At 39.6% G+C, this 72,089-nt stretch overlaps 1 protein-coding gene across 1 annotated transcript; it reads left to right on the top strand.

Moving 5' to 3' along the window:
• The first annotated feature begins 18,854 nt into the window (after positions 1-18,854).
• LOC133529947 (uncharacterized) lies at positions 18,855-21,740 on the top strand. The gene has a single exon (XM_061867735.1). It carries the CDS (start codon positions 18,855-18,857, stop codon positions 21,738-21,740), a length of 2,886 nt encoding a protein of 961 aa, XP_061723719.1.
• The last annotated feature ends 50,349 nt before the right edge of the window (positions 21,741-72,089 follow it).

The raw sequence follows: 72,089 nt of genomic DNA on the forward strand, positions 1-72,089 counted from the left end.
GATCACGTCCCTCGCAGTCTAGTTCAGGTGGCAAGATTACTGGAGCTAATATGGAAGCGGGAATTGCCCTTAGCAATTCATTTTCTATTTTACCACAGACTGACTCGCAGGACTCTGAGTTGGCCCTCGGTCAAACACTGAAATGGCAAGATGCTTCGTGTAGTAATATTTTGCCAGACCAATTACCAAAGACAAAGTCTATTTCGTCGTATAGCCTCAAGGTTAAAATATAGTACAGGGAAAGGAGGTAAGACTGCTGACTGATTCCGACGATGATTCCGACTACTACAGAAGTGAAGATGCAGAGCATTTGATGGAGGTAAGCAGGCAAACTATCAAAAGACATACAGAAGAAGGAAATGGGAGTGAGGACGGTGAGCGGGAGTGGAATATAATGGAAAGGAAAAGGAAAAAGGAAAGAAACATCCCTTTGGCCCCAGATGACAATGACAAAGTTTGCCTTCAAGTGTATATCTCGAATAAAGAAAAATTACCCAAACAATTTGCCATGGCTCGATTTTTAAAAGATAATAACATTAAAGGTATTTGTGCAGTAAAATATTTAAACCCTTATAAAATCCGACTGGAATTTAATGACAAGGATAATATAGATCAACTATTTCAATGTGAAAACATTTCTAAACAAGGTTGGGTTTTACACAAGCCAATGGAGATTGGACTGAGCTATGGCATCATTAGAAACGTAGATCTAGATCTTTGTGAGGAAGATATATTAAAATTAGTGACTTGCACTGAGAAATTAATTTCAGCCAAAAGATTAAACCGTCGAGATAAAGGCGATGGTTGTTGGTGCCCGAGTGAGGTGGCACGGCTATCCTTCAAGTGCTCGAAACTGCCACCTTTCGTCTGCGTTGACGGCTTACGAATTAAAGTAGAGCCCTATGTTCACCCGGTGACTCAGTGTTTCAAATGCTGGAAAATTAGCCATAGCATTGGAAATTGTACATCCAAATTTTTTGTGTGCCCTAAATGCGGAGGCGATCATCCCAACTGTGTAACTACAACTTTCAAGTGCGTCAACTGCCGTGGTAACCACATATCGATGGCGAAGACCTGCCCAGTATACCAAAAAGAGAGGAAACTTCGGGAGTTGATGTCCGAATTCAACTGTACATACAGAAAGGCATTGACCCTTTACGCAGCCCCACTACCAAGACCTCTGGAGGAAGAAATACCTTGCACGAATAGTCAGTCATTCCCTCCATTAAAGCATAGCCCACAACCAGTCTCTGATAAATCGCCATGTTTTGCATCGTACAGTAATGTTCTTTCAGAAGGAAGAGACAAATCTATTTTGACCCGAAACGTGCAGGATCCAGTACCTGGTACATCCAGGCTTGGATTGTCGGATAAAAAAATAAAAATTCAAATCAAAAACGAGAAAAGGGAGAAAACCGCTGTTGATCCACCCAAGGTGGAGAATATAGAATTTAACACTCAAAGTGACAATGAATCCCTCGAGAACGAAGACGGGAATGATCGGAAAACGACATTTAATGAGCTGTTAAGACGGGTAAATGAGGTGATTTTCCTAAAAAGTATCAGTATCCAAGATAAAATCCAAGGCGTAATTAAATTATGTGTGGAATGGCTGGTAATCCTGGCGGCAGGATTCTTTTCAGACTCAAGTATAGTTAATAGTATTTTATGCAACAGTTGTATAAGAAGGGTCAAAAAAGGCGAGTGGCGTGAGTTACAATGTGAGCCGGAGCCGAAGGCGTAGGCGAACATTGTAAAGGAATACGCCACGAGAATTTTTTGACCTACTTATACAACGTTGCATACAATATTTTTCCTACGAGTCAACAAAAATAAATCTTAATTTAGGTAAACAAATTGCAGCAAAAGTATATAGCCAAGACGCGCGAGCATACCTTGTTACGCGCCCGGCCCGCCCCGGGCCGCGGCCGGCCGGTCGGCGACACCTCCTCGTAACTCATGAGGCCCTGGTACTTGCTACTTGCTAAATTAATTTTTTGGACAGTTTTTTCTCAATTTTGGCCACCGTAGCCTACGGAGATTAACAAGCAACGCTAAGCGGTCTTCGTAGTCTATGGGTGTTGCTATATTACGGGTGTCACATGCGTGATTCTGACTTATGAAGTAATTATTTTTACTATGCAACCAAATGAATATTTTGTAAGTTGGCAGCAATGCACTTAGTTTAAAACTGTATTCGTTTTGGTTTTGTTAGGTTGGTAGCCATTAATCGCAGTAACGTTATAGCTTATAAAAGCACAAGAGCTTTTATGAGGAATAGACAATATAGACTTTTCTTGAAATCTTTTATGTATGTTCTTATATTCGTGTTAATGAATGCATAAATGACAGATAACAGTAGAGGAGTAGGAAAAGGTTTTTTACAGTTTGTTAATTATGGCTAGTTCTAGTAAATCCATTAGTTTAAATATTATCCAATGGAATGCCCAGAGTCTGTTAGGCAAACTTAAATCGTTTCAAGAATTGTTAAGATTACAAAAAGTTCATATTGCTGTGGTAAGTGAAACATGGTTATCAAAAGATTATAGCTTTAGAGTTAATGATTATCAGGTTTACAGAAAGGATAGACATGGTGGTTACGGTGGTGTAATGATTCTCGTTCACAATTCGATTCAATCTCTAATATCAAATGTTGTCATCGGTAATGCAGGTATCGAATTTTTGAAGGTTAAAGTTTTGAAATGCCAAGTAATTGAAAACATTGTTGCAATTTATTGTCCTAGTAAAATAAATACAAGTCAAACGGATTGGGATGAAGTCTTTAGTCATTGTGAGACGAAAACCCTAGTCCTTGGTGACTTTAATGGACATCACTCTAGTTGGTCGTGTAAGACGGATCCAAGAGGTAATCTAATTTACAATTCTATTTTGGACTGTAACTTGTTAACACTTAACAACGGGGACACGACTTGGATGAGGCTATCCGACGGTGTGTTACAAAAGTCCTCTCCCGATATTAGTTTGACCAGCTCAGATATAGCTTTAGACTTTAATTGGTCAATAGTCAATGAAACATTAGGGAGCGATCACTTCTTTATAAAACTTTCTGCTAACCATCAATGTGATTTCAGCACCCCTGTCATGAAAAGAAATTTAAAAAAGGCTAATTGGCATAAATATAAAAAAGATTTAAAAGAACACTTCGAAAATTTTACGAGCTCTAATGACCATCAAGAAGACTATAATCAATTTATTAATCTCATTAATCTAATAGCAGATATTCATATCCCATATTATACGTTTAATAATAATGCAAAGTCAGCATTTAAGCCTAAACCCTATTGGAACCAAAAGTTATCAGAAGCTATAGCCCAACGCAGGCTGGCGTTAACCATGTTTCGTAGGAATCCTACTCCAGGAAACCTAGAAATTTTACGGGACAAGACTTCTAAGGCCCATGATGACCTGTGTGGGGCTATACGAAAGGGTTGGCAAGATCTATGCTCTTCAGTCGATTCAATTACTACCTCGAGCGAGATGTGGAGGAAAATGTCCTGGATGAAGGGCTACAGGTCTCCTCGACAGTACATTGACCCAGTACTAGCTGAGGAACTACTATGTACGCTATCTCCAGATTACGCCGTCCCTCCTTCGCCCTTGCTTTTGGATTATGAGTCTCCCATTGACATCGATATCTCTATACAGGAGTTAAACAAATGCATTAAACTCAAGGATACCTCTCCTGGGTGCGATGGCATTTCATACTCTATGATTAGACATCTTTCAGAAAATGGCAAAAAGATCTTGTTGCGCCTATACAATAACTTTTTCGTAAGCGGATTTGTTCCTAGTCAGTGGAAAGATATTGGCATTATTCCTATCCCAAAACCGGGCAGAGATCCGAGCCAAGTATCATCATTGCGACCTATTTCATTAATGTCGTGTATTTGCAAAATCTTCCACGCAATTATCAATCATAGAATCGAGTGGCTTCTAGAGCGTAATAAAGAGTTCTCCGAAAATACTTTGGGGTTTAGGAAATGTAAATCATGCTTAGATAATTTGAGCATCCTGGTTACTAGGATTCAAATTGGCTTCACAAGAGGATTATCAACTTTGGGCTGCTTCCTAGATATTGACAGTGCTTACAATAATATCGATAATACAGTGCTAATTTCTACTCTGGACTCATTAAAAGTAGGACGTAGAGTATGCAACTACCTTTGGAATTTTTTGAAGCATAGAAACCTCAAAATTCACTTAGATGATTTAGTTCTAGAAAGATCGACAGGTCGCGGTTTAGCCCAGGGGAACCCGCTATCCCCGTTACTATTTAACATAGCCACTATGAAGGTCTGTAAAATTCTTGAGAAGGAGATATTCATTTCACAATATGCTGATGATTACGTTCTATATCGCCATTGTAAAAGCTCTGCTGAGGGAGAATAAGAATACAACAGGCTTTAGATAATATACAGACTTTATTTTTAGACATTGGTCTAGAGATTTCTCAGAGTAAAAGTAAAGTTTGTCTGTTTAAAAGGGGGTTTAAAAAAGATAACATTTCTATTAAAATTAACAACCAGGCATTAGAAGTTGTGGATACCGTTAAATATTTGGGCCTTTGGCTTGACCGAGGCTTGCGATGGGGGAAACACATAAATGAAATTAAAGTTAAAGTCATTAAATTTATAAATATATTTAAAGTGCTGGCGGGATCTGGATGGGGAGTGCACCAAGTTCATTTAAGGCGACTGTACATTGCAATGATAAGAAGTAGGCTTGATTATGCAAGTTTTTTATTTGGAAATAGCGCTGCAACTAATTTAGCTAGGTTAGACACACTTCAAAACACTTGCTTACGAGTAATAGGAGGGTTTATAAAAAGTACGCCTATACATGTGATGGAATCAGAATTGACCTTACCTCCACTAGCAATTCGGAGACAGTATCTTGCAGGTAAAATGCTATTAAAATCTAAATCTCTTAGTACAAATATCCTACCTGGACTTCTGACGGATTTGAAAAATTCTTTTGATAACCTCTACTGGCGTAACAAAACCAAACCGTTACTTGGACTTGTATTTAATGAGTTTAATGATACCCGGTATACTGTAGTAACCAATTAGAAATGTTTTCACTCGATACCTGGGTTACAAATATAGATTTGAGTAATTGTCTAGTATCAAATGTTGATAACATTAACAAAGCTAAAAGTAAGTACGACGGTTCGCAGTTACGAAGTATATGCGATTCAATGCTTACAAACTCTTATAATGACTATTATAAGATATTTACTGATGGATCTAAAACAGATTTTGGTAGTGGGGCAGCATTCCTAGATTGGCAAACCGGAGAGGTAATTAAATTACACATTGTGAACGATATCTCGATTATGGCCATTGAAATGATCGCAATAGAAGAATCTCTTTCATATATTGACAGCATAAATAGTCACAATAAATTTGTAATTTTAACGGATTCAAAATGCGCTCTTCAACATTTGAACCGCTGTACTCACGTCTTTAGGGGCATTCCATTGGCGTACTCAATAATTCGTTTAGTACTTAAACTGAACGCAGCCAAAAAGAAAGTTATTTTACAATGGATTCCCTCTCACTGCGGTGTTGTGGGGAACGAGGTGGTGGATCGGTTAGCTAGGGAAGCATTCGAAATGAGTGAAAAGTGCCATAATGTTCCTTGGTTTACTGATATTCTATACAAAGTCAAGAATATGTGCTTTAACAGGTGGTCTGAATATTTCGATGAAAGATCTCGCACAAAGGGCATATGGTACAAAACGATTCAACCCTCACTTCCTCGAGCCCCATGGTTTTCTTTTTGTAAGTTGAACAGGCAGGATCTAATTGTTGCCTTTAGATTGCGATCTGGCCACATTCCTTTGAATAATTTCGCGTTTTTGATGCGTAAAGTTGACTCGCCCAATTGTAATGTATGCGGAGTAATTGAAGACGTGTTTCATATAACAATGGAATGTCGCCGAGGTGTCGCACAGCGTCGCTTGCTTAATGTCTGTTCCTATGACCTCGGCCGAGTCAATAGCATCCTAGCATCCCCTGCTTCGGAAGAGGCTGGGCTCCTTTATTCTATGGTTATCGATATCATAGCACGTAGAAATAGTGAAAATTAGACTGGTGTAGTTTTGTTAGAGAGCCACTATGAGGGTGGCATTTATTTAAAAACCCTCAATAAATAAATAAAGATTAAAAAAAAAAAATCCATCACTGAGTCGTCATTAGACTCGATGGAATCGTGAGCTGCCCTCAGACTGGATTTATTTGCCGTTACCGATCTAGTTGACGTTGATGCTTCAACATTTCCCTCTGTATATCCTGTCAGCGGAGTATCTAAGCGTAGGTTCAAAACTACGAATATTTTGGACTTACCTCTGTTTACCTCGTTTTTGGTCAAATATTTAGTTTGAAAACGAAGATCCAGCAGTGGAGCATGAATTAATGGCCATGAAGTTCTTATGAACGAAAAGCGCTAGTTAAGAAAGTACAACAACTCGCTTTTCTTTCAACTTATCACCCTCAACGTTTTCATGAGCTGTACTCTGGTTGTGACTAGTATTAGGCGTAAGTTTTCCACTTACCATGACCACTAACGGTATCACCAAGTATACACTAGATGCGTCTGATGTAGTCTGGTAAAAACATTCCAAAATGTTGACAAAGTTTTGCATGGTTTTCCATTCCTCACTATTTATTTCTTCGATGGGTCCTCTTCGTACGCGGTAAAGATAGATAGTATTCTTTTGCTCAACCGTGATAACATTAAATGAAAGAAATAAAGAAAATAAATTTATTCAGGACGCTTACTTATTGCTTAAATTAAATAAACGTCACTGAAAAGGTCTCCCCTCAGCTTGATGTTAAGTTACCTTTCAGATATTTTGACGCTGGTCTTCCGTGGAGACCTGTCCAAGCGATTGTGTCTGTACGTAAACTTAACTAACATTAAGCTAAGTCGAGAAGATAATAGGAATCACAATTAAAATTATTTCAGTTCGAGCTATTTATATATAATGTATCACTTATTTTCTCAACGACATATGTGTATGTTACTCCGTGGTTGTATGGACTGAAAATAACAAAAACTTAATAAAAATTAAACTTGGCATTGGCACTTACAAGGCGATCATAGAGCAGATTTCTGCAAATTTGAAATGTACTTTTTGAACTTTCCTTTAAAAGATAAAATATTCCAGCGCGTTTTCACGTCTTGGAATTTGTCCCGGTAAATTTAAAGTTTTTGTGGAATGCATTTAAGTATCCCCGTGCCAGCTCACTTCTATGGAAGTGTCCTACCACTTTAAAGACATTTCTTTACTATCGTAATAATGCTCGGCAACGACAAAATTGCGTCGTGAATCAAAAAGCAAAGCTTCGTGAAGGCAGAATACGAGTTATTGGGCTGTGTTTCTCATACACTACAGATAGCTGTAGTGTATGAGAAACACACCCCAATGACTCGTACATTCTGCGACTTTGGTAGCACGGTACATATTTGCAGCATTGTCTCGAAGAGTGAGGTGGATTTTTGAGCCTATATTATAATCCACAGTAACTTCCTTCAGTTTCGCGCAGATGTAGTCGTCTGTATGGTCATTTTTAGGGTTCCGTACTAAAAAGGTACAAAAGGAACCCTTATGGTGCAACTCCGTCCATCTGTCTGTCACATCGCTATATATCTCGAGACTCGAGAACCACTTAAGCTATCGATTTGAAATTAGGAATAGTTATGAACAACGAACCAGATACATTGAAAGTATTATTATTTTTATTAACTATGGAAAATGCCCAAAGGTGGCAAAATTTCAAAAATCTAAGTCTAGTTGTATCGCAATACTTATTCTCTGTGCGAGGAAGCTGGCGGCTCTACGATCACCGGTAGCGTCTGCTATTTTTTTGGCTAATTCCTTAAATAGTGTAGATGCATTCGGACCCCACGGGCCAAGGGTCTCGACGCCAAAAGGTACGAAATCGTATTCGGGGCCGAGACCCCTGTATTTGATCTTTTTTAATTTTTCGGCCGCCTCTGCCGCCGCGCCGGCTTTTGCAGTTGTGCCGTGGAGATGAGACGGGGCTAGGGTGTCTACACATGTGGCGTCCCACACCAGCACCCGTCCCATCTTCCACGGAATTAGTGACATTCCGTCCGGTCTCTTACCATCGTCTCTTACAATACCAATTTCCGAATTATTTTTTCAATTTAATCAACTTATAACCAACGTGTGTTTATTGCACTTGAAATTTCTGTGAGATTACATTAAAGACACCTTTTTTTCAAATAAAAGAATAAGTTTTGAAATCGATTCAAATGATAGAGAATTATCCTCGAAAAACCAAGATACGTGCATCTACTACTACTTAATGGCGCAGCGCCCCAAAATGAGTCTTGGCCTCCGACACGAGTACACGCCAGTTGTTTCGATCCTGTGCCATCTCCTGCCAGTTATCGGCTTGGAGATCGCACAAGTCCGCTTCAACAGCATCTCCCCAGGAAAGATCGCCTCAGCAAATTAGTTAGACAATTTACCGATAGAATGCGCTGTTCACAATTATGCTTAGTATAGGAACTTCTGATCAAAAGTCTTTCGCCTATATAGTTACACGAGATAATTCAAAGTTTTTTAATACTGATGACTCCAGGATAACTTTAGGTCGTTGTTCCTTGAGAATTCACACTTTGTGTCGTAAAACTAAGTAATAAATTTTCTTTTGTGAGGTATGGTCATATATCTGTAGTAAAACCACTCGGCTTCATATAATAATGTGACTACTTTAGTTTTAACCTTTTCAACGGTTTCCGCGGCATAAGTTGGATGCGAAAATATTTTCTGATTTTAATTTGTACCTCTTTGGACCTGTACTTTATACCTTTGGGTCTGTTCGGCAAAATTTAAGCGTTTAAACCCTTTCCCTGATACAGTGTTTTATGGCTGCATGACTATTAAATTGTAATCCATAATAGCCTTATCAATACGTTTGGTTATATGATGACCGTCGGGCCATTGAGATTTTGGTGAATTCGCCAGTAGGTAGCAAGTATGGTATTTAGGTTGAAATATTTTCATTTCATTTTTCAGTTTCAAGCGCCACAGTGGTCACAAATTTTGAATTCGTGCGCTTTACAGCGGTTTCTTTTTTTAATTCGTCTAATTACATTAAATGTTGCAAAATTTCTGTTAAATAGTAATGAGAGAAATGCAGTTATTAAACCTTTGATGGTCTGAAGATATGCTTGAATAACGACACTGTTTTTTAGTAGAGTGATTAACTTTTTTTTTTCAATTTTTAGTCATTGATTTACTTGTAACAAGAAAATTAATTGTAATCATAAATACCTAATCTACATTGTATTGACACGGAAACGAAAGAATATTATACAACGGTAGTACTGCATATACAAACTAAAATTGAACACATTACATTCATAAAAATAACCTAAATTAAAAAACTAATAGGCTAATACTAAAATTAAAACTCACCGGAACCAGTAGCCAAACAGGTGAGGCGGCTAAAACGGCCGAAAATTTTTAAGTACAAAAGTACAGGGGTCTCGGCGTCGAATATATTTGTATGCCATTTGGGGATGAGACGCTTGGCCCGTGGGGTCCTAATGCTCTACAACTTTTTAAAGAGTTATCTAAAAGGCTGGTCGGCTTCACAGGTGACCGAAGAGCTAGCCGCTTTCTCGTACAACCCTACTATTTTTACCGTACTATTCTTGCTACATTAAGGTGAACATTTCCAAGCGTATTGGAGAAAAAAAAATATTAAGCGCAAAATTATATGAATTGTAAATTAATTGTCATTACATTGTAGTGTTTACATTGATTTGCTACAAATCACACAGAAACTAGACTATATTTGCAAGGGCAGACTCTAAACCAAAACCTTAAAATCGATAGAAAAAAATCAAGAAAATATGTCTGTTTTCATTTATTTTCGGTTGTACATTACCTTGCATAATAAGAGCAGTACCCCTAGTGTAAATTTAAAACGTGACGTACGCGTTTGCGTTAAGTCTCATTTTGTATGAGTTTTTGAACAGCGCGCCAAGCGGGACGTTTTGGAAAGTCAAAAATCTCATACAAAATGACACTTAACGCAAACGCGTACGTCACGTTTCGCTGTCGAAAATATTTACACTAGGGGTACAGTATACTTATACTTTTAGTATAAAACAGTAAGTATCTGCTGAGGGATTTGACTTGGTTAGATTTTGCCCAAGCAAAAATATTAATTTAACAAGTTTCTGTATTAATTTTTTCATGGTATTTGCCCATCTAAAAACGTGTAACAATTCGATATAAAAACTACAATTTTGCATTAGCCCCCTCTTAATAAAGGTTTAAAACCGTATTCTCTATATATTTGAAACGTATTAATGAAAGACTTCGCTTAGGTATTATTAGTAAAGCCCGTGTTAATATGTCGATAATAAATTCAGAATTCAAAATGGAATTCGACTGGCGTGCCATTTGCATTTACTCATGTAGATTTATGTGGACGCATTGCCAAAGGGAAATGGTTTTCAGTCTTAAAATAATTCATTGGTTTTTATTTGTGCTAAAATAGCAGATTGTTAACCAAAGGATGAAACGCACTCATTTATGTCGAGGTAGTTTGGCGCTGGAATGAAACGCAGTGGAAGCGCCAGTACGGTGAATGAAATGGTGCTTTTCACCGGAGTTATACTCGTAACTGTACTTTTAATTTCGATTATTTCGAATACGAGAAAATGACAAAACATGTGTATTTAATAACACATGCCTAAGTATAATCTCTTATAGTACTTATTTGTTGACGGTACTTTAAAAAATCTTGGTGGCTCCACTTCTTAAATCCAGCCTTGGGTTCTAAGGACCAATCCTGCCAAAGGAAATCTTTTGTGTACGACAGGCAGTGTTTTATGAGCTGCGCCTACGACTACAAGCGTCATGGGGTCGATACCGCTGGCCGACCTGTTTGGACGGAGTGTTCTTTTTGTAATTAGGTATTTTGTAGATAAATATAAATTTATTTTCTTGTTTGTTCTTAGTTTGCTGCAACTTTAACTTGTGTTTTAATTTTATAATATTATAGTATATTGTTTAGAGTTGATAACTAAATGAATATAATATTTCTCTTAATACTACAAAATATGTATGAAAATAAAATTACAGCAACATATACATATATTTATGGGCTAGGGATCAGAAAAATTTCTAGTTTATGCCTACCAGCTTTTTTGTCTTCAGTCCACAGCTCCGCAAATCTCATAGGAAAAATCCTACGGGGTCTTCCCTCAAACTATGAGACTGCGGACTTAGATGAAGCCAAGAAAGCTTGGTCAAGTGCTTGCCCGAGTAAGGATTTACCAACTCATCCAAATTATCAAAGGAGTTGGGACGACATCATGTGCCAAATTTCAGTTACTTCCCTCCTAAGCCGTAGTACAGGTTGCGAACGGGCCAGATTACTGGCTTCGGCGTCGTGGGAGTCCGGTGAGTGGCTCCGGGCGTATCCTTCACCAAACACTGGAACCTTCCTAACGCCGGACACCCTCCGCATCGCGACCTGTCTTCGGCTTGGAGTTCGCATCTGTGGTCCACAGAGATGCCCCTGCGGTAGTGAAGTCGACGAATTAGGACACCACGGGTTATCCTGCAATAAAGTGCTGGCCGCTTTTCGAGGCATGCCGCACTGAATGACATAATCTGCCGGTCTCTTGCATCCGTCAACGTGGCAGCTCTACTGGAGCCAACTGGCGTAGCCAGAGACGACGGCAAGAGACCGGACGGCATGTCCCTGATTCCCTGGGGTTGGAAAGGGTTCTGGTGTGACGCTACCTGTGTAGACATACTAGCCCCTTCCCACCTCACCGGAACCAGTAACAGTGCGGATGCCGTGGCTAAAGGAGCCGAAAAGCTGAAATTACAAAAGTACAGGGGTCTCGGCCCCGAATATATTTTTATGCCATTTGCGGTTGAGACGCTAAGGCCCGTGGGGTCCTAATGCTCTACAACTTTTTAAAAGGCTGGTCGATTTCACAGGTGACCGAGAAGCTGGCAGCTTTCTCGCACAACATGTTAGCATCGCAATACAGCGGGGAAATGCTGCCAGCATCCTCGGCACCATACCAAAGGGGCCAATTTTTTTAGACATATTTTAATTTTATTTAGTATTCGTTTTTAGTTTTATTTAATAGATAAGTTAATTTATTTTTATTGGGCCCTACATTCAATATTAAACTGATATATTTACATATACGATTAAATAAAATCATGGTGAACATCATTCTAAAGCTGAAATTGAAACCATTATGAAAATGAGATCCTGTGATTGTTTCGATGATCAAGCTTCTTATTCAAATAGTAACGGGAATGCACCATATCCCACTTGAGCCCGATAAATCTTTGGTGCTCTAAACTCGGCCGAACTCGGCTTAGAGAGGAGAAAATCCTAAACTCTTAAAAGCGCGGTCGCAAAAATAACACTTAAGCTGATCCCAGGCGTCTGGTAAAACTATTTACGTTGTCCAGGAAAAACTTTTTGCAACTTCTCATGAGTTTTGCCTTACTGCGGGATGTAAAGGTTGAGATCAAATGTAAGAATCTTTTTAGGAAAGACATGCCTGTTTCCCTTCAGAATAATTGATGGTGCTCTGAATATTTTCACTTTGATTATGATTAATTTAAGCGTAACGAAAAAAAATCATTCAATTATAAAATAAACACAAAAAACTGACATTGATAAGCTACTATTACTCTTAAAGTCAATAATAATCGGGGGAAACATTAATATTAAAAATATAATTTTAATTAATAATTAAATAAGAGATAAATTTGTATTGTATACTGCTCTGTTCTGTTAAGTTTACGCGATTAAGCTTTCATACAAATACTTCATTGATACTTCCAGTCAATACTCAATAGTTAGCAATATAGGCACATCAAATACTTATCAAAGGGATTTCTATTGGTACCAATAAATTTAATTTCCGATTTTTTCCGTCCATAACGTTTTCCATCATAATCTTTATTACGAGGGTCGTCTGAATAATTCCTGGCCTCACAATGAATAATAAGTAACTTTAAAAAAAATCCTCCTTGGTACTATAACTTTCCTTTTTTCTGAAGATAAATGTCTAAATTGCTGCCATTTTGTCGGTTATTTTTTCTATAATTGCCGATTTCGTGAAACTACTTTCGAAGTTTCTAATATGGAAAAAAATGAGTGTCGAGCTATGATTAAGTATCTGTATTTGAAAAACAATACGCCAACCCAAATTAAAAATGAGATGGATTCTGTTTACGGCGAGTCTGCTCCATCATTTTTCACCGTACAATTTTGGGTGGCTGAATTTCAACGCGGTCGTACGCAGTCTTGCCATAAATTCTGTCCTACATAAAATGACATTTATTTTGAAAATAAAAGAAGGCTTATAAAATTAATCAGGGTTATTTTTATGAATTATATTATACAGATTATAGAATAAAATAAAATGTTTATTCAAAATGTCCACCTTTTACTTTAACACACTTCTTTAAACGGTCCGGCCACTCTTCTATGACGGCACGGACGGTATCGATGGGTATTGAAGCCACTGCCCGCACTGAATCTAACTTGAGAGACTCAACATTACGATGCGGTTTAGAGCAGGCTTTCTCCTCCAAGGTATTCCACAGACCATAGTCCAAGGGGTTGAAATTGGGGCTTCCTGAGGGCTAATCTTTAGCCGAAATAAACTCGCGTAATTGTGGCGCTAACCACCGTTGTGTTGTCTTAGTTTTATGTGCAGGGGCAGAGTCTTGTTGAAATATCCAGTGCTTACGGCAATAAAGTGTCATTTAGCGGCTTAATAAATCTCTTCAAAATGTCGTTTTGATAGTTCGTAGCACGTATTTTTACCCCTTGTTCACAAAATTTAAGCTCTGTGACGCCTTCATAGGATTCTCTCCACCAAACCATGACTTATGCAGGATGGCGGCCTCGTTCTACCCTTGGAACTCTTGCAGAAGCTTCTTGGGAACTGTGAGTATATTTTATCATTTTCGCGGTTGAATTATTGCTCCAAGGTAAAGATGTTTTCATCTGTGAACAGAATATTACGATATCCGCCCTGTGCATGCCGCTGCCACAATACTTTAGCTCTCGTCGCTCTTATTTTCCGTAGGGCCGCTGTCAATCGCTGTCCTGTGCTCCGACGATAAGCCCCAAGATTAAGGTCTTGTTTTATGATACGCGACATAGTTCTAGGGAAAATTTTCATTTCCCTAGCCATGATTTTCTGTTTGCTTAGCGGATTTCTCCGAATTCGCTCAGCTACCGCTTTAATCACTGCCGGTGTCCTTGTTTGATGTGGTCGACAGCTCCTGGGTCGGTCGTCGACTAAAACCATCTCGTTGTATCGCTTGATAGTACGATAGATAAATTTCTTCGTTATATTCAAAGGTTTCAGCAGTTTGAAAATGCCATTCACTTGCTTGTTGCACTTGTATAAAGCTATCACTGTGACACGATTCTCTTTGATGCCCAACTCCATCTTCAGGGAAACGATCTTCTTAGTCGTATACTCTTGACAGAGTAGTCGTGGTCGTTGTACGGCTTTTTTCGCTGTTTCCCGCCATGCTTCTCTATTTATTGCCTGCCGCGCGCACAGATTCAGAGGTGACCCGGTGAGAGCTTTCACTTGGTCGGTCCAACGCATTGAGGGCCGCAATCTGGGTCTTGTGCCATCCACTCTGCCCTGAACAACCAGCCTCTCCATCGCGTCGTCTTCCCTGCGAGTAACGTGACCGTATTAGCTAAGAATGCGAGAGTGAACGATACCTGGATCTAAATGTACTCTTTTTCTGACAGCTAAGTGTATATTTAAGCATAACCAAGAAATAAAAGTACATCAAACATTCCATTATTTAATTTAAAATGATGAAAAGGTTGGGACAAAATTTATGACAAGACTACTTACAATGTTAAACGACAAAGAACGCCCGGGACGGCCAAAAACTGCAACCAACCACGACATAGTCTAAAAAGTGCACCGATTGGTGCTCGAAGATCGCAGAATCAAGGTTAGAGAGTTAGCAAAAACCGTAGGTATTTCAAAAAAACGAGTTTGATACATATTGGCTGAATAATTGAATATGAGAAGGCTATCCGCACGTTGGGTGTCGCGTCTGTTAAACTTGGACCAAAAACAAGTTTTCGAAAGAACATTTCTGAAGATCTCTTGAAACGATTAAAGCAAAATAAATCCGATTTTTTGCATCTCTTGGTAACTGTCGATGAAACGTGGATTCATTACTTCACGTCTGAGACAAAATCACGGTCCAAACAGTTGACTGAAAAGAATGAACTTGCTCCGAAGAAGGCGAAGACGGTTTCATCGCCCGGAAAAGTGATGGCCACCGTGTTTTGGGATAGCCGCAGTGTAATATCAAACAATACCTGGAGCTTATTATTAATCGTTACTTGACAAGCTGAAGGAAGAAAGAGCAAAAAACGGCCACATAAAAAAAAAATAAAGCACTGTTCCACCAAGACAACGCACCATCTCAGGAGTCAGCATTCGCCATGGCCAAAATTAAGGAGCTTCGATAGTCTCCAGATTTGGCTCCCAGCGACTTTTTCCTATTTCATAGACTCAAAACTTGGCTCGGCGGACAGATTTTCAAGTAACGAAGAGGTCATTGCTAGCGTGAACGCCTATTATGAAGAGCAAGACGGCAACTACTACATGGACAGCTTAAAATCATGAGAGCATCGTTGGGACAAGCCTTACAAGGGGACTATGTTGTTAAATTCCACTAGATCCGCACAAAATTTGCTTCTTTCTGTCCCTCCTTCCTCCACAAAATTTTATAATTGCTCATTCACTTTTCGGGCTGTTCGGTTATGGAACTCTCTCCCTGTCGAAATAAGACGCGCTCAATCCCTTGCTGTTTTCAAATCCCATCTTAAAGACTATTATCTGTCCCTTCCTTAGTGTTTCTGTCCCCGTTACTGGTTATCACTTTTGGCAAGAATTATATAGTATTGTATATATGTAAATGTGCAAGACTGCACAACCTTTTATATAATTTTACCTTTTTTTTACTTATTTTTGTCTATGGTTTTTTATACTGTTTTTGTCTATTTTTACTATTTGTCAGATTACATTTTGTTTCTCAAAGAAAACCAGTGCATTTTACTTAAGTCCACTAAATTTGGTCCTTCTACCGCGAAATCAGATGATAACGAGTTCTAAAGCTGTAAAAATGAGTGAGTCTCATAAGGGAGACGGTGAGGCAGTCGTGAGGGATACTGCTCCGCCCGCGCAGGAAGCCGCGGGTCCCGCCCTTCACGAAGCGATGCCGACACCTTCCCGCGTAGCGAGCGGCGCCTCGTCGCGCTCCTCTTCTACCATTGTCGCACGTCAGCTGGAGGCCAAAGCGCAACATGCGCGCCGCTTGGCTGAAATAGAAAAGGAACGAGAGCGGCAGGCCGCTGAGCGGGAACGCCAAACGGCGGAACGCGAGCGCCAAGCGGCGGAACGCGCCGCGGAGCGCGAGCGTCAAGCTGCCGAGCGCGAGCGTGAAGTTGCCGAACTCGAACTGCAAGCTAGTCTCGCTGCCATAGAGGCGGGCGGAAGCCGACGTGGCAGTCACGGCACGCGCAGTCATGCGAGTATACAGGAATGGGTAAATAATACAGTTCCTAATCACAATGAGCAACATTTATTAAGTGCCAACCCACCTTTCAGGTTAGACGATATTGCGGCCCAGCACGAGCCACTGGAATCGAGAGAGCAGCACGGCGTGAGTGCCGCGGCAATTCAAAACTCTCCCGAGCAAAATCGCCCTGAAGACGGAGGAGTGACTCGCTTAGTCAATTCGCTCGACAAGCTGATAAATAAAGTTAATCAAACGAAGATGGATTTACCGAATTTCGACGGCAAGTCATATTTAGATTGGTTAGCTTTGAAAAGAGTTTACGAAAATAAAGCAGATAGTTTCTCGCCTACTGAAAATTTAGCGAGATTGTCACGCGCCCTACGAGGTACAGCGCGCGAGGCCGTGGCGGGCCTGTTGGCAGCAGCCCGCGACCCCGGCGCGGTGGTGGCTGCGCTCGATGCGCGTTTCGGCCGCCCCGAGCTTGTTGTCATGCATGAAGTGACAGCGGTGCGTGCCCTACCGAAGGTAAACTACGACGGTAAGGATTTACTGATTTTCGCAAGTCGTATTCGTAACTGCGTAGAAGTAATTCGTATGTTAAATAAGCCCGACCATTTACGCTCGCCAGAGCTGTTTCAAGCACTGTGGAGCAAACTGCCTGCGCTGCTGCGTCCACGGTGGTTGGATTATGCTCATTCTTGCAATGGTAGCGCTTCAAAAATTGAAATGTTTGCGGATTTCCTCTCGCGCGAAGTCGACCTGCAATGCAGATTCGGAGGCGCTATTGACCACGCGCCTGCCCTAGTTTCCCGGCCGATTGGTAATAGGGACAAAATAAACGTTATTGCTGAAAATAATCATTCGTCCGATAGTATTCCAACATCGTTAAATACCCATAACAATTTTGAAAATAATTGTTCATTATGTAAACAAAATCATGACTTATCTGTTTGTGACAAGTTTGTCAAACTGTCAATAAATGATAGGTGGCAATTTATCAAAAAGAATAAAATGTGTCATAGGTGTTTGAAAAAAGGTTTTCATAAGAACAAAACTTCATGCATGAAAAAGGTATGTAGCGTAGAAGGTTGCGATATGCGTCATCATAATTTGTTACATGGGTCAAAGTCTGAACGCGTCGTTACTGCGCACGTCGATGTGGAGGACGACGACGCCGCCGACGACGACTCCGACGCCGACGACGAGCAAGTGCCATCGACATCTAGCGTAACTGCGCCCGCGGCCTGCAATGTATCCGAAGCGGCACCGCTGCTCGACGACTCGGAACACAATATTCTGACGCATGCGACCTCTTCATCTCCCAAAGTGCCTTCTGCACGGCCGTTATTAAAAATAGTAGCTGTCACTGTGTCCGGACCCACTGGTAGCGTTGACACATTCGCGTTATTGGACGATGGGTCCTCAGGAACGTATATTGACTCTGAAATTTCTTCTCGAATTGGCGCGAAGGCTTCCGATAGGCTAATTCACTTAGATTGCGTAGTTGGTTTAAGCAAGGACATTAAAGTGCAGTAAGTTAATTTTAATATACAGGGTCGTCATTCAACCGAAGTTCACTCTATTAAAAAGGCTAGATCAATTAACGGTTTAGGCGCTGCACGACAGTGTGCGTATCAAGATAGTGTGCGCAAATACCCTTACTTAGCAGATATAGCCGGTGAATTTTGCTACGGGGACGTAAAGCCCATGCTGATAATAGGACTTGACAACTGGCACTTATCACTTGCTACAGACGTGCGCAAAGGAACCAAGACACAACCTGCAGCCATTTTAACAGCCCTTGGCTGGGTTTTGTTTGGTTTCGGTTGCAGCAAGACTAAACGGGTTGACGTTGTAAACCATATTACATTAAGCGAGCCTGACTCAAATAGTGATTGCTTCACTCTTGAACGACTTATTAGGGAGCAATTTAAGATCGATTCAATTGGTATATCGAAAAAAGAGGCCCGCAATGCTGACGATGAGCGTGCCATACAAGTACTAGAGAGCAGCTTCTGGACGTCCTGTTTGGTATCTTCCTCACTTTGGCGTGATTAACCCAAATAAACCCAATAAGTTGCGAACTGTTCACGACGCGGCTGCAAAATCTCACGGCGTGTCATTAAACTCTTTGTTATTGACTGGCCCTGACCTTTTGCAACCTTTGCTGGGTATTCTAATGCGTTTTCGTGAGGGTGCTGTAGCTTTAAATGCCGATATTCGTGAAATGTTTCCGCAAATCAAAATAATTGAAAAAGATAGAGACGCGCAAAGGTTTCTGTGGCGAGATACCCCAGGTGAACCAATAAGAACATTCCGCATGTCATCCATGATTTTTGGCGCCGCATCGAGCCCATTTACTGCCATACACATCAAAAATAAAAATGCTCTAGAATGGCAGGAAACTTATCCTGAGGCAGCTCGAGTAATCATCGATGACCATTACATGGACGATTGCATTACTAGCTTAGACGACATTGACAAAGCTGCCAAGTTGGCAGCTGATATTTATACCGTACATGCTCACGCCGGTTTTGAGATGAGCAGCTGGACGTCAAATAGTCCAAGCGCGCTCTCGTTGTTGCCGAAGGAATCCTTGCTCGAGGTGCCTCGCGCTAATAATATTGACGTCGAATTAGGTCGCCTGGCTACGCCCGTTCGCACACTAGGCCTTATCTGGCAACCCGCTAACGACCTGATAGGTTTTAATACAGGTGTAAAAAAAGATACCGTGTTGCCAGAGAAGTTAACAAAGCGAGGGGTTCTAGTGCACGTAATGAGAATTTATGATCCGCTTGGAATCCTTGCACCAATCGTCGTTCGTGGTCGTATAATGTTTCAAGACGCTTGGCGCAAGGGTTTGAACTGGGACCAAGAGCTCTCTCAATGTGACAGCATCGCGTGGAAGTCTTGGTTTCAAGATCTGATCTCCACTTCCAGTTTGAGGATACCACGCCGCTATAACTTGAGCGATCTCGAGGTAGCAGGGTGCGAATTACATGTGTTCTCGGATGCAAGTGAATCCGCCTTTGCTGCTGTGGCCTATTGGCGCTTTCTTTATGTGAATGGTGATGTAAGACTCTCCCTCATCTGCAGTAAAGTTCGTGTTTCTCCAATCAGACCTGTCTCCATTCCCCGTTTAGAACTTCAAGGTGCTCTAATAGCTGCGCGCCTTGCCATGTCAATATGCGAAGCCCACCGACTGAAGCCAATGAGACGAGTTTTCTGGTGCGACTCGATGACTGCGCTGGGTTGGCTTCGTAGTGATGCGCGCACCCTTAAACCCTTTGTATCTCATAGAGTAGGCGAGATTCTAGAGCTTACAAACATCACCGAGTGGCACTGGGTACCGAGCGATCTAAACGTAGCCGATGATGCCACACGCGTCAAACGCTTTGTGCTCTCTCCAGAATCTCGCTGGATCTCAGGACCGAGCTTTCTCCTTACCTCGGACTGGCCCGCTGAACCTCAAATTGATGTCAGCGGACTAGGCCGCGAAGAGTATAAAAATATCATTCATCTTATCACCGAGACTGATCTGCCCGCACCAGTCTCTGCGGATCCAAGTCGATTCAGGTCATGGCTGAGAATGGTGCGAGCAACGGCAAAGGCGCATTTATTCATATCATTATTGCGAATGCGTAGTATGAGAAGACGAGACGTAAACTTCAACCTTCCTCGTCATGAAGGACTCTTATGTACCTTCCGTCCAACTTGCACATCCTCTCCTGGTACTTCTAATTCTCCTAATATCCCACTGAAAATAACCGCGAGCGATATAAGCCTAGCAGAATCCCATATTTTACGGCAAAGCCAACTGGATTCCTTCAAAGAAGATATCTTGCGGATAAAGAACCGAGACCCGTTGCCTCGAAGCAGCCGCCTTTTCAAACTGTCCCCCTTCTTAGATGACAACGATCAACTTCGAATGTTCAGTCGTATAGCGGCAGCCGCAGGCGTCTCTGATGAAGTTAAGCGACCGCTGATTTTAGACGGAAAGCATCCGGCAGTACGCCTCTTAATAGCCAGATATCATCAAAAGGCTGGCCATGCGAACAAAGAAAAAGTCTTGAACGAGCTCCACCAAAGATTTTGGATTTTAGGCCTTAGAAATGCTGTTCGATCAGTAGCCCATGATTGCCAGTTTTGTAAACTTCGCCGTGCCAGAACATTCACACCACCGATGGGAAATCTACCAGAGTGTCGATTGGCTCATCATCAAAGACCCTTTTCCTTTGTCGGCCTGGACTACTTTGGACCCGTCCTTGTTTCAGTTGGTCGCAGAAGGGAGAAACGCTACGTTGCCCTATTTACGTGTCTCGTCATACGCGCCGTACATCTTGAAGTGGCACACAGTTTAACGACAGACGCGGCCATAATGTGTCTACGCCGTTTTATTGCTCGTCGAGGAACACCACAAGAAATCTGGTCAGACCACGGAACAGCCTTTGTTGGAGCAAACAGGGAGTTACGAGCTCTTTACGGCGACTCTGTTGAAGATTTTGCTGCCAACGAATCAATCAATTGGCGTTTTATTCCTCCCGCAGCACCTTTTATGGGTGGAGCGTGGGAGCGATTAGTTCGCAGTGTCAAAGGAGCTTTGAAAGTGACCCTCAGAGAACAGGCTCCCTCAGACGAAGTTTTAAGCACACTGTTAGCAGAGGCTGAAGCCCTTGTCAATACGCGACCACTTACGCATGTCTCACTCGATTCCGATGCTGATGAGGCTTTAACACCGGCCCATTTTATACTCACATCTCCGTCTGGACGCCCTATTCCCGCTACCCTGACCGAGGCGGATCTTCTCAGCAGGAACAAGTGGCGCAGAGCAGTAAGACTTGCTGACCACTTCTGGCAGCGCTGGGTGAAAGAATACCTGCCTTGCTTGTCACCACGCACCGGAGGAGGCTCTCCACCTAATATTGCAGTGGGCGACGTCGTAATAGTGTGTGACTCCAACCTGCCTAGAGGCTCGTGGCCCAAGGGTCGTATTACCGCATTGTACCCCGGTAGAGACGGGATAGTAAGAGTAGCAGATATCGCCACCGCCGCAGGGGTTTTACGGAGACCCCTCAAAAAGCTCGCTAAAGTTCCCGTTTCTGTTTCTCTTTAAAAAAGGGGAGAATGTGCAAGACTGCACAACCTTTTATATAATTTTACCTTTTTTTTACTTATTTTTGTCTATGGTTTTTTATACTGTTTTTGTCTATTTTTACTATTTGTCAGATTACATTTTGTTTCTCAAAGAAAACCAGTGCATTTTACTTAAGTCCACTAAAGTATATATGTAGGTATATAATTATGTAAGTAGTGTGTATGTATATGTATTGTCTTACTGTTGTAGACTTAAATTTTAAGGGTATTTTAGTTTGCTATTTAGTTTTTTTGCACCTCCTAATTAGTTAATTTAAGTTTCAGTTCTCCACTACCTAAAGGTTGTCTGGAAGAGATCGCTCTGTAGCGATAAGGCCGCCTGTTGTTTACCTCTATCTTCATGTTTTTTATGTGTTTCCATGTACATTATTTTCAGAGGTTGTGCAATAAAGAGGATTTGTATTGTATTGTATTGTATTGTATGTTGAAAAGTAAAAAAATATATATATATCAAAAAACCACTTGTTTGTTTGTTTGTTTAAACTTTATTGCACAAATTTACAAAAAGAGTACAAATGGTGGACTTAACGCCTTGAGGCATTCTCTACCAGTCAACCATTGGGCTAAACAGAAATAGTTAGTTTGGTGCAGGATTGTAAAGAGTTGATATGGAAATAGACACAAGTCGAGACTACTATGATACTATACTTACACAAATATATATTTTAAATATACCTACATATATACATATTCAATATATATAAATAAACATACATATATATAATAATAATGTACCTATTAGTGTGAGATATCGCGCAGCCATTTAGTCACGAATGTTTTCAAATAAGTGCTTACGCAACTTGCTTTGAATGAAAGCTTGCTCTGAGCTTGTCTGATAGGCAGAGGGAGAGCATTCCACAGACGTATTGCTTGGCAAGTGAATGAGTTGGACAAGAATCCAGTCCGATGAGGGAGGACAGTCAGCTTCAGAGTTCGAGAAGCACGAAGAACATAACCAGGACGGGCTGTTATAAATTCAAATTTAGACCTGAGATAACTGGGTGTAGCTGGGTCAAATAAAATTGAATACAAAGTACATAAAATTCGCAATGACCTGCGTTCACGAATTGCGAGCCATTGGAGTTTACGGCGAAAAGCAGAGACATGGTCATATTTGCGGAGGTTAAAAACGAATCTGATGCAATTGTTGAGGAGACGATCAAGTTTGGAAAGCGAGGCCTGTGTAATGTTAGTGCAACACACAACAGCGTAGTCAATGATTGGTAATATTAGGGACTGAACAAGTAAAATTTTAGTACTTGCCGGTAAAAACTTTTATGCCTGTAAAGCGCCAGCAATGTATTGGTCACCCTGCTACTAACGTCAGGCACATGTTGCTCCCATGTCAAACCACTGTCGATAATTAAGCCCAGATTTTTAACATGCGCTGACAGAGGTATAACGGTGCTTTCGAATAGGATAGGCGCAACGAGAGAAAGATCAGTTGACGAAAGTAAGCGGGGGCTTCCCAAAACTATGCCTTGGCATGTCGTGGGGTTAACGGCGATTCCAAAGTCACGGGACCAAACAACGATGCGGTTAAGATCGTCGTTAATTTTAGCGATTGCACATCCGATGTCTTTGGTATTTGCTTGCGTATAAAGTTGCAAGTCATCAGCATACAAATGGTAAGAGCAGCTAAGACTATTAGTAATCAAATTTATAAATATAGAGAAGAGAAGAGGAGAAAGTATGCCACCCTGTGGAACACCCGAAGTGAGCTCTAGCCAGTCAGAAAAGGACTGACCAGCGCGAACCGCCTGCCGGCGATCCAGGAGGTAAGAAGAGAACCACTCCGCGACTGATGATGAGATGTTTAAATGTTTTAGCGCAGCAAGTAAAAGATCATGATTAACCACATTAAAGGCGTTGGAAAAATCGATTAAAACTAATACAGTTAGCAGAGAGTTCTCCATGCCGTGCCTCACATCCTCAACTACTTTCAGCAGAGCTGTCGATGTACTGTGCCCAGGGCGAAAACCGGATTAAAAAGGCGACAGTAAATGGTTTAGAGTAGATGTGGGTAGATAGTTGTTTATGAACTACTGCTTCTAATATGATTCCAATGAATTTTTGGGTAAAGGGATAACATGGGCATTCCGCCACACTGAAGAAAAAACCCCATTGAAGAATTAATCAGAGAAGTGATAACTGGGAGAATACATTCTAAGATGCAGACAATCATTAATCTACTCAAGTCATCATGACCAACTGCATTGGACTTAATGGACAGGATTAATTTACGGATCTCATCATCAGTGGCAGGGGAGAAAGAAAATCTATTAGAAATAGAAGGTAAAGAAGAAATGTACAAGATGCTTAAATCTTTGGTATCAGGGTCTAAGGTGGAACTTTTTGCAAAATGTTTATTGAAATCATCACTTGTCTCTATGTCAGGTCAGAAACTTTTCAGACGACTCTCGTAGTCCTATTGTCAGTAGTTATAAAATTAAACAATATAGATTGCAGTTTAGATTTTTGTAGATCATCATTATTGTTAGTCAGAATATTCAAAGTCCACATGTGGTATAACATTATATAAGGTAGGTAAGAATATTACTAATATTTTTTACCTACTTTTAGCACCGTCCTTGTAACGGACAAATGGCAGTCGAGCCAATATAGAAAGTATGCAGACATTAAAAGTAAACTACTAAGTAAATACTAATACTACATTATCCCATACATTTTAGTCATGAGAAAATAAGAAAGGTCTGATGGCTCTGGGATCTTGCTATATTAGTGGATTCAGACTCTACACCTTTACCATTTATTTAAGATTTAGGATTCTATATATCACACCTCACTTAATGCATAATACTAAATCGTAAAGGTATAGATAACCATGAGCATGAGGTAACCGCGTTTAGTAACTACTCTAACCAAAAGCGATTATTTTAAGATCCTAGTTAGGATGCCAGTTGACGACAGAATTAAGTAAAGTGTGCTTTGCACACCTTACTTAATTCAGTCTTCCTAGCAAGGGTCCTATCTTTTTTCCTAACTAAGATACAGAAAAGTCTACCAGCCACACTACACTGAATTGTTTACAGAATCTTAATTACTGATTTTTATTCGGATATAAATATATATAATTCTAAAGAAATATTAGGGATACTCTTTGAATGGTTATACATGGTAAACACCCCTATGATGAAACTGACACTAGAAATGGAATGGTATACACAAATCCTGTAAAATAAATATTTACCATCAGTTTTGCAACGCTATTTGTAAGTTAGAAAATAATGGCACTCTGGCGTCTCAGAAATATCTTCGAGCGCTCATTTTACACAAACGTTTTGCTATAGTTAGTTTATAAAAAACAAAACTAACTGTTAGACCGCGAGCCAGGAGCATATTTCGTCAGTCATCGCTTCCCGGCTGATACTTTATCAGATGATAGTTTAGATGCTGTTTTAAATTTTTTAAAAACCGTCAGCCGATTGTACCGCGGTAGAAAAACCGTCAGCTGTAATATTAACATGTAAAAAATACGCAGAGTATGCTTAATGTGTAAATTGCGTCATCTCATTATTGCGTGTCAGGCGTTTCACCTGATGAAATGCTACATGCAAAGTTTCATGATTGACTTGTTATTGCTAACATAAAAAAGTGAAGCGCTTATTTTTTACATGTTTATGCGACCATCTGACGTTCTTACCACCGCAATATAACCGGTTGACGAATATTTTATTTAATAGCATCTGAACTATCATCTGACAAAGTATCAAACGGGAGACGATGACAAATTTTTTTTACGTGTTACGGTGACTGCCGTTGATCAACCCACCAACGGAGCGGCAGATTATACATAGCCGTTAATCACTATACGAGTTTTCGCCCGGGAGGCGATTGGTCATGGAAATCTGTTCCTGGCTCGCGGTCTTTGTATACAAACGGAACGTCAAATGACGGTAAATGATTCGTTTTTAACCGAAACAAACTAGAGTCAGCTCCATCTGAAATATCGTTAGATATCAAGTAACATGCGAGATTTGTAATTTTTTCGCAACAAACTCTTCATTCCGAATAATCATAAAACTTCTTGACTGATATTAAAATACAGGTCAAATCAAATTGGTTTGTTTTTCAAAGTTGTTCGAAATATTTATGCAATTATAAAATCGAAATTGATGTGATAATTATGCAATAAAATAAAAACCATTTTCTGATAAAACAGTTCATTTACATCCTGGTCGTATATTGTAGTATTTGAACGCATCATTAATGGATTTATGATGTGTAGATAAATATTTTTTTAGTTCATTCACTCGCTATAAATTGATAATTGTGAACGCAGCCTATGGCAATCTGATAAATGGAGGCCTTTGAGGTAACATGAAGCTGTAATTTCGTACGATTATCTACATCTGTTATCCCTCGTTGTGTATTTTAATGGTTAGGCATTTAAAGCTCATGTTCATTGTTTATTTTATCCAACCAGCTGCTTTACGAGGTCGCGATCATTAAGTTCTTAGAATGTACATGGTTTAATCTCATTATGATAAATAATGATAATTAGTCGTGGTACTCGTGGTGTGCCACTATTGGTTAATTCAACAGTATTTTATAATGAATTATAAAATAAAATGCTTATTTGAACTATAAGTAGTACCTATATTCTTAAATAAGGGAGTTGGTAGCCTTGCATCTGGGTTTTTAATAGTTTAATAGCGACACCTGAATTTTTACTGGCCCATTTTTTATTTTGTAAATTTTCCATCCAAAAACTTCTCGATACCTTTGGGTTCTATTGTCGTAAAGAATAAAATCCTGTTTTTCAGGAAACGCGAAAATAAGCGTAATTTTTTTCAATGATTTTTATTTTCGAGATCTATTTGTGTGTGTATTAGAAAAGTACTCAAACGGTTAGTCTCTTTAACCTGAACTATATTTATAAATTACATACCAATGAAGTTAGATGTCCTTTACAATTGGTCAAAATACTATGAATGTCTTTTACGCCCATGAAATTTTTGATAATTTAAAAATGATGGGGCGTTACTGATATTCTCAGATTATTTAACTCTCAATGCGGTGCGCGTATAGTTACTGGCCACGGTACTTACACATGCTAAGACGAAATTGGAACACCTGCGCGAAATCGCTTTTTTTAAACATAATCCTTATTTCCTCTCTGGAAATTAACATTATTGAAAATATTTAGACACAATTTGTTGTATATTAACCACAGCGTCGCCTCTACATTTGTTTTAATTATAACAGTTAGTAGACTTTAAAAATTTGTAATTACAACTGTTTTCCTCTACATTTTTTACAATAATGTCAAAAGGTTATGGCGCCATCGCTCGAAACGATGCTGTCATACCTTTGGCCTTTTGATCTATTAGATGGCGCCACTTTTTGATATTTAACAAAATTAACACATATCAGTAAAAGAATAAGGATCAAAGTCAAATGGCGTTCTAAAAGTTTTAATCATGTATCGAAAGATAGCAGTAAATTTATGTGGCCACAAAGTTTTAATTGACAAGACACCTCTATTTCAAATCCTCTTTGTTAATATTAGTATATTAATATAAACTTAACATAACAAGCGTATCACATAGTGAATATCTAACTAAAACCATTTAGTCAAACTTGTTAATTTTTATTTCAGAAATATCATATTAATCAGTAACTTTTATTTAAATTTGGACACTTTTTACGGTAGGTTTAAAAATAATCTGTTTTCTATTTTTTAACCTACTTTTATTGTTTATTTACAATCTCATTAATGACAGCACCTAAAACGCACATTAAAGACAGGCGTCGAACTTCATGTTGAAGTTTGAATTTTACGCCTGGTTGGTTTAAATAAGGAAAAAAAAAATGCACAAAACGCATGCGCGTTATCATTGACAACGACCAAATGTGAGTAGTTTACGTAGATTCGAACATATTTGTGATTGTCACAGATAAAAATGTATCTTATCTTAACTCAACTCAACCCAACACAACTCAAAAAAGATGGCGTGATTTGTCCGATCACCTCAAAGCTCTGCTGCTGAAAGATCAACAAATAGCTGACAAACATCGTCAAACCACGGCAGCTGGGTTTTGGTCCGGACATATGAAGTTTTTGTGAAATTTGATGTTAAAAATGCTTTGAATTCGATTGACCGCGGTGGTCTGTCTTATGGCAATCCTACGGAGACTATTCTTTGGAGACTAAACTATTTTTATCAATCATGAGCTGTCAACAAGGAGACCTGTGGACTCGTCATTTTCAGTTTAGGGCCACAGATATCTACCATACCATACCATACCATAGACCATACCATACCATAGATACCACCACATACCATACCATAGATATCTATAGATCCGCTGTCATCGTCAGTTAGTATCGGGACCAAAATGTGTGCATTTCAACTACAATTACACTATTGTATGCATAAGTCTACCTACTCACACATTGACAGTGCACTTACACGTGCGATCTTGCGCTCTGGTTGGTACAAACACGCGCTAAATTGATGTGATTTGTGATTGTTTACTGTGATTACACAGTAAAATTGACAACCGAATCTTCTCAATGTGTTTGTACCAGCTTAAGTTAAAAAGTCATGTCACCATTCGATATTCCTAACACATGTGGCATTTTGCTTTCGAAGGCATTTTGACAGCCATTCAAACTACTCGTTCGTCCATTCATTCACTCAATAGAGATGCACGCAACATCAAAAATTATTACATCGATAAATGTCTATGAACGAATTAATGATATTTGATTATTATTTTGCATCGCAAGTACGCTACATACAAAATTTAGAGTATAAATCCTTTGAATTAAAATAAATCACGATCACTACATGAAATTGCAAAATTAAATACTCGTACATTTCGATACGAATGCACGAATCTGGACTGGTTAGTATGAATTTAATTCCAATAAAAAATATATATACTGTGTACCTTAACATATCTTCAGAATTCAGTTTTTAGGGTTCTGTGCCAACAAGATTCTTAAATTTATCAAGCTCATAACGTCCGCCTCACCAACCTTTAAAAGATCGTTCGTATCTTAAATAAGCGAAATAGGTAGGCAACCGAGTTGGCCGGTGGAAGTTCGCAAATTGCGGGCATCTTTCTCTGTCACTCTAATTACGCCCTCATTAGAGTAAAAGGCACTTTGGTGTTTGCGGTAGGCCTTCATGTTTCCCAGTCAATCCTAACTATATGTAGTGTCAAATTATTGTTTTTTTAATGGTATTCTATGCTCCGAACGTTAGTTAGCCTTTTAAGCTGAATTCCATAGAACAAAACTAGAAACAGAAAATATTTTGCTGGTGCTATTTATAAAAACCTTTGTTTGTTTATAAATAATAAAACAGGGTCATTTAATTATATAGAAAAATGTAACTTTTATTTACAGCAAACCAAATGTGGTTATAGTCCAAGATCCCAGAGCTACCAGAACTTACTTATTTTCTCATGAATAACATGTATGCATGAGATAATGTTGTGTTAGTATGTACCTTCAATGTCTGCATACTTGCTAGATTGGCCCGACTTTAACAACTTATTTATAGGCTATTATTGCTTACATGCTATTTATACAATTACGTGCGTCGCATATTTATGTTGCAGGCAGTAACGCATAAGTTTCTTCCATTTGATACCAAAACCATGCTGACTCGCTCTCTGTTATTTCCTTTACTAGCCTACGGGGACGTTGTGAACCTTGACATGTCAGAAGAACTTCTGGACAAGTTAGAGCGTTTACATAACGTCTGTATAAGATTAATTTTTTTGTTTCTGTATAATATATATATATATATGTTCTGTATAAGAGTTTTTCACAGAAAAAAGCAAATGCAATAGAAAAGATTTACTTTGCCGCCTTTTTATTTTTTTGTTAGAAAATAGAAGTGTAATTTCTTCTGCCGAAAGTACACCAACCTATTTGAGATAGCTAAATAGTCGCAGTACCAACAACATTATAATAATAAGTACTGATCATCTGTTTGGCTGCTTAATGGACTTATGCCTTCATTTGATATGGCTATTTCAACTTTTTAAAAAGTTTGGAATTCGACAAATAATGGAATTTGTATGCAACAATGCAGTCCTGAACTCGAGACTGCAATGTTTTTATATTTTTAATTTGGAAGCTTTGGAAAGCAAAATCTAGTGTTGTAACAAACCCGACTTTGAGATTTTACTTGTGAGGCAGTACCTATATGCCGGTAATATTGTTTTCTCCAGTATGCTCGAAAATATTCACCTAATTGTAGCAAAAATAGTACGGGAAGTTTTACGTTATGGTCAAACTCAAATTAAAAAAATTCAAACCATTATGGTCGTGTTTTAGCGGACGGGAAAGTTATTACTGTATTGTTTTTTACTTAAAAACATGTATCCACTAAGAAAAATGCATACAGCCAATGAATATAGCTGCGGGCTACGTTTACACGACCAGGTCAGCATCATTTCAAGCTCTAGGATAGAGTCGTGTAAGACCGACGTGTATGATCGTGTATGATCGTGTGAATACTGCTTAATAAATCAAAGACTATATATAACTTTTATATTTTTTAAGGATCTCATGCGTGCAAATACAGCTTATATTGCACAATTAAATATATTGAATGAGCGAATATGAGCCTTTAACTTTAAAAAAAAATTAAAGAGGGATGTTGTTTTTGACGTTTTTGATGTGAAGGTTCGATTTGAGTGCTGGTTCATGTTTAAATTATGATTATTTTACCTGATTTCCTCGCATGTTTGGAAAAAAGCACTATATATGCCTCGGCAGGAACAGCAATTCGTGGATTCGTCTTCTTTGTCGGACAAAATCGAAACTCATCGACGAATTGCCCTTTCCCGGCCTCTGCAATAATATACTATTCCATGCCGTGCTACAGGCGGACTCCATTGTTTAAAATACAGTTTCTGCTCCAAGTCTGGCAAGTAGTTTCGACGCCAGCTCTCTTCAAAATAGGCAGTGACCGAGCAGTCTCATTTTCAGTGCTTACTTGTGCGAAAGTCGTAGATGTTTTTTCACTCGACAGATAGTTATATTTGCGATGACACTGTAGTACATACTGTTACGTTAACTTTAAAATTGTATCGTTTGATGATAAATTACTTATTATGCACCAACAAGAGACCCTATAAATGTGTTTAGTCAAACCTTAAAACCAACAATTTGTTATACTAAAATATTCATCCTTCATTTCTTATAAGTATATATATATATATATATATATATATATACGAGTACATAACATGCAATAATCATATGTCATACGTATGTTTAACTATGTAAGTTGTCCAAAATAGCATGTTTCGACCACTGGGTAGCACATAAGGTGATACCTACATAAGAGAAACCTGTCAATATGCACAAAAAATATCGCTTATAGAAGCTTTTCATCTTATTTTGCAAGCTATTACATAACTCGCTCTGTTAGTCAGTATGTAGGGACTCTAATGCTGACTGTACGAAGGCAGCGATGGGAACTATTAGGACAACTGAGGCGGTTTTCAAGTAGTTATTATAGTTAGGAAGTAAATATGTAATATACTTACTGGTTTTCGACGCAAAACTTCGCCACCATCTACTTGAAAATCACCATGCAACTTCCTAGTCCTAGTGGTAGACCTGTATTAGGTGATGCGTTAAGTGGTTTCGATGAGTAGTATTCATGGCTGTTAAGAGAACAGCCGGTGATTTGTAATAAAAATATGTATTAATGAAAATATGGACAACATATCAAGATCTAAATAATTACAATATACCTATACAGTAAAATTTAAAATTAAATAAGTAAACTAACTAATCAATAAAACTAAACTACATGTATTTTAAAAGTTTTAATAAACTGATAATTTAATTTATAAATATAAATGCTCCCCAGGTCGCTATCATGTGTTATGGTGCCCAGAAGACTGGCAGCGTATCTTTGAATGACCAGACTTAGTCTATAGCCGAGGTAGCTGCCAGCTCTCTGGTCACCAGAGGCATCTACAAGGCGCTCGGAAATTTCATTGAATAGCCATTTCGCACTGGGCCCCCACTGTCCCAGAGTTTCAACTCCAAACGGCGCAAATATGTAGCCCTCGCAGCATATTTGCGCAGTTTGTTTAGTTCAGCCGTTGTGGCCGCAGCCACCGCCTTGATGGAGGTCGCCTGTAGGTGGGATGGCGCGAGCGTGTCAACACAGGTGGCGTCCCACACAAGCGTCTGCCCCAGCTTCCACGGAATGAGTGTCTACCCGTTGGGCCGCCTGCCATCGTCGCGTGCGATACCGTTAGGGTCAAGGATGGCCGGCCCGCTGAAGGAAGCAAGCGCCCTACGGATGACATCTTTCAAGGTTGCGTGGCGGGAGATAAGGCCTGCGCTCTTCTGGGAAGACAAGCCATGGTGACCCAGCTCGTTCTCGTTAGCTTCGGTGGGGCTCGTTAGTTTTGGTACCCAGTCGTAAGCAGGTGGCAATAGTGAGGGTCGTTTTGTCGAGCAGGGTGCTGATATTGGTTGATGGTAATGCGTGAAGCCAGTAACCCGCTTCCGGTTTCGTCATTGCCAGCAGACGAGCGCGCTCGCTGATCTCTGAGCAGAGTCGGTGAGTTCTTTTAAGGTTGATCTGTAGAGCGGCTTCTCCCACTGTTTTTGCGATTTAAGGGAAACTGGAAGCGGGCTGCCTGGACGAGACTGCAACCAGACGTCTTTGGCCTCATTCAGAGTGGTCGAACATTCGTTTCCAGCAGCTGGGCAAAAATCTTAACATAACATCTGTTGAATGACTTAGGCCGCCATGACGAATTGGCAGGGAGGACTGAGTCCAGGCGCGATTTTGAGCAAGGAATCTAACGGCTCGATAAGATGGAGATGTTTCCAGATGGGACTACATGTGAGTATGTAATTGAATTTGGGAACGAACAAGCAAAACTTTATGATGACTAATGCCACGTGTGCACTTATTTTGAAAAGGCGGTCCGAATAGGCTTTATAAATTGAGATGTTAGTTGATGAGCGGTGGTATTGATTCCGGAAAGATTGGAGCGCCTAGGAGTTGGGAGTTAGGATTGTTTGTCAATTATTTTGATATTAGGAGCTAGAACATTTAAGTATGAAATTACGTTTTGCGTGTTGACGGCAGGAAGGGTCTTGTTGATAAAGAGCTCGCATTTGGAAAAGTTTAGCTCCAGACCAATTGCGCTAAAGGAATCGGTGAGGTTTTTACAGTCTCCTCCTAGGGTCCCATCGTCGAGATACTAGGAGTTGAATATTTACTTTAGATTTGAAATGACTGGATGGATGGGGAGGCTGAAAATGGCTGTTCCCCCTGGTCACGCTGGTGACAACTCACCGCTGACGATATGGGCTGGTGATAGCACTGCCTGATATTAGTAGATTAGGGGAGTGGCGTCCTGAACTTGTGTAAGAAGAGCGCGTCTGTCAGCAGAATTGAAGGCGTTCTTCACATCCACTTTCAGCAGCACCTCGCAAGTATCGTCTCCAACAAAGGCGCGTGTTGCATGTACAGCGGCTTCACAGCCAGCCGCCCTTGCTGCCAAAACCGAGTTGTAGAGGCTAAATGCCTCCTGTCTAGTCTATGGAGACATTTGAATAGAAACAGGAAGAGATTAGTTGTCAAGCAATATAAATTAAAGAACGAAACATCTGAAAATAAATTCATACATGGACTTTAACAATTTATTGTAAATAAGGGCTACTATAGCCTTCAAGAATTTATTGGCGATACCGAAGAAAAATAACCATAAATATCGTCGGTCTGCCACTATTCACAGCACTGTAATGCCCCTCCAGTCCTACGCATAATGAATACCACTAATACATTATATTCATATTTTAGCTAAATAAGACACGGATGAATTTAGGATTAAATTAAAAATAGGATAAATTGAAAATTTACAACTTTTTACCATTAGCCTGCACAGTAAGAAACGAAATGAATAAATTAAAATAAGTATTATTAATAAATTTAACAAATCAATTCAACTAACCATTTATCAATATATTGTTGACGTTTTATGTTCTTAGATTTACTGATAAGATTTTCTGCCCTTTATTTATATTTTATTTATTAAAATTGTTACTAAGTAAAATGGTATGTTACTTAATAGTCTAAAATAGAATAGAATAATATTATTACAGGGTTCATCATGATCTGACTTTATATTATGTAACTAACACCTTTAGTATTGAATAAATTGAAAAATTAAAATGTTGGGAGTTTTATGGAGTTAAAATAAATTTAATACAAGTTGCAGCGAGTTGTTTTAATATTGTGGAGACGGTCAGGACCAGGGGAGCGAATTTTGAATTTCGAGCGCTCGATTTTGTCATTCGAAAATCTGTAGAAAACGGCGAAATGATATTTTTGAAGTAGGAACGATAGAAATTGGGTGGAATTTACCACTCGTTTTCAATTCTATTAGTAAAATTTAAAGCTTTGTAATGGAGATATTATTAAAGGGAGAACACGAAATCGAGCAATCGAAATTGAAAAATCGGCCCCCTGGGCCCCTTATTGTCTCACACATAGTATACAATTCATCAGTCGTAGTAGATACTTATAAAGGTGTTCACATCGGCGAACAAACAAAATCAAAACATGGAACATTGTTGTAAGAATTTTTCACAGCACACTTATAAATTTTATGATGACGGCTTAAACGTTTTTATTACACCCGATAACCGAAGGGTTTATTATCGTTTGTTAAATAAAACTTGTTAGGTCGCCCAGTTAGTACCTTTGTTTTACTGACTTTAACTATATGCAAAAATCGATCACATAACTCAGTGTCATGTTTATTATTGAAATAGTGATGAATTTAAATAGATTTGTTCCATCTCAGTAACCTTTGCCGTCAGCCGTTATTGAAGGCCTCTTCAGATGGGTTTTGGCTGAGAACATACCTATAATTTTTTCAAGTTGCGGACGCAGAGATACTCTGTCATTCTTTATAGCTTTTTCCTCTCATTCACCTATTTTTTACCTAGTTCAATATTTGAAAAAAGAAATGCCACTTCTTGCCCCAACTATCGACCCTCTACTAGGTATATCGTGATGTAATTTGAATACATTATCTTTTTTACACAGCACTTCAATCTGTCAATTAAATGAACGTCAGTGACATTTAAATCAGTTTCATTTGAAGCGCGGCTTGGTGGCACTGAAGTCTTAGGACATTTACTACAAAATTGTACTAAACTCGTATTTTATTTTATTTATTAGGAGAACAAACAGAGTAAAATTTCCAGGTTCTATTAAAACTAACTTACTAAAACATGAATTTTCCTCCACATCTGTCCTTACCGAAATACACAGTCCAATTCAGCTTACTTATTCTAATTAAGAATAGATATTTCCTATTGGCACAAGCTATTGCATACGGTAAAAACTATATAAATAACATACTTGTACAATTTTTTTTATAATTTTGCCTTTGTTTAATTTCGATAGATGAAACTTCCCTGTTGTCACAAGATAAGTGCTTCAATTTTGGAGCGCGTATAACCTATCTTGAGATGATAAAGTAATTGAATTGCACCATGAATACAAACAAAATAAATCTATGTTGCTCTAATATCGTAAACTATATACAGTCAGGTAATTTAAGTCTCATAGGACAACAATTATGATCCAATTTTTAACGTTTATTATTAACGAGACTATTTGATTTATACTCGTTACATCTATTTTTGAGCTTAGATTTAGTAATGCTTTTTCTGTATCAGTTATATCACATACTCAATATTATTTCAAAACGACTTACATGTATTTATATTTTACACGAACATGAATATGTACGAGTACCATACTTGTAAGTTATGGAGTTTACGGTACCAAACTGTCAAATGAGTTTACACCAAATTAAACAGTAACGGTTAAAACATACTTTTCGAGAACTCCAAAAATAATCAATAAGTAAATATACCGTAAAATTGAAACCAACAAAGGCACTCTGTGGTAGACAGCTCGTGATGTGTGTTCAAATTGATTTCATGCACGCGTTGTCTATTGTCAGCCTACCAACTGCGCGATAAAAGCTAGAGGTATAAATTGTATAATTATAACTGACACTCTCCATACTAGTTTCGCCGCGAAAAACGTCATAGTTGTAAATACAATAAACTCTGTGTGCGCTTACAATACACACACATTATTTACGTCAATTTGATCAATGATGTTTACATTTATTTGCGTATGAGAAGTGTCAACCTCTACTGCTATTTATAATTTAGAAATGTAAAATTGGACTTGTCTGAACGCAGTCATATTTACTAAATGTACTTTTGTATGTATGTACCTAAATATGAAAGTTGGCTTCAAAATTTGTAAACCACTTTTTGACTACTTATTGTTTTCAGATTCATCAGATCCGTCATCAGATCAGCTCAACGTTATTATTATGACATTGAGCTGATCTGATGATGGGACCGGAGATGGCCGTAAGAACTCTGTGATAAAATGACGCAATCTCATTGAGTTCGGGTTTGTTAGAATTATCTAGATAAGTAGTGAGGTGAGGAGTAGTAAAAAAATGGATGATAAACGTTTGGTGGTCTTATATTTGTGCTTCACTTATACCCATCCGGGTGAATTATTGATTCTATAAAACACGCTAAATATTTGATTAACCTGAACTCGGAACTAGAAACGTTTCACTCTCTGAACAAGAGCCTCGCAATCGGAAGATACGTGTTTAATCATCTGTAATGGCAGCTCACCTTTTCAAGTTAAAACAAACACTTCATTGTGAAATGAATGTGACAAATCTAAGTTAAATAAAAACAAGCCGACTATTTATCATAGACTCGAGTTACCAGGGAAAAATTATAGTATTAAGGTACCGTGATGTTCATAGAAACTTTTGCTACATGATTCTATTTTGTAGCTCGCTTTTTATTAATGAGTGACTATAAATCGCGGTACGTGTTAACATTTCTTTAAAGTAGTTATTTAATCTCTTGCGCAGTCATTTTGTGGGGAAATTTCCACGTAAAGTAACCATTTGCATTGCTCTTCAGTGTATCAAAATGTATGGACGGTGCAATAAATTATTTTTAGTGGGTGTTTTCTTTGATTTTGACCAACCCTCAGTAATGTCCCTTATAAATAGTCTGTGGATATAATTCACAGATCTGTAAGTCACTGATCCCGTGTCAGATATTATGGATGAATCTGTACAATAGAGTTGGTACCTAAGTAAGCAAACAACATGGACACCAATCAAGCTACTGAAATAACTCTCAGATTAGCCCTTTGCCACAATCGTCGCACTTAGCCGTCATAGCGATATGCAACAATGTATGCAGTTAGTAATAATCACCTCCAGTTAAACGGGGCGCACGAAGAGAGCCCGATGGTGCCGCACAGCAGTGGAGTGCGGCGTACAGCAGCGTCTCGATGCGGAAGGGACAGGGACGAATTATTTCGAGCGTCTCTTTCCCCCGAGGCAGGCGGGTTAAAGAGAGCTACGCGCTTTTACTTTAGACACTCGCGGGAATTTAATAGAATAGAATAATTTTTATTCGTAGACACAAACAAGACACATTAAATTACATCATATAACAAAAACAAAGTATAAAGTGCCACGAAATGGCCTCATCTCAGCATGTTGCTGGTGGCTTCCAGCGCTGATCTTCCGATGAGACCATCAAGTGAGAAAAATCACGAAAGGTAACAGACAAGAAAAAAAAAGACATAAAATAATATAGAGTGAACAAATTGAAATATAGATAAAAGATAACGACTAAATTAAGTAAAGATTATTTTTATATCAAGCATCGTAAACATAACACTGTATCCGTCCGGTCCAACCATACCTTGGCTGAACATTACAGCTGCATACGCAACAAGCGCCAACGGTAGCTACACGAACTAAAAGGCAATGACAGACCAGACCAATATCGACCAGACCAGAATAATTATCTGAATGTTATTACGTGGCAGAATGACTTGTACTGATTATTTAAATATTGAATTTAACCGATAACACGTCCACTAGCATTGAGTTTGCAGAAGAAAAAGGAAGTTATTAGTAGGTAGTACCTACTTTTCTACAAAACATGTTAGGTACTTTTTAACTTGGTTGTGCTCTTGCTTTTACTGTCATTATTACCCCGACCGCTTAGCATGATAATAGACGATAAACAGGGGATGCGTTAGCAGACAACATTAATATAAACAACGTATTACGGTATCTACGTTAACGTGTGATGTGCCCGCAATACAGGTCAACGACACCACTACCAGCTACCAGCTTACGGTAGGACAGGAACGGTTACTATCGCTCGCTAGTAATTTTTAATTAACACAAAGTGTAACGAGCTCAGCAAAAATACAATGATTAATAAGTTAACTGTAGGTATAACAAGTTGGTACCTCCTATGTATACTAAGGACAGGTGACATTTTGATGGTTATTCCTTTTTTAGGGTTCCGTACCCAAAGGGTCAAACGGGACCCTATTACTGAGACTTCGCTGTCCGTCCGTCCGTCCGTCCGTCCATCCGTCTATCACCAGGCTGTATCTCATGAACCGTGATAGCTAGACAGTTGAAATTTTCACAGATGATGTATTTCTGTTGCCGCTATAACAACAAATACTAAAAACAGAATAAAATAAATATTTAAGGGGGGCTCCCATACAACAAACATAACTTTTTTGCCATTTTTATAAATAATGGTACGGAACCCTTCGTGCGCGAGTCCGACTCGCACTTGCCCAGTTTTTTTACATATTGATAAAATAAGTGAAACAAATGTGACTTGCATACTGATTCTGCATTTGTCTCATCATTAAATACTTAGGCGGTATAAAATGATTTTTTTGTTTGAAACTCATACTAGACTTCCATGTAATTATACCATTAAAATATAGGTAGGTGTTAGTTTCAGTCCATCGTCAAATTTGACTGTAATGATAATGTAAAATAAATAATTATTTTATCAACTGAAGTTCGACTTGTATTATTTCATTCAATATGTAATCATATCAGGTGATGTAAATATGTTATTGGAACCAAAGTTTTATTCTTATACCTTTAAACGAGCAATTCTTGTATATATATATATATATATATATATATATATATATATATATAAATATATTTATTTCTGTGATCTCGGAAACGGCTCTAACGATTTCGCTGAAATTTGGTATATGGGGGTTTTTGGGGGTATACAATCTATCTAGATTAGTCTTATGTTTGGAAAAACGCGTGTTTTCGAATTTTCATGCGTTTTTCTTTCGACGCAGAATATGGTCGCTAATTTCGTATTGCCGTCCACTATCCGTCTGGTCCAGCGGGTTAAGACGCGGACTGCTAAACGAGTGTTACGGGTTCGAATCTCGCCCGGAAACTAGCTTTTTTTATATATTTTAGTTTATATATAATTTTTAATTTTTATTGTTTTAGACAAGTTTAATTTAGTAAAAAAATGTATTTAAGATTATCACCTATACACCACCATATTACAATAAATAGTTATAATCGAGCAAAGCTCGGTCGCCCAGGTACTAATCGTTATGTAGGTACTCCCCCCTACTCCGTTAATCATTACAACGGTATGTAGTACATGTGTACACGCTTGACTGAGGTTACGAGGTTATCGATAAACGGTTTGGCAACGACAAAGGCCAACTGCACTACGTTTAACAATAATCGTGATTAGAACATATTCAACCTAGTAAATATAGTCAGAACAAAATTTAGACTTTCGAGACATTGCCGTCATATACAATGCCAACCCGGGAGATATAATTTCAGAGTGTATTTATTCATTTTATGTGCCTGTCTTCAGTGAGTAAGTGCGTGCGTGCGTGCATGTATGCATGCGTGCGTGAGGGCTTATGTGTGCGTGAGTGTGTGTGTGTGTGTGTGTGTTTTTATAGAGGTAGGAATATACATTTGCGTATCGTCGAGATTATGCCCGGTATGTCAGACTCAGTTCAATACCGACTAAAAAACTCCTTTCTCCGGCCTCTGATTCCCCCACGGAAAGCGAGTGGAAGCCACTGCTTCATTCCTTCTGAGCGTTTCTATTTTTGGCTCTTTTCTTGTGGAATGGAGATCTTGAAGTATTTTGGTCGCGAAAGTACTAGTCAAAGTAAAAGTCTGGGCGCATTAGCATCTGTAGTTGAAAACTAGGTACTAATGTTTTTTTATGATTGCGAGATGTATTTATGATAGATAGATTGAAAGAGTAAATGCAAATACGCAAACGTATATTGCGCGGTTTTTATTCGGAGGAACAAAATCCTTTTCCGGCGCGAGGGGGTAATGTAACGTTGTACGTATACGTATAACGTACATGTTTTAATTAAGTACAAGTTTTAATTATATTATCTTCCCAACTCTAAATAATATATTTTTTCCTTAACGACTGTACTCGCGGCCGGTCCAGCGACTACGTCATGGAAAGTTCGAGATGCAGCGGGGCGAGCGCCTTGTCCTTCCGTTGACCGCCAGGGCAGCCAGTCCGCGCCACACCCGAGAAGATACGCACGTATGGCCGCGCACACGGAGCAGTGTCGTCTCGCGCGCCGTACGATTTTTAAATTCGTAAATTTAATATTTGTGAGCGCGGACAATTATAATTATTATTTATAAAATTAATCCGCGACGCTTTCGCGCATTATAGTTATTCCCTTACCCACGTATTGGGTGCGTCGTCATTTTTAAAAAAATAATCTCCGGTCGAAGAGACCCTTGAGCCTTCACCACCCCGACGGCAGGGCTGGAGCCCTAGTCGTTCGCCCGCCGTCGCCCCGGCTCCTCTTCTGCGCTGTCGTGACACCCACCAGCTGCGGACCTTTCGACCAGCCAGGGCAGCACCACTCCGGGTGCAAATTTAAGACCGGCCATAGAGTTCCACGACCCTTTATAAAATTCTAGTTTTTTTTAAATAATAAAATACTTTTTGTTAACGTAGCTGGTAGTACTTTTTTTTATCCCTGCCAACTTTCCTAGAGGACATAATCCCTAGGGATTAACGTTACATTGGCATCTCGATATCCCTCATTCGGTTTTGAAGTTTGATGCCGAGCATGGCGAGCTTCATGGCTCTCTGTGCCACTCGAATTTTATGCACAGTCTCCTTAGTGAGCGTCCATGTCTCGGCACCGTAGGTCATGGTGGGCGGGACACATTGCTTAAAGAGGCGAGTTTTCAGGCATTGTGGCTTGTTAACGGGTTTGAGAATGTCCGCCAGTTTATTGAATGCCACCCATCCCAGCTGGAGCCTTCTGTAGATCTCCTTCTGTTACTGTATTTTGTTGCAGATTGCAGATTTTAAATATCTATCGTGTACCTAAACAACACATTACATTGACAAATCAATTCTGACATACCACGCATTTAGTTAGTATGTGCTTCATAATTATAGATACACATAGGTATGCACACTCAAAATTAAGTACCTTAATGTGACTAGCTAAATCTCATTATCTGGAAGCCGGAATAAGATTAAGCCTAAGGTTTCTGACGGTCAGTACAGTAGAAAATGGACTAAAATGATTCCGTTATAAACTAACAAATGAGGAAAGAAGAAAGCAAACCCGTACAAATATTGACAATATTTCGAACAAAGTTTTCGTATCTGTTACCATACATCTCAGTTTATGCAGAACCAGCAAGCAACCGTAGCCGGAGGCAGGCTTAATTTCCGCTGCAGCGTAATATATAAAGGTTCCATAGGGTGCGGCGAAATTTGACCTCAGTTTTTGTGGCATGTGTTATGCAGCAGTTGTCTATAAGAGGTAAAATAGGGGAGTTAAGTGGCGTGAGCAACAATTTGAGCCGTAAGCAAACCCGACGCCGAAAATTGTTTAATCACATGGTTTTATATAAAACGTTACACAAGTAGGTACGAGGTCAATAAAGTGAATGTAGAATTAAACAAACAACAAAGGGTCTAGCACGATAAGCTAACAAGAGTGGCAGTGGTGGTTAAACCTAATGGCTCCTCTACACGATGGCCCAGCGTAGGCCAGTCCAAGGGACGCATTTATGCGTTAGAGGGAGCAAGTGATATTGCTATCTCATTCCACTGCATAGCTACGTCCCTTAGACTGGCGTACGATGGGCCATCGTGTAGAGGAGCCCTAAGGACACTGTATGCCTAATAGGAGCCTTCGATCTTCTTTTGTTTCATAGTTATTTACAATAATGTTAAAAAATTAAGGTAATTTTTAAACTTTTATATTAGCTTAACTACCCAACAAGCAAAAAAGTCTCAGATTGCGCACTTTATAAGAGTGGTGAGCTTATAGCGCTCTTATTATTGTTTTGGAACATATCATCGCTCTTATATGAGTCTTACACAAGCTAGGACGGACTTTAGTAAGGTCAGTCTTATTATCTAGTCTTATACATATATGTATATAAGAGCATTTTATAATACTATTATAAGCCTCTTGCTCCTACAATAACATTTACAAAGTCTCATTGAACTTGAGAGTACCTGGCCTTATATCCCCATTCCTTTAAGTTCATTTGATTTTATATTAGACTTCCTAAATGCTATTGTAAGAATGCAAGATTAATATCATGTCATGAGCATGGATATTTGTTCCCGAGTCATGGGTGTTTTCTTTGTATTTAAGTATTTATAAATATTTATATATTATATATATCGTTGTCCAAGTACCCTCAACACAAGCCTTATTGAGCTTACTGTGGGACTTAGTCAATTTGTGTAATAATGTCCTATAATATTTATTTATTTATTTATTTAATTGCATGATTTCTATAGTAATCTAAATTGTATTTTTTTTCTTATTTAATGCATGTTAATTATAAGATGTAATGTTTTGAAAAGATGTGTCCCGCCGAGTTTCTTGCCGGTCCGTATTGGGATACCCTCCTCCAATTGAAGGGGGATTTAAATCTTCTCGGGTCAGAGGTGTAGGGTTAGAGCCGGTGTAGCTTTACTTAACGTTCATAAGCGCATTGTAATAATAAACTATCTTTATCTTTATCTTTAATGCCTTACAAGGGCGTAGCCAGCCAGTGAACTAGGTGGGGGGAGTGGATATCGCCGGAGACCTAGGGGGGGTGGCAGATACCGCAGAGGGGCATACATTGTATGTAAAATTTGAGGTCTAGGGGGGGAGGGGGGCAGCTGCCCCCTGTACCTGCCTACGCCCATGATGCCTTATATTATAGCGTTAAGTCCATCTTTTGTACGTTTTTTTGTGCAATATAAATTAATTAAATAAATAAACGTATTCCAATTGTTTTTGCTGATTAAAACCTATTTTTGAGTTATAATATTTTATTTTTTTCAACACAAATCATACATATCTCGCAAAATATTGATCCTATAATTATGAGTATGGTCTCATTCGATTCAGCGCAAAAAATTACATGAAAATGACACCTCGTTCGCCTAGTTTGTAATTTGTGCATATTTTAAAATTAACCCCCTGCACATACCCCCCAAAGAGGGGTTAGGACCCCTAAATTTTGATAGGACTCCGCAGATCCTCCTTTCTAGTTCCAACATAAATAGAAAAAAACAAAGTTTCATGGATTTACATATTTTGTCGCCAACATACGCTATTTTCCTGTAGTATATTAAGTGCTCGTAATCAATACCACTAAGCGTAATGTGTGATAGACTTTAAATAAAATAACACCCCCCCTATAACCCTTTAAATAAGATAAGAATTAAAAAAGAGAAAGAATTTAGTTTGAAAAGGGATGCAAAATACAGCCTTTATCTTCCTTAAAGAAGAACTTTCATGGCAATCCGAATATTTAAAACTAGCTTTAAGCGCACGTCCACAACTTTGTCTTCAGTACTCGTGCAACTCTTGGGGACATAATGCACTTTCCGCGTAGTGCTATTTTTTGAGCAATATCTGTTGTAACTGACTCGAAATTTTGTTGTACGATACATGTGCGAATCTATTTCGCATTTGTATCGTAATGTATTGTTTTATCATAATAACAGTGGTGTCAGTAGCGGTGTCAAAAGAAATACGACGTAAAGACGAAAGAAATTTGTATTTGCCGGCGGCAACGAACCAAGAAGTGCGTTACATTGCGGTTGGCACTGCGTTGTTCGAAAATTTAAAGACGACAAAAGCAAGTTAACGACGTCAAACTACGTTGAAGGCAAGGCGTAAACATGTCTGCAGGCAGGTATATCTAGAAATGCTGGAACATCGCGAGATGAAGCATCTCACTGAAAAACTGATCTCCAAGTTCACTGCTCAAGATAAGACGTATCCAGAGCGGCCAGGTGGGTTCAAGATGTCGAGGATAGCACCGACCTTTATGGATGGACTCCGTTGCAACAAGCAGGAAATGCGGTATTGTGGTACCGGGTAGAGCGCATGTTTAAGACGTGGGACGAGTTTAAAGCTGCTGTGCCTGCTATCTTCAAGGAGTTCCCTGATAACATCGATGCGAAAGCTGTACACGAGCTGATAAGTTCCCGACATAAGGAAGCAAGTGAATAGTGTTTAAAGTACTTCATTACCATGAAAGAGGTGGGTACACGAGGGAAAATGGCAGACTACGTTGCCATTAAATACTTACATAATAGAAGGAATCAAGGATCAAGAAGTAAATAAAATAATGTTGTACGTTGTTACGACATAAAGTGACCTGAAAGAAAAGCTGAAGATTTATAAACAATTGAAATCAAACATGTGAGTTCAAGTTCAAGCCGAGATATAAGACCTTTGGAGCAAACAGAGAAAAATGAGAAGACGCACAGGCTAGTCATACGTTGCTGCAGCTGTGGAGAAAATAATCATTCAGCGCAGCGAAAAGATGGCGGCCGCTCGGCCAAGGCCAACCAGCCGGCGAGTCACCTCTGAAGTGCGCGCACGCCGCTCAGACTTAATTTCTCATAATTGTCTATTTAATTTTCAAATTAAGATCTTAGATAAAATAGTCAAAGTATTGCTGGAGTTCTTATTGTCCGCCCGGACAATAGTAATATTTCGTTGCAATGTTTCTGAATATCATTTTTCTTAATATATTTTTAGAAGCATTATTTGTAACGAAATGTTATTTCCGGTAGCATTACAAACAAACTCAAAACATTATTATAATTTTTTTTTAGAAGGGGAACTACGGAGCTCCTATCATTTTACGGAGAAATTAATTGGTGCTTTAATTGCAATTAAAATCTTTGCTAGGGGTCGCAGTCAAGGGAATAACAACAAACTAAGCTATCAGTTGACCATATCTGTGACTCCCAAGGGAACTCTGAATCCAATTAAATTGTCGTAACGACGTTGTTTTCTTCCATAATTGTTCAGGCTTGAAACCAGCCAGGAATGGCGCCTGGAGCTGCCTTTACTTACTATATATACCAAATAAAAGTGTTCCGTATTCTACAAATATTATTATTATTTTCATGCTGTTATTATGTTACTTTTGTATGGGTAATATTTGTTATCTTATGGTGAATAAGAAAACGTACCTACTTGGTAAGAACTGAAGACGGTGTCTTTTTGCGAAAACTTAAAGCAGGCCTTGGCTTTGTTCGTACTGGAATTGCACCCCTCAGTGCCGTACCACTACACGTTTTTTTTTTACAAAATTTTAATGTATTTTAGTCCAATAACCGCTTACTATTTATTACTTATGTGTTGTGATACGGTGAATATTTTCTTTATTATGACACTCGTTTGGTTTCGAGTTATTATTTTTAACCGTTACATGGATTTAAAGAAATATCTACGCTTATTGGATGAGAGGTTTGTTAAAGGCATAGGAAAGCGGCAAAGTAATTCGATGCAAATTTTGAGTTGCTTCCTCATGTTAGCAGGTAGAATGCTTTTATATATTTAATATAAAATGTATTTGGATTTGATTTATAACTTTCTACAGTTTTCATTTTCCTCGCGTTGATAATTAATGTTGTGTTTAATTTGCTAGCCAAGTTTCTTTAACAACTTGTTAGGAATTTTATATGTCCTGAGTTTTTTATGAACTACAGTTTTTGTTACATTTTGGCTACAAAAATGTCCCATTGGTGAAAAAGTGGAGGATTCTGAAAAATCATTTTCAAACAAAAGTTGTTAAGCAAAGGAAATGCACTGTAAAGACGAAATTGGGCCAAAACGGGACTTCTGGTGAAAGTACTAATAGAAAAGATGCATTCATAATACAGTCCAAGGAGAGTTGACACAAATTTTACTTTTTCGGTCATAACTCTGTTGTATTCGAACTGGTCATAAGGCTAAAGTAATGATATAAATTTTATTGGCATAAAATTTTACATATTTGCTAGACTTCAATAAAAATTGAAATAAATGTCATATACTAAGAAAAAGTGACCAAGGCCTCCAGTGCCCCAGGCTGGAATCGAACCAGCGTCCTCTGCTATCGCGGTAGGTGCCTGAGCCACTCGGCCACCGGGGTCACGGCAGCATTGGTCGAATTTTTCCAAGTATATGCATCTCTTACTGAAGGCTTACGGCGCCCCCTAGCCCTTAAGGTAGAACAGTATGGTTCGGACCTTCTAACTGGATCAACTCAGGTGATACCGAGCTAGCGAGAGATGGCGCTGCCAATCAATACTATTAGAGATGCATATACTTGGAAAAATTCGACCAATGCTGCCGTGACTCCGGTGGCCGAGTGGCTCAGGCACCTACCGCGATAGCAGAGGACGCTGGTTCGATTCCAGCCTGGGGCACTGGAGGCCTTGGTCACTTTTTCTTAGTATATGACATTTATTTCAGTTTATAATTTATATAGTAGTGTTCCTACTTGAAAAAATAAAATAAAGCTAATTAAGATATTTTCTAAAAATAATTTAATTTGTTTTAATACTTCTAATAGTTTCAATAAAAATATTTCTAAAGGTATGTTGTTTTGGCAGGAAACTTCTACAAATATAACTTAAAGTAAGTCCTTTTCTATTTTTAGATCAGTTTCACATTTTGACTTTTGTGTTTCGTAAATATGAATAGCTAAAAGTTAGAACGCTTTTATATTGGAAAGCTGTTTACGCGGACTAAACAATTGGCTAGAATGGAAGTTCTATATAAACCTAGAACTAACTATGCCAAGGGGTTGTGACTGTTCCTGTTCAATCAAATAAAGACGCGCCGGCTGCCGTGACTGAAAGTTATCAAAAGCAACTTAAAACATCGCGGTACCGACTTTCGAACAAACGTTCATCTCAAAACCGAATTTTTGAATAAACAGTCATCGCAAAACTATTCTGTCGAGCAATAGTTTATCGCCATAGCGATAAGTCGCACGATCGTTTATCACACATTTTATACAGATGATTTTGTTATGTCTGACCATACTCTTAGGGGTGGATATGCAGGTCATATTGAACAAAATCAACCTGTATACACCTCAGAAGTAAGAGTTATTAACTTATTAAGTATGACTTACATATTCAACCCTCATGAGTTTGGTTATACATATCGAAATCATCCTGTATTTTGAAGTTTACTTCTTCAAATGTGAACTTTAGGTACTTACTTAGACTATAATGTAATATTATGTGATAGGAGTGACATAAATACGCTATCCAACCATTTACCTATTACTACAATATTTTATTACCACCCTTTTTGTATAAATGTTTACTTTTTATACATAAAACTGATTTAATGTAATAGGGATATTTAATTATTTGTTGTTATAACGATAATAGGAAAAAACATTTTGTTAAAATATTATAGGTCTACCATATCGCAGACGGTTGGTAAAGAAGTTGCGCAGTGTTTTTTTTGTACGAAGTAGTTTTGGGTGCGGGACTATAACTATATATATCACATTTTTACTTATACATAAACTTAATAAAAATCAACTTCTGTAGTAGAAGTAGAGTTGAGTAATCGAATCGAAGTTGAGGGTCCGCAACGTGTGCAGCTGTCCTTAGGCTACGGCTACTGCTTACGATCACCCGGTCACCGTATGCTTGTTTCCCGCCTTACCAACCGCCTTAAGTAAATTGTAGACCTAAAAAAATTAACCCTGGGTATTTAGAAAAATTGAATCAGTACGTTAAAATTCAAGGTACCTACTTAGCTACCACAAAGTGATCAGTGATCACCTATAAGAATCTACCTATGTATTACTGTTCATCAAAACAAATCTTATCTTTCGGGTACGGAACCTTAAAAAAATATTATTATCACTGTTTCGAATCAAATAAGCCTTTAAGTTAACAAATACCTCGATTGTATAATAAGTACAAAAAGCACAAAATGGGCGTCCAATAAAAAGGCAGTAGGTACTAATAAAAAAAGGAAAAACCATTTTGCTAGTAGTACAATATAAGTTACGATTCCGCTGCTGACTTCTTATTGGCAAAAGCCCGCGTTAATTTCTTTCGGGTGCAGAACATGTTTGCTGACCCATTTTTTCTTCATGTTAGATTGCCTCTATCAATAGCACCCACGTCAATTGTTTAGCTGATGAAACTCAGTCGGACTTTTTCTCGGACATGCCTTTTTGATTCGCTAGCGGTACGTACGTGAATCGCATGTGTTCCACCGCTGTCCGTAGTGAAAGACTGAGAACTTGTTTTTAAGATGACTAGATTTTTTTGCTGGCATTTTCTATCTTATGTTTAATTAATAATAACTACTGTAATTGTATTATGTTAAGCAATTTTCGAGTTGCTCGAGACAATTTTATTCGTGAAATTCTTTGTTGCGCTACCCGCGACGCAAAATTAATAGGATTTTTCTTCCTGTTTCCTACTGAAATACAAAGTGTTAATTACGTGTAAGTTAGTTAATCCGGTTAAACTTTAATTTCTTTAACAAAAGTAATCTGCGCCTTTATTGTTTTTAAAGCTAGACTTAGAAAAAATAGCACTGATTGAATTAAGTAAATGTGGCCCTAGTGAAAAAGGGTACAAGTCTCTGGCAGTTTAGGTGTATAAGGGCATAAGTGTTACGTGGAACTTAGACCCCTTTACACCTGCGCTGCCAGAGACTTGTACCCTTTTTCACTAGGGCCACAGTAATATTATCTAGTCATGGGCTGGTGCAATTTTTGGTAAAAAATACGTACATTGTCTACGTTCTTATTTTTAAAATGTTGGACGTATTTTAACTTGTTGTTGGCTAACTCAACACTATACAATAAAAGAAAACATTATGTTATAGTGATTTCATAGTGATTTAGTGTACCTATAGGGAACAAACAGTATCAAGCTGCGAACACACGGATGTGTTGAGTGGCTTTAGAGGCGAAAGGGCGGCCGCCGCCTGACAAATGCAGAGATACGAGGGATCCCTTGTGAGATTTACACAGCCCAATAATATACATAGGTTTTTTTTATGTATTCCGCTAACGCTCGCTCAAAATAAAATTGCATAGTTCGTTTTATTAAGTACTCTAACACCGATAAATACCACACCGCCCAGACAGCGCACACGCATACTACATATCCTAATTCATAATTCAATTCCTTCAAATCTACCACTGGGTTGCAAGTAAAATGAAACGTTCCGTAAATAGTATATATAATATTGGCGAAAGAATACACGTGAGTAAATAATTTACTATGTAGGTACTAATATGAAATACAACATTTAAATGCTTAGTTTAAATAATCAGACTTATATAAAAAGCATAATATTGAATTAAAACTATTTTGAGGTAGAAATGTTCGTTTTGAAATGGTAATACTTCAGGTCTAAACAACATTTGGGATTCCGTTTTAATACAATTCTATTCTCGTCTTAAGATGTGTGTATTATTAATTTAGTACTATACTTTAAAACATAAATTCGAAAACGACAAGTACATGCTAGTGTAATACGCCCTTATGGGTACCATGATGTATTTATGGCTGCCATGACACTCACTTGACTAGTCAAGTTGTCACTTCATTCGGCATCTGATTTATGTCACTTACAGTATTTTTCAATCAGAAAGGGTCATCGTAAAAGAACAGATTTCATCTCAATACAATTTTGCGAGACTTGACATTTTAAGATTATAAATTATACGAGTATTGAGATGACATCTGTCACCGTATCCAGCATGTTTTAAAAATACTCTAGTCACCAACTGAGCAAGGCTTGTACTGTATAAATGTTAAAAAAATAAGTGCTTTTGTACGTATAGTGAACAACAAGCGCGATGTTTGTTGATTTAACCTGACCTGTATTGTTTTTTTCAATGTGTTTGATTCTCAGTGTATATATTTGTCTCTACCGCATAAGCATTTTGGCATTCTTAGCTGTAAATTTATGCATGTGACTGAAATAAAGAAATAAAGAAACAAATAATAATAATCATATAATAAATCCGCAGGGCAGCTTGTGGCGAGCTGTTGGGGAGTAACGACCCCACGGACCCGAGTACTCCCGAGAGTCGGTCAGGGTCTCCGTCGCCGGCGTGTCTTCGTCGGTCGGAATGGACCCCAAGGGGACCCGCAGGACTCTCAGCTCTGGCTTGCCTTCATTGGCCGTCCGAAGAGGAGTCGTTAGAGCTAAATGCTCCAGGGGTGGAAGTGAAAACTTGCATAAGACGCGAGTTGGCACAGTGGCTGTTATCAGCCACTGGGTAGAATGCGGCGTACACCTCTCGACACCCCTGAGCCGCTCACACCGGTGTTGCTCCTGGTCGTCTTCACGACGGCATTTTCAGGGGCCCATCTAGTGGGCGGCGAGTCACCGCCTACCTCGATAACTAGTGGAAACATTGTTATGGCAGGTGTCCGGACGTCTTTGTAATAACCCAGTCTCATTGTCCTCCCAAACTTCAATCCATAGACCGTTATACTGTTCATTTTTACTACAATAGTCCCAATGCCTGCTGCGACCGGTTCATGGGTGTCTATTGTTGCGCCTGTGAACGGGTTCCAGCAGGCGTTCTACATGACATTAAAGCTCTCCAAGGGGCCTCTACGTGTTGGATCTATATCCCCACCCGAGCCTATCAAAAGACCGGGATTTATAGGCCCGTGAAATCCAAGGAGATATAATAATAATAATAAAACCGCTCACACCGGTGTTGCTCCTGGTCGTCTTCACGGTGTCCGGACATCTTTGCAATAACCCAGTCTCATTGTCCTCCCAAACTTCAATCCATAGACCGTTATACTGTTCACTTTACTACAATAATCCCAATGCCTGTTGCGACCGGTTCATGGGTGTCTATTGTTGCGCTCGTGAACGGGTTCCAGCAGGCGTTCTACATGACATTAAAGATCTCCAAGAGACCTCTACGTGTTGGATCTATATCCACACGCAAGCCTATCAAAAGACCGGGACTTATAGGCCCGTGAAATCCAAGGAGATACAATAATATAATAATAATAATAATAATACAAAAAAAAAACCGCTCTGACAATGACAGACGTCTCGTAAAATTTTCTTGCTATAAATATATTTTTATACGTTTTTATTGTTAAAACTATTGTGTATTTTGCCGTCAAGTGAATAATCCATCTACGTTAAAATGTGGAAACGTAAAAAATGTGCCCAAAATGCGTGTGACGCAAATTTATACGCACCTCACTGACATGACATTTGCATGTAACACAATACGGTACGGTAAATAACGTATGAGCATGATTACGAGGAGTCAAGCACGTGTAGCGGAGTCGATAAACGCACGACCACCACCCCCGCCCGCCTCGTCGAGTTCCTCGTCCACATCATCGTCAGGCGACGACTTTGAAACGGCGCCTGACACAGACGAGTCCAGTAATGAGAGCGGGCCGCCGCCGCCGCCGCCACGACCACCTGCGCGACGAGGGCGGCCACCGCTGTCGGCACGCTTGGGGCCTGCGGGACATCCTGCCCCGCCCACGGCTCCCGCTGCCGGTGGTGTAGTGCGTCGCATGCGATGGTCTCAATCCATGAATGAGAACGTCATGCGCGCCTACTATGGGGCTACAGAGGGGGGAACACAGCTATCCGCGTATCGCTCAAGAATACTTCCTCTGTTTCAGGCTCTTGAACCTACCATCATCGTATCGGAGCAACGATTATCGGATCAGGTGCGCGTCATTCAGCGGCTAAAGCGGTTGGATGACGCGACACTTGATCGGCTTCGCCAGGAGGCTCTCTCTGCTCGCGCGGACTCCACCTCGGTGCGAGATCTGCCCGCCACGTCGCCGGATCCGATGCCCGCACCCGACCTGGCATCGGGGGCGCCGCGGGTTGATTTCAGTACCGACGAGGGGGACTTTGCGAGTCAGAGCGTGAGTACATCTGCCAATGAGCAACTGAGGAGGACTCTGGAAGAGGTCATTACGCAGTATCGGTCCACACCCAACACTAGGCCACGATTACCACGTTTGCCTATGAATAGACGCAATCTAGCGCTAATGGGAGCCCTAAACGCTTTACTAGAGCCATATCTGCGGACTAGTAAAGATTTAGATGATACGCACTCGATCATGTATTGCGGAGCCATCGCGGCGTGCCGTGTTGCACGAGTCAAGTTTCCGGACGCTGAACGTGCACCTAGGACCGCCGGAGGTGCCCCCGCATGGCAAATACGGATCGAGCGACGTATCAACTCGTTTAGGACTCTCATTGCAAAGCTGATCTGCTTCAGGGGGGGCAACCACCGCCCCCGAGTAATGCGCTTTGTGAATCAGGCGTTCGCGGGGACGGGTATTGAGCCCCGCGACTATATTGCCAATCTCACGGAGCGCATCGACTTTCTTAAGCAGAAAGTGTATGCATGGGCAAACCGTATTCGCCGCTACAGAAAGCGTGTGGATCGATTCCAGCAGAATCGTCTTTTTCAGAGTGATCAAAGGAAGGTATACCGAAAGTGGGAGGAAACCAACCTTCGTGCGTCCGACACGCGGTCGCCAGATGCTACTGCCATGACTGATTTCTGGCGTAGCATCTGGTCAGTGCCTGTCGAACACACCGAGGGGGGTTGGATGAGTGTTGTCGAGCGTGAGTGCGAGTCCATCGAACCTATGGGGGCAATCACCATCAGCCCCGATGACGTAAGTTGTGCCATCCGCACGGCCCAGAACTGGAAAAGCCCTGGGCCGGATGGATTGCACAACTTCTGGCTAAAATGGTTCCGATGCTCGCACTCGCGCTTGGCAGCACAATTTCAACAAGCCCTCGAGTTTGGTTCTCTCCCACCTTCTTTAACAACTGGTGTCACCTTCCTGCTCTATAAGTCCGGTAGTACCACGGAAGCAAAGAACTACAGACCCATCACGTGCTTGCCTACACTCTACAAGCTCCTTACTTCCATTTTGAGATCAAAAATAAACGCGCACATTGTCGCTAACAACATTTTGGCCTCCGCTCAAAATGGATGTAGGGTTGGGTCCCGTGGTACTAAAGAGCTCCTCCTCATAGACATGACCATTTGCCAACAAATCCGGCGGAATAGGGGGGCCCTCTCTGCCGCTTGGATTGACTACAAGAAGGCCTATGATTCGGTGCCTCACTCATGGCTGGGGAGAGTCTTAGAGCTGTATAAAGTTGATACAGCTTTAAGAGCCTTCCTAAGCGCGTGTATGACGCAGTGGACCACAGTCCTTCGTCAACCAGGAGGTGGGGATGACCGCCCTGGCCCGCAGGATTTTATAAGGATTGAGCGAGGAATATTCCAGGGTGATAGTCTGAGTCCCCTGTGGTTCTGCCTAGCTCTGAATCCCCTCAGCACCCTGCTGAAGGATTCAGGATTAGGTTGCCGGCTTCGGAGAGAGGGTGAAGTCATTTCTCACCTTCTGTACATGGATGACCTCAAATTATTTGCACCAAATAGCCAAGACTTGTTGGAGCTACTGAAAACCACCGAAGATTTCAGTAGTGCCATCAACATGGAGTTTGGTGTCGATAAATGTGCGGTTATGCATGTACAGCGGGGGAAGGTTGTAAATTCAACAAATTTACAACTTTCTGAGACAATGTCTTTCAGATCTATCTCTGAATCAGAAACCTACAAATACCTTGGTATGACACAGTCGTTGGGTATTGAGGACGAGGGTATTAGACAGTCGGTGAAGGAGCGCTTTTTCAGTCGGCTCACAAAAGTCCTTAACAGTCTTTTGTCAGGAGGCAACAAAGTGCGCGCCTTCAACGCCTGGGTAATGCCCCTACTCATATACTCCTTTGGCATACTAAGATGGACTCAGACCGAGCTGGACGCCCTGGATCGGAGGGTCCGACTAATGCTCACCACACATCGTATGCTGCACCCACGCTCGTCAGTTATGAGATTGTACATCCCACGGAAGTGTGGAGGTCGAGGCTTCCTAAACGCCAAAGATCTCCACAACCGCGAGGTGTGCAATCTCAGGAATTATTTCCTTAACAACGAGTGTGGGATGCATCGGGATGTGGTGGCAGTAGACAGGAACCTCACTCCGCTCTCCTTGGCAAACGAGAACTGGCGCAAACCTGTGGTACTAAGTACTGCGGATCGCAAGGCGGCATGGGAGAGTAAGGTGCTACACGGGCGGTTCTACAAGGCCCTCACGGGACCCGACGTAGACCTGCTCGCGTCGGTGAACTGGTTACGATTCGGGGACCTCTTCGGAGAAACCGAGGGTTTCGTCTGTGCAATTGCGGACGAAGTTATGATGACGAACAACTATCGGAAATATATCCTGAAGGACGGTACGGTCGACATTTGTCGGGCATGCCGCCGTCCCGGAGAGTCACTCAGGCATATCATTTCCGGTTGTTCTCATCTTGCTAACGGCGAGTACTTGCACAGACATAATCTCGTAGCCAGGATTATTCACCAGCAACTTGCTCTTCTATACGGCCTTGTGGACCGCGAAGTACCGTACTACAAGTACTCACCTGCGCCAGTTCTCGAAAATGGTCGTGCCACGCTCTATTGGGATCGATCTATTATCACTGACAGGACTATTGTAGCCAATAAGCCTGACATCGTGATAATAGATCGATCGCAACGCCGGGCCGTGCTCGTCGACATCACCATCCCCCATGACGAGAATCTCGTGAAAGCCGAGAAGGACAAATCTAGTAAGTACCTAGACTTGGCTCACGAGATAACCGCCATGTGGGATGTTGATTCGACGATCATTGTCCCGATAGTTGTTTCAGCGAACGGTCTCATAGCGAAGAGTCTCGAACAACACCTTGAGAGACTCTCGCTAGGTGGTTGGATCAAGGGTCAGATGCAGAAGGCGGTGATCTTGAGCACGGCGCGGATAGTCCGGCGGTTCCTCTCCCTGCGGCCCTGACCACCGGCAGCTTGGGCCTTGCCCCGCTGCTGGCGGCACCCTAGGTTAGGTTTTTTACAATGTGTTTATATGTGATTTGTATTTTTTTTTTTTAAGTATTTTTATATTTTACTTTTATATCCATATTGTAAAAAACCTCAGTCTAAGAATTAAGAGAAATAAAGGAAATAATAATACTTTATTTGGCAAGAAACCCAAAAAAAATTACAATGCAATGTAAAAGAAAATATGAAATACAGTAAAGAATAAAAATAAAATAAAAATAATGCTTATAACCTAAAACAATGGAATAAAACATTTACAAAACTTATGCACTAAAAATGCAGTTTTCGCCAATGTTTGTTAAATTCGTTAATGTAGTCTTTAGCTACCAGTGACAGAATTTCATTGTTGGAGGCGAGCAATCTCGCCCGGAAGGCAGCCGACCTGGCTCTCAGAATGGCAAAGAAGTCAGGGGCTCTCGCGTCCGCGACCGTGCCCTTCGCTCTGCAGAAACAGGGTTATTTCAACAAAATACGAAAGGCGTTATTGTACTGTACCCTTAACGCGTTGAAGGAGTGCCTGGTGTACCTGTTCCAAAGCTGACAAGTATAAAAACATTGGCAAAAGGCTTTGAACAGGGTCACCTTTACCTCACTCGAACAACGCGCAAAGCGTCGAGCCAACATGTTGCACCGAACCGCGAGAGCCCTGCACTCCCTCTCCATATCGGCGTCATCTTTCAAGTACTCAGTAGTTCAGGATATGTCCTTAGTACTTAAAGCTCGTTACAACCTGAATTGGCGCACCACTCATACACACCGTAGGTATCACCTCCGAACCCTTCCCTGACCTAAAAACGAGCATTTCCGTCTTAAGCACGTTATATTTTAGGCCATGCGTACTGGCATAGTGTTCGCAGATCTTAAGCAGCTTCATAAGACCATTAATCGAGGGGCTGAGAAGCACCATATCGTCTGCGTAGCTCAGATTGTTAACACATACGTTACCAATATGGCAACCGACGTTGGAGCCTCTCAGCTCCCCGATAAGATCGTTGACATATAAATTGAATAGGTCCGGAGATGTCAACTCGCCTTGGCGCACTCGACAGTCTAGCCTGTAATCGTTAGACTGTGCGTCACCCCACTTTACATTGTTAGTTTGGTTTTCGTACAAGAACCTCAACACCTACAACCTCAGGAGGTGTCCCAGACGTGAATAGCATTTTCCACAGCAAATCATAGATGACTTAAGTCAAAAGCGCGGCTGAGATCTAAAAAGCACGCGTACACTGACGTCTCCCTTTTGACAGTGATTCACTGTGTACTTCAGACCTAATATTGCAGAATCCGTTGAAAGTCCTGGGCGAAAACCAAACTGCGCCTGATCAATTATAAGATTCCTAGTCAATTCGGGTTATAATAGCCTCTCGAGTACTTTGCCGATTATCGTAGCCAGAGAGATAGGCCCGTAGTTGTTAAGACTAGACAGGTCGCCAGTTTTATTTTTAACAATAGGGACAACTATTGTTTTCATCAATCAAGATAACAATGGGCTAGGCATGCATTAAAAAAATCTGCTAGGACACGATATAGCTCATCACTGCCGTAGAAGATGTGCTCCACGCTAAGTCCATCGTGCCCTGGAGACTTCCCACGCTTCATATGTTTTACAACATTAGAAATATCTTTCATTGTAAAAAAGATGTTATTGTCGTGAGGGGTCACCGGGACCGAAAGCCCCGACGGGGGCACACCCTCCACGTTCAACGGCGTAACCTTGAAATGAGAGGCGAACATATCCGCTATCAGTTTAGGTTCACTAACATTGTTGACTGAGACTGGCAACCCTTGTTTACTATTAAGAGACTTTGTCGCTTTCGAAAATTTTCTAGAAATCATTATTCGTACGATTTAAAGTTAAAATGATTATTTTTATTTGTTCCTCATTCTTCTGGCACCATTTTAATTAATTTTTAAACACTTTTCGGCATAATAAACACCGGAATTAGGGTTGCCAGCTACCGCCCAAAATTTATAATGGATTTTAACAATCTCATGAGATTCCCTGACATGATGATTCCACCCGGCGACCTGCCTCCTCCGCGTTGAACCGGTCCGAGGATGGCGATGGCAGGTACGAGCGGCGGCATTCTGTAAAGTCCTCACTATCTCATTACCATCTAATAATAACTTATAATTATTAAAATTATAATTTATGCTAATATCACAGGCAATACAATGACCAGGAGAAATCACATTTTTAAATTCATAATAGCTAGTTTCCGCATACTTATATGACTGCTCTTTACTCTTGTTTTTTCAAAGTAATTTACTTAGATTATTAGAAGGGTAATGGTTATTTTTTTAAATCATAACAGTCGTGTCAAGTACAATGTACAGCGGAAAGTGATTCGACCAACACACGTCGTTGTCCTCACGCACACATTTAATCAATTCGTACGCCGCAGAGGTAGCCACGCAGTCGTCGAGCCACCGGCGCGCGCCACTCGCCTCGCACAAGTACGTATATGTATCCGGTTGACCACATAAGAACTTCACGTCAGCCCACTCCCATTGCTCATCCTTACAAAAATTATCGAGTTCTTGCCCAAACCGAGAATTCGGGTGTGCATTATAATCGCCTAAGAAAAACGCGTTCTCCACTTCACTGTCATTAATAACAGCACTAATTATTCCGAGACAGTTCGTGAAATTCATTAGGTCCTCACTGTTGTTACTATCATACGGCATGTAAACACTAAAGGCTAGAAATGCGTATACACCGTGTTTTTTTGATTTACGTTAATTTCCTGAGCTTAAATTAAGTAACTTTCTCAAAAACAGCGGTATTCTAAAAAACTCCATTTTGGAGATTATCAATAATTTATTTTTATCTTATAAGGCCTAGGGGCGAGCGTGTACATTTGCCTTAGGGCCTATTTACATGTTGATTCGTGTTTAGTACGAGTTAATACATCATTTTGACGTAACTTCCGTATTCCATACAAAAACGGATTTTATTATGTTCATCTCAGTAAGATACTTATATTTTTTATTATTTCAAAAAGGCTGGTGACATCTGGCCCGTCATACTGACGTTGACAGATGTCATTGTGACAGTGACATTTCTTGGTAGATTTGATGGAATTTAATTATGAATTAGGATATACTAACGACACCCAACAGCGAGTAGCGAAAGTACAATAGCTGTCGCTACACAGAATGTCGCTAGTAAACGATTGGCACTTCGCGGTGTTAAGATGTTTGGTTAGGTCCGCCAACTAAAAATTGTTTTTTATCGGTACACGCCAGCTAAGCTACCGGTCGCCTCCACCGCGGCTCCGAAACCTGGCCCCGCCCAAACGGTACACCGGGCTAGGGGTCTTGGGGTTGGGTAACGATCGGTAGCGAAGAGCTGTCCTACACCAGCAGCACACACCGTCCTCCAAACGAAGGCCAATTGACCTCGGTGGCCTTCGTTTGGAGGTGGGAGACGATCGGTGGGGAGCGACCCGCCACAGCCGCCACAGCCAAAAGGCGGAAGCGGCCACTCATACTTCCCTTCCAGGGAGGTGTCGAATGACATCCATCCATGTTTTGTATTGAATCTTAGGGATTGATATTCCTTAGATATAGCCCACTGCTTCCCTTGTGGAACTACGCGCTATAACTAGGCAATACCTCTATACGTGCATCCGCTCCAGTTCATCCTAATTTTTGACTGGCTGGGAAACACGTCTATTATCCGATGGTATCCAATAAAGCCACTTTGTTTTTTTTTTTAATGTTGTAGTGTGATGAAGTTACAAATATTGGCGTATTTTATCAACATAATTAAGTGTAAAAAGAATAAGGGGGTGGCGCTTCTAGCTAGAGTTGGAATTTTTCCCATACAAACGTGAACTAATATCCTATAGTTTATCCACATACAAATGCTTTGTCACTTTGTGATAAGACGAAGGTAACTTTTTCAAACAATGGAAAAAGAGTCATTCTTTATTTGTCGCGTAAATATTTGAAAACCAAACATTGTTTAGGTTCCCGACAGTGAGTCAAGTGGGCACAGTGGGTATGCGCTATTTTGGACAAAAATATTCGGGCAATAAGAAAGTAAGAAACTAAAAACCGGCCAAGAGCATATCGGGCCATGCTCCGTGTAGGGTTCCGTAGTAGGGCAATTAGTAAGTATCATGTACATAACCAAGTGCATAATAACATTAATAACATACGTTTATGAATAACGCCCTAAGTTAAGCTTTACTGTTATGATTACTTTCATGTTTTGTTAACCCTCGGTTCGAAAGCTAATTCAATTTAACATATTTAAAGAGGCACATTTTAAGAGGGGGGACGTATTTTAAGCGCGATTATTTTCGGAAACATTCATTTTACCAAAAACCTGGCCATTGACGCCTCGCACCATAAGGTTGAAGTAAAAACATAAAAACAATTCCCTCTTTACGTTTAGGTACGGGAAGAAGTCTAGGTATTTGTTTTCAATATTTTATTTAATCATGCACGTTGGCGACATTATTGATACCTATTACCCGTGCCAAATTTCATTTCTCTATGACTGCTGATTAATAACCTTAGCCGTGGACGGACAGATGGTCAGACAAACAGACGCGGTTGACTACAGAACCGTAAACATGGGGCGAACCTAATTACACAATTATAGCAGACTGAAGAGCAATCAATAGGGCAGCATATTAAAGTTTGACTCAGCGAAACTGACTTAGTCGATATGAAAGATTTCAAAAATAAACCGTCGGCCTAGAGCGCCAGCACATCGAAGAAGTGCGCGCAATAATGTACGAGTGCTGAGCAAACATGGTTCCCTAACATTACGCGGCCGACGTCTACGATATTAAAACAAGGCGTAAGTTTTCATTTCCTGTTGTATTTACTCGCGAAAATAATAATTTAGAAATATGCAAAACCAAATAAAAAGAAACAGTTGTAAACCTAGAATATTATGCTGAAGCGCTTGACATCAAAATTAAAGTGATTTGTTTAGATTTATTGTTTACTTTAATTATTAAACTGTTTTCTCCCGAAATGGAATTTCATAGGAAAAGTACCGTTATTTCGTTAAGATCGCAAAGCTATTCTTCCTTCTTAATCGCGTACCCTTACGTTTATTATTTGGCCTAACGATTCGAACGTGACATTACGTTCGTGGTCACAGGCAAACACAATAATAAACGCAATTGTACTCGATTAGTTCCCGCATTAGTTTTAAAGTTATGAGCCACAGACATGTTATATGCTCCAATTTAGGTACAAGTTCTTACATATTTTAATAAATGCTTCAATGACATACAAACGTTTAACCGAAATCAGAAATTGGGAATCTAGTGCCTAGAATAACTTCGATGCCACTGAATAGAGTATGAGCAGAGCGAGCTAACATAGACCTAAACAAACATTAGTTGGTATTTGCGGTGCGCCTTACGATTCCGGTGAGAATTGTCATTTCTACTCGGTGTCATTCCGTCCCGGCTACTCTTCAAATCTGTTTAAATATTATATCTACTCAAAAATATCATTTTATTGGTAATATAAGTATGATCATAAGTTTTGAGACGAATGTAAACTCAAATAGTTCAATTTCTGAAATGTTATACGATTACGAGGGCTGTTTGATAAGTACCCGTTTTCTAATAGTATTTTATGCAACAGTTGTATAAGAAGGGTCAAAAAAGGCGAGTGGCGTGAGTTACAATGTGAGCCGGAGCCGAAGGCGTAGGCGAACATTGTAAAGGAATACGCCACGAGCATTTTTTGACCTACTTATACAACGTTGCATACAATATTTTTCCTACGAGTCAACAAAAATAAATCTTAATTTAGGTAAACAAATTACAGCAAAAATATATAGCCAAGACGCGCGAGCATATCTTGTTACGCGCCCGGCCCGCCCCGGGCCGCGGCCGGCCGGTCAGCGACACCTTCTCGTAACTCATGAGGCCCTGGTACTTGCTACTTGCTAAATTAAATTTTTGGACAGTTTTTCTCAATTTTGGCCACCGTAGCCTACGGAGACTAACAAGCAACGCTAAGCGGTCTTCGTAGTCTATGGGTGTTGCTATATTACGGGTGTCACATGCGTGTTTCTGACTTATGGAGTAATTATTTTTACTATGCAACCAAATGAATATTTTGTAAGTTGGCAGCAATGCACTTAGTTTAAAACTGTATTCGTTTTGGTTTTGTTAGGTTGGTAGCCATTAATCGCAGTAATATTATAGCTTATAAAAGCACAAGAGCTTTTATGAGGAATAGACAATATAGACTTTTCTTGAAATCTTTTATGTATGTTCTTATATTCGTGTTAATGAATGCATAAATGACAGATAACAGTAGAGGAGTAGGAAAATGTATTAATATCACTGGCCAAAAATATGTATACCACCGTTTTAAGCCATTGTTCTGAGGCGGAAAAATTAAAAAAAAACAGCATTCTTTTGTTTTTTTCTCATTTGACAGCGATTCAGTGAAAGCGTGAACTTAAAATTGTTAAAATGGAGAAAGAACAGTATCGGTCTGTAATTAGATTCTTGTTTTTGGAAGGAAAAACATGTGATGAAATAAAAGTAAGAATGCAAGCGGTTTACCATGAATGTGTCCTTCTATGACAACCGTCAGATACTGGTTTAACGAGTTTAAGCGGGGGGCGAGTTTAAGCGTATTTGATGAGGATTGCCCAGGCCGCCCGATTGAGGTGACTGAGTGTTATTAGTGTGTTTAGTGCTAGTTACGTGGACCTCCTAGTTATTTTACCTTAGTAAGTGCTAGAATAACGTTATAGTGAAAGTGCCTATAGTGTTAGTGTTTTAGTGCTTAAAGTTATTGCCTAAGGTCCGGACTAGGGGTCACAAAACCGCTAGTATTTTTGAAAACCGGTTTTTCGGTTTTTGTACATTACAAAACCGGGTTTTCCGGTTTTTCGGTGATTTTTCGGTTTTACATATAAAAAGTGAAAAAAACTGCATTTTATGAATTTAAACTTTAATATTCAGTCATTTAACAATGGATATAAAACCTTTTTTATATCTTATAATTATTAGGAACAAAAATTAAAAACAAAATAACTAAAATAATAACCTCCATGCACTTCTGGAACGCAAAATTAACTACAAATAGTTATCATTATAACACAAAACATCGTATATTCCTTTTACGAAAGTAAATACTTATTAAATACACTTAACATTTGAGATCAATATTAATTTCTTTCATAGTTTAAGTTACTAAATTGGAGATCAGTGAAAAAAATAATGTAATTATAATACCTCTTCTCGCCTTCTTTCATTTCAGCCAGGCAATTAAGAATAAATGATTATAATAACCCACATATAGAGATATTCGTTGCAGCACACACTTTGTTTTAAAATAATCTTTTGTCATGTTAATTAACTTACAGATATTGTTCTTTATTTTTATTTACCGTGTACTCATTTGGTTGTATGTTACATGCCGTGGTTTCACTGAAATGATTCCAAGTTTCCAACGGAAGACCAGAGATGTTGTATTGAAAAACAAACTATACGTAGGGTAGGGCAATTAGCTAATTTTTACTAATTCAATTATATGTTCTATATTTACTGATAAACTAAAAAGTAGAAATTACAAATAGAAGAAGAAGTTATAAGTAGTAATAAACTGATAATCAAAGTAATACTTACAACTATCAAGTATTTAAGTGTAAAACCGAAAAACTCGAAAAACCGGTTTTTTTCAAATTTGAAAGCCGGTTTTCTCAATCGACGAAAAACCCGATTTTTCCGGTTTTTTCGGTTTCGGTGAAACCGGTTTTGTGACCCCTAGTCCGGACTAAGTGTGTAATTATTACTTTCTAGTGCTAAATAAATAAGAATCTGATTAAGTGGTGTTTGTTTGACGCTATTACTACGTCCCACCGTGGGAGGAATTGGATTTCCGAACCAGCAGGCTCCGTAAATAAATATTAAACTGGGTTATCGCTGAGAGCTGACTCCAAGGTGTCCTCTGGCGGCTACCGCCTCACGGCTGCGGCGGCTGTCGCGGGTCGCTTCCCTACCGACTGGTGGGGTGGTCGAATGGCCGTCATTTTGGGGACGGTGTGGGTAGCTGGTGTAGGCCAGCTCTTCGCTACCGATCGTTATCCAACCCCACGGCCCCTAACCTGGTGATACCGTTTGAGCGGGGCCAGGTTATGGAGCCGCGGAGAAGGCGACCGGCAGCTTAGCTGGCGTGTGTGGCGTGTTGGATCCGAGTGTGGTGTGGTGTGCAGTGCTGGTCAGCTACTGCTGGTGTAGAAGGGCTCGGGGCAAGTCCCGAGCCCACCTCTCCGGAGGTCTGGTGGTATGATGCGGCGCGATGTCCCGAAGATGGTCCAGGCCGGCGTTGTCCGCGCGGTCAAACATGACCCGCGCGAGACGCTCGACGAACTCCTCCAGGCCGCGTCACTTCAGTGTCTCGGTGAGGGCTGCGTTGCTGACGTACCGCGGGCACTTGAGGATGGTCCTCAGTGTGAGGGTCTCCTGGCGCCTCATCTTCTCCTTGTTTGACCTGGAACAGAAAGAGTACCAGGCAGGTGAAGCATAGGTAAGTCTTGATCGTACGTAAGCTTTGTACAGACCAAGCTTGGTCCGTACAGGAAGCTTACTGCAGAAGACCGGGCGCAGACACATGCGAGCGACTTTCGCTCTTCGAACTGTGTCTGCGGCGTGCCGGTCCATGTTGAGCCTCCTGTCTATGGTCACCCCCAGGTATTTCACTGCGGGCGACCATGTGAGCGGCTGACCTAAAAGAGAAGGGGGATTGGGCAGGGCGGTGGCTTGCCCTGTGATGAGCGCTTGCGTTTTGCCCACATTGACTGATAGCCTCCATTTGGAGAGCCAGTCAGGAAGGGCGTCCCTCTGGCGGTTACACTGTTCTACCTTATAGATGGCTAGGGGGCGCCGTAAGCCTTCAGTAAGAGATGCATATACTACTTGGAAAAATTCGACCAATGCTGCCGTGACCCCGGTGGCCGAGTGGCTCAGGCACCTACCGCGATAGCAGAGGACGCTGGTTCGATTCCAGCCTGGGGCACTGGAGGCCTTGGTCACTTTTTCTTAGTATATGACATTTATTTCAGTTTATAATTTAAATAGTAGTGTTTCTACTTGAAATAAAATCAAATTAAAATATTTTCTGAAAATTATTTAATTTGTTCTTTAATAACTAGATTAAGACAGTTCTAGGAATGGTCTGTGTTTTGAATGACAACTTTCAGTCTGCGATTGCCCAACAGGAATATACTACTTTAGAAGAACATTTTACTACGTACAAAAATATAAAATAGAACGACTTAAAAAACAAGTATAGGTAAAAAACTTAAGTAAGTCACGTGTTGTATGTAGTTGTGACGTATGCGAATAGACATTTGTTTTGTTTGTGTGTGTCTTTTAAACATGTATTGTCTATTCGAACACGTCACAACTACATACAACAGGTGACTTACTTAAGTTTTTTACCTATAGTTTCCTTGAAATAAATTTAATCTGTTATGTAATTGTCTTTTTGATCTACATGCACATTTGGAGCTTTCTTTTTTCGCAATGTTATGTAAACGTACTGTTAGATACAGGTTGGTTATCGACTTTATTACAACAATGTATTGTTGTTATGTTCTTCTTCTGGTGGACATGACGTAAAAATGTTTGTGTTGTGTGTGCATTGCATTACTTTTGAGGGGCCATTTTTTTCGACTGACTGTGAATCCAGTTAATTATACTTACATCAATGATGTCATCAATATAATATGACCTTTCAGTTTTATGCGCAATGATGATTATGACACAAGTTGTTATGTGTATCAAAGATATGACTTAAACTTGTATGCAATCAGACCAATTTTTATAAATTATGGACATTGATCAAAACTAACAATAATAATATGAAGCAGTTCGATATCTTATCAACGTACGAGGTATAATGAAATTGATTTTGTGAGTAATTATTGTTCCTTTATGATTGCTATACGGGCCTAATATAAAATAGGTAAATTTCGTATTATTAGTATACCCTCTAATGTTCTGACTTGGTCCTTTTATTTATTATAGCTTTATCTTGGTATTACATAAACAGGTCCATAAAAGCGGTCCCCAAGCGAAATTACAATTCTACTTTGACCCGAGAATACATTTCGTTATATTTCAGATATATACGGCGCTACTCCAAAACACGACCTCAAATATTCGTATGATGAATAATTCATGATATACAAACTGGAAAGAGGGGGTCAAGAAACAATGTTTGCATTGTGTCAAAAGACAAATCCTCCAGATCCGAAGAAGACCTATCCACTTAAATATATGCTTGAGCCATTTAGCGCTAATCACAACACATTGTAGTTACGTCTAGCCATGAAAACATGGGCTACGTAGTAATAATGTTACGCCTCTACGAATCTTTTTCACTATATACCGAGAAAACCAGGTCGGTTATGTAAACAGTAGCAGCTTTAGCGTTAAACGACTTGAGTCGTAAGTAGGTCGTAGGTCGGTCGTTTCAATTTGTCAGTGTATTTAATGCAAAACTGCTAGACATACACCATAGAAAATTACATTGAACACACTGTATGAGTTGCTTTGTGACTTATACGCAGGGCTCCGTCAGAGTTAAGAATAGGAATAATAATGGTTATTTTCCTTCTATTACCTTGGAGTTTAGGTGTGAGGTTTGAAGAAGCTAGCGGGGGCGTAGCGGGCCAACGGCGCTTCATTTCTCTTTATGGTATTTTACATGTGAACTGTACGGGGGCATATTGGAAAGTATAAATTTTTCTTGCCTATCTTCACTTCGCATAACAACGTTTGCCATAACTATTGGTCCGAATAAATTGGTTATCCTAATTTTTATGCGCATAAACTTGTCTTTCCTAAGAGATTTTCTTTCTACAGGTTAAATGTCATAAGATAAGGAGAAACGCTTCTATACTCATAACCCGCTTAACCTAAATTCGAATATCCTAATTTTTTATGCGCATTCGCTTGTCTAAGAAATTTCCACCCTATATATTAAATGCCATAAGATTCTTATGTTTAATTAATACTTCTATACGCATAATCCGTATGGCCTAAATTCGAATATCTTTAGCTCAAGCTCAGTTCGAGCTTCACGCTCGTTTAGTCAATCAAAAATATGGAATTCAAGTGCAAAAAATACAACAATGTAATATCTGCATACACGTCCGGAGATCGAACCCGGAACGTCACTATTACCACCTATTTCTAAGCGGCTGTTTGCCAACTGCGCCACAATAGGATGTACGTAAGTCGGTGAAATTAGGCTATTTATTCTGAAGAAATAATTTAAACAAAAGCGGGCCGTGTCGGAAAAATCTTACACTTTCAGTTCTCTCCGAAGAGGCTAGACAGCCCTACCAGGCCAGTTGTAAACGGCCAGAGCCGCCGTTCCGTGCACGCGACTATAACATTCATCATAAATAGTTTCTAACTTTCGACTACCAGTCTTAGGTACTACTCGTACCATGCAAGAAACGTTACATTTCCACAGGTACCTCCTTAAGTTTCGTGTTACACTGATTTCTTTTTCATATACTTAAATAACCGGTGTTGAAATAATTTAAACCGAGTAATACAGGACTACCTTGTGTACAATATACAGAGTATTTATTTAGTCATCTGCAATAATTTACTAGGTGAATATATGTATAAGTCATGCTGAGCAACTATAACTATGGGATCAACCCCGAAATCGGGAATGTTTTTTGGCTTTTTCATAAATTTTGACCGTCTGACCTTGACGTTTTCTATGGGAGAGTAAAAAAAAATTCGCGATTTCGGGGTTGGTCCGATAGTAAAAGTTGCTTAGTATGTCCTTTATATTAATCCCGTAAAGTATTGCAGCTGACTAACTAAACATACTGTATAAATAAAAAAGGTTTAAAGTACCTGTACCTAAGTATGTTTAAAGTACGTTGTACCAACTTCACATTTTATCGAAGCTATATATTGTCAAGCAAGTGATGAGATAATCCATGTAAGTCACACGACTCACACCACAGACCAACCACCTAATAGACGCTGGCGCAAAGCGTCATTAAACGACACATTTTAAATGGAGATTCATTTTCGGTGTAGGTAACTTCTTAACTACTCAAGCACATTGGTTTAGATGTAGTCTGATTTGCAATAATAAAGGAACAGTTATTTAGATAAACTTATTTTACGGTTTAACTCACGTATTAAGGTATTCGCGCGACATTTCAGGGCCACCCCACGCTAGCATCTTTTAAGCGTCGGCGACTTATCAGCGCTATAGAAAGTGGCGTCGCTGTGCAGTTGCGCCAACGTTGCGTCGAGCAGCAGCCATAAGACTAGACGCCAATGCTCGGAAGCAATGAAATGCAATGGAATATAAAATAATATACACTAAGTATTTAAAAATACTATAGAAAAAGAACTTAAACAGAGACAATAATAAAGGATATAAAAAACCCATATACAACCTCGACATCCCACCCCCTTGTGTGCGCTAGCACACAAAACTAGCCAGGCTAGGTGAGAACTTGGACATTATCCTGACCAATACTACTAGCCTGACCAATTTCTTGGGTCGACGATGAATTCCCCTTAAATATTGCTACGTCCACCACCCTGACCACTCCATTTCTGCCTGGGAATGTTGCAACAACGCGGCCGCGTGGCTAGGTTCCTCTGGGTAAGTTCTGATCCACGATAACTAAGTCGCCAACAGTTAGGTCGTGTTCTCTGTTTTCTCCTATCCGGCTTGACTTCCCTCGTACATCGTGCAAATCTACGGATGAGCATGTTGCCTCTGACTGCTAGGGCCCTTCTCTCTCTTTCAATATCAAGGTCATCCTCTAAATCTTCCGTGACTATGTGGCCTAGGTACTTAAATTGTTTTACAATTTTAAGAGCTACTCCTCCCAACATGACTGTACATAGTTATGTGTCAAACCGTAAACTGTGATGTCACACAATTATCAAAGAGCGTTTTGGGCGCGAAAGCTTGTGTAAAATATATTTTGTTAATTTAACATATTTAAAGCCGTTTTTAGGGTTAAAGTTGAATTTTAGGGCAAGGTTTGGTTAATATAGAACGTATTACAAGTGTTTCAAAATATTGCACACACCCTATTAAAGTTGGCGCTTACCTCCGTGCGTTAGAATTATGAATAAGAATTATTTAAATTGGAGCCTATTGATAAAGTCGTTATTATCTCCGTTTTATTATGGTGATAATTAACCAAAACACCGACTTGAAAATTATGATATTTCTTTTACGCCTAGGACGCTTTTAAAATTTAATTATTTTTTATAAAATATAAGCTATTGACGAATGTGGTATACATGCCACTTGTTAGTTATATGTGATAGTTTTTAAATTATACTAAAATGATTATGCTATTGACACTGGATACAAATAGTTAAATATGATACTGTAATAATGTTAATATGCAATTTTTTTAACGAGTTGTTCTCGGAGTATTCTGACTGAAGAAAAATAGGGCACGCGTGAGTTATGAAAGCAAATTTCTTTTCCGTACCGTGCTATAAATACCCCTATTATTTTACAAAGACATATCCGTTATCTAACGCCATTCTACACTGTAAGGTGGAACAAAAGAAAAAATATGATCATCCCGACTTTACGAGAGGTATCCTATTTTTGGCCTGACGTTTCGAACGTGAAGTTACGTTCGTGGTCATAGTGGCAAGCAGGTGGGAGGTTAATGCACGCGACCGTTAGAGTTTTAAAATTGTGAGTGAAAATCGTGTTAGATAATTTGACATTATTTTGTCAAAATCTTTTTAACAAGTGATTGATCAACGAGCTGGCTAATTTAAGCGATATTAAGCAGACGTTAAAGCCTAAAACAATTATGAAACCGCAAGTTCATAAAGAACAATCATAAAATTTCTACAGTCAGATTAACGTAACGTTTGAGTTGAACGACTTCGGCGAACCAACTTTTAATGAAGTCTGGGGTTAGCGGTGTTTGCACGGAGAATTTTGTACGCGGATTTTCCCTCTTAGTTGAGCTAAGTGAAAGGTAAGATTTAGAAGGTATATTTTGATCTCCTTGATAGCTAATGTTTAAAATTTCCCTGATTTTCTAGATTTACTTGTAAATTTGTGTAAGGCGATAGCGATATAATATCAAGATAAGTAAGACGTTTTTGTTTTTCAAGGCAACATAGATGGATCTCTTGACAATAGATACATAGATATGAAGCAGAACTACATTAGTTTATTACAGATACAGAGATGTCTTTAAGCTCTTAGACTTAAGCGCTACTATTGATGCTGACTGTATACCCTTTATTTAATTATGATATTAAAAACTTCCTGCTTTCTTTGTCATTGTTTTGTGATTTTGATGTAGTGCTTACGAGTATATTGTTGCAAAAATCCTTAAATGAAAATAGTTTTGTATCGACCATAACTGATACAAAACTATAAAAATTCTACAATTATTGTTATCCATGGTGTGCTTATGTTTTTTAACTGTATAGGCTAAACTTACCATTAGCCAATACCTTTAACCTTATTTAATAAAAAAATAATTTGCATGACCAGATCGTAATCACAAAATAGAACCAACCCTATTAACATAACAATAAACTCGCCGCGCCAGACTAGAATCTACCCATTTATTTCACAAGCACTTATTTTAATATAGGTGTACTCGATATCAAATATTTTTTCACGTTTAAGACTGCATTAAAAGTTGTTAACTGACACACAGATTAAAAGTTACAATTGTACGATTTTATGCAATTTACCGAGGAGCTATGAAAACTGTTTGTGTAAAAAATAAATCAGGATTTAATATAACTAAGGACTATAATTTACGCAAAACTCCCAAACATGCTACGCCGTATGTTAAATTTTACGATAGGATTAGTGACGAACATCCTTTTAGTTTGTGTACACATTAGGATTACTTCCAAGGCCGTATTTCATCTGTTCTTATCTAAAGTGGATTATTAGAACTAATCCAAAGCAGGTAAGAAAACTTACAGGTAGGTACATAGGTAGTACAAGTGTACTTAAAGTAAACAAGTACCCGTCAAAAATATTTTTGACACACACTTTTATTGCCGACTGCACTTTATCATTTTTATACGTCTATCAAGTACTTCTTGAGACCTTTCAAATGAGCCTAAACTCAATGTGTTTACGTTTTTCCATCGAAGAGTTCCTTTGGCTACCTTCCAACTGCATCATCAGATCAGCTCCATGTTAGCATACAATTGCATTGTCATCGGAAATACGGAAGTATACCAAATTTCAGCTCAAACAGACACCAGGAAGTGGTTCAAATTTATGTTACAAGATTTGAAGCACATACATGTGTAAAAAAAGTTTGCGTCGGAGATAGTGAGGGTAAGCCCAGGCTGTATACCCGGAAAGGTGGGACGACACGAGGATAGCCACGCACGTGGTGGCGTCTGCAACCTCGTTGGCGTTTGGCCTCTTGCCATCGTCAGGCGCCAGACCGCTTGGTTTTGAATCCGATGGCGCTACGGCGGTGACGAGGTGCAAAATGTTGATCAAACTGCGGTAGCGCATTGTGCTGGTCGACGCTCCTGTGGATCATGAGAGGCCGTGGAGATCGAACATCGTTACGTTATGGCCACTTATGGTCTTCGTGCCGCCCTCCAACGCAGTGATATGGTGCCAAGGTTTATTACCTATAAGCAATGTTTTGGGAAGGAAGCCCCTGCAGCTGTGCAGTGGATTCCTATTTCGTTCTAGTGTGGAGACTGTTTCGCCCTTTAGGGCTGCTAGCCGTGTCATGAAGATTATCACAGGTTATTAGTTATTACGCAGGCCGGTTCGTCCCATTGGAGTTGCAAAATGAGTATTGAGAAAAATACATTATTTTTAAACTTTTGAATTTTAAATGTGTACATGGAAAGGGAGTTGCACATTGCCTATTTCCTGAATAGCAAAAACTTCACACCAATAAGTATAATAATGGCGAAATTTAGGAATAAACAAAAAACAATAATACCGTTGAAAGACGGCCATGTCAGTGCGTACACCAAATGGCCTTTACGATACACTTTCAAAGGTCTAATTGGTAAGGACGATCCCAGGTGAGAGGAGATGAAAAAACATATGTGCTTACATAGACCATAACGAAATATATTGGTAAGTGTGGCACCTTTTTCCATCGCAATTAGCATAATAAGATGGGTAAACAGATAATAAACACCTTGTGATTTGATGTATAATCAGTAAAAAGCGCGGCCAAAATAAACAATCTGCAAAGTTTTAGGCAGTCAACATACAAATCGGTAAATTCAATTGTTCAAAGAAATTTCTACTTACTAGGAGAAAATTCAAATAACCGGATATATTTTACACGAGTTCGAAATATAATGTGTGTAGAATGCTGAAATGGTTCTCTTTAGAATGTAGATTAGTTTCTAGGAAGATAAATGTGTAAAGCTCCCAGGCGGCATGGTATATGAGAATCGGGAATTCTTGCGCGAGATGGGAATTTAAGCGGTTTATAACTTTTACATTGTCCTGGCAAATATTGCAGTTTCATCTCTTACTCATACTTTGAGAGGGAAGGATTTTCTAATTAAAGAAAGCCGGAATATTCTCAGATGACGTACCTACTTATTTCTATCAGTGCGGTACCTATTCTTAGCTGTATTACGTAAAATTTATGAAATTTTTAACACAGTTTATTTACATTGTTGCCATTTTGTAGCTAGTAACATTACTATCTCTTTACTGAAGTAATTTTGTAACTATTGCTCAAAATAACTGCGACAAGTAGTTTTGACAGTCTGCTCGTGTTGTTAACTTAACACGCTACCTAAATAATTCTAAAGAGACCGAAACAGGTGGAAATCTGAGCGTGCATCAGGGCTATATGGCGGATGCATTAACACTTCCCAACCATGCTCTAAATTTTTAACCGACTCCAAGATTTCAAAAGGAGGAGGTGATCCATTCGGTTGTATGTTTTTTTTATGTTTGTTGCTTCGTAACTCCGTAATTTCTGAACAGATTTTGAAAATTATTTTTTTGTTTGAATTTATATATATCCAGATTGGTCCCGTTTTTGTCAAAACTCAATTCTGATGATGGGATCCATAAGGAATTGAGGCAACTCTTCAAATGTGAAAGGCATACATATAGT

Source organism: Cydia pomonella, chromosome 1, assembly GCF_033807575.1.
Source record: "Cydia pomonella isolate Wapato2018A chromosome 1, ilCydPomo1, whole genome shotgun sequence".
Taxonomy (NCBI): domain Eukaryota; kingdom Metazoa; phylum Arthropoda; class Insecta; order Lepidoptera; family Tortricidae; genus Cydia; species Cydia pomonella.

Coding starts and splice junctions, on each gene's coding strand:
- LOC133529947 (XM_061867735.1), top strand. CDS start 18,855: ATGTTTCCGCAAATCAAAATAATTGAAAAAGATAGAGACGCGCAAAGG.